This window comes from Ipomoea nil, unplaced genomic scaffold (genome assembly GCF_001879475.1).
Source record: "Ipomoea nil cultivar Tokyo-kokei standard unplaced genomic scaffold, Asagao_1.1 scaffold0785, whole genome shotgun sequence".
Taxonomy (NCBI): Eukaryota; Viridiplantae; Streptophyta; class Magnoliopsida; order Solanales; family Convolvulaceae; genus Ipomoea; species Ipomoea nil.
In genome coordinates this window covers 7,881-79,969 of record NW_017617213.1, presented here as the reverse complement: position 1 = coordinate 79,969, position 72,089 = coordinate 7,881, and the positions used below count along the sequence as shown (strand labels likewise).

The 72,089-nt window shown below is 34.7% G+C and overlaps 3 protein-coding genes and 2 long non-coding RNA genes across 6 annotated transcripts; 2 read left to right on the top strand and 3 right to left on the bottom strand.

The window, feature by feature from the left end:
* The first annotated feature begins 28,289 nt into the window (after positions 1 to 28,289).
* LOC109177051 (replication protein A 70 kDa DNA-binding subunit D-like) lies at positions 28,290 to 30,847 on the top strand. The gene is made up of 9 exons (XM_019326387.1): positions 28,290 to 28,430; positions 28,530 to 28,800; positions 28,886 to 28,982; positions 29,071 to 29,198; positions 29,293 to 29,380; positions 29,493 to 29,625; positions 29,765 to 30,049; positions 30,147 to 30,383; positions 30,475 to 30,847. The coding sequence occupies exons 1-9, from the start codon at positions 28,290 to 28,292 to the stop codon at positions 30,652 to 30,654; spliced, it is 1,560 nt and encodes a 519-aa protein (XP_019181932.1). The 3' UTR covers positions 30,655 to 30,847.
* Positions 30,848 to 31,585: 738 nt separating this feature from the next.
* LOC109177045 lies at positions 31,586 to 32,303 on the bottom strand. Its single transcript, XR_002053504.1, has 4 exons — positions 32,251 to 32,303; positions 32,102 to 32,163; positions 31,785 to 32,010; positions 31,586 to 31,646 (listed from the first exon to the last, which is right to left on the bottom strand). It is a non-coding gene; the product is annotated as an uncharacterized LOC109177045 (long non-coding RNA).
* LOC109177046 lies at positions 32,302 to 33,453 on the bottom strand. Of its 2 annotated transcripts, none has more exons than XR_002053506.1 (3): positions 33,293 to 33,453; positions 32,519 to 33,022; positions 32,302 to 32,377 (listed from the first exon to the last, which is right to left on the bottom strand). It is a non-coding gene; the product is annotated as an uncharacterized LOC109177046 (long non-coding RNA). The 2 variants fall into 2 exon arrangements; XR_002053505.1 differs by having other exon boundaries at positions 32,309 to 32,377; positions 32,559 to 33,022.
* A 3,200-nt stretch (positions 33,454 to 36,653) lies between these two features.
* On the top strand, positions 36,654 to 39,513 carry LOC109177050. The gene is made up of 2 exons (XM_019326386.1): positions 36,654 to 37,455; positions 37,853 to 39,513. The coding sequence occupies exons 1-2, from the start codon at positions 36,654 to 36,656 to the stop codon at positions 39,511 to 39,513; spliced, it is 2,463 nt and encodes an 820-aa protein (XP_019181931.1).
* A 28,196-nt stretch (positions 39,514 to 67,709) lies between these two features.
* Positions 67,710 to 69,008, bottom strand: LOC109177049 (protein FAR1-RELATED SEQUENCE 5-like). Its single transcript, XM_019326385.1, has one exon. It carries the CDS (start codon positions 69,006 to 69,008, stop codon positions 67,710 to 67,712), a length of 1,299 nt encoding a protein of 432 aa, XP_019181930.1.
* Between the last annotated feature and the right edge of the window lie 3,081 nt (positions 69,009 to 72,089).

The following is a 72,089-nucleotide window of genomic DNA, read 5'->3' as shown; positions in this document are numbered from 1 at the left end:
TGCACCCACACTTCTATCACATATAGGGTTTTGAAAGCAATCCAAGTATATTCGTTATTGGGTGTATAGAAGTACACCGGTTTATTTGTAGATTTGTATTATAGATTAAAATATTTAGACAATGTATTTTTTGCTGTTATTATAAGTTTTAGTTTGTCTTATTTTTAATATGATTCTTATACTTAATCTAATTTTGATTAATTTTTAATATTATGTATACAAACATTTAGCAGGAATACATTTCTTAATTTGCATATGACTTCAAAAAATCATTTCAAAAATGGTTTTGATATTTGTTGAACACGAGACAAATAACAGAACATACAACTGCGACTATTAGTGTATTCCAGCTTAAATCAAAATCAGTGAGTAAACATGGATTAAGTATTCTAAACAAAAACAGATATATTCAAAGTTGTGCTGTACACCATTTAACATCCTACTTAAATTATTTTGCAGTATACAAGCTTGCATGTTCAAATCAGTCACTAAAAATATAATTATTCAAAAAATAACAGTTGAAGTTTTGTGATCAGAAACTTAAATTTAGGAAAATCTATGATTTATCAGGTAGAAAAACCTTATTTCGTCATTAATTTTGAGAGAGTATACCGGTTGCTTTTATCTGTCGGAGAACTCTTCTCTGATGAATAACCCGACGTGATGTCGGAGAATGAAGGGCGAGATGTAATGCAGCAAGATGTCGGAGAATGAAGGCTGAGAAGAAGAATCTAGAGAGAGACAGAGAATTGATGTACTTCATCGTCTAACCTTTTTTTCTCTTTTATATATATATATATATATATATATATAAAAGAGTATAATTATTGTAATTATAATTATAATAATTATAATTATTTAATTTATTATTTCATTTAATTTAATAGTATACAGTGGGATTAATTTTAAAATAAATTAGAAAATGTTGATTGAATAGTTTAAATATTTTTATTTACCAAATAGCTGAGATCAATAATTGTAAGTTCCATCCTTTCTAACAATTATTATTTAATTTTTTTAGTTATACAATGTCATGGTTAACAATTTTTCATTATTAATATTAATTTAACAGGTCAAAGGAAAGTATAATTATATATTCATTTTATGAGTAATATTGTATACAAGATTAAGTTCATTCCAATATTTATTTTAATAATGTAAGTAGTTAAGGTACTTAAATTTCTTTTACCCTACAAAATTACAATTTAATTGTAACATGATTTATTTACTATAGTATTACAACAATATTTATAATATTGTTGTCGTGCATCGCACGGGACAATATATATATATATATATATATATATATATATATATATATATATATATATATATATATATATATATATATATATTATAATATTGAACTTAGTCGTTTAATATGTAATTATATATTATGTATGCGTAATTTAAATACTTATACATTAATTAGTTGGCATTAAATCAAACAAATGCATGAATTGTGGACAAACAAGTGGTGTACGCGTGTGCATAATATGAGATATAATTAAGAAAGAAGTGAGCCGCTATTTGCATGGAAGAAGTGGGAAATGGAAATAAAATTAACATGGGTTTTGTGGTTGGGAATTAATCCTTTTAATTCATACGTGAAGAGTGGATTAAGCTTCCTACTTTTATGGTGCAATATGTGTGGTTGAACTTTCTAATCTTATGGTGACATTTTACTATAAATTGGGATCCATGTAATGAAGAAAAATGAAGTTTCCAAAAACATAAAAAGACAATACAAATTTGGAAGGTGCTACAATTGATTACTCAGAAGACACTACAAGGAAACTTCAGACGAGAAAGGATTGGTGTACTATCCGAAGAATTTAGCTCCACGTTATTCAGTACAAGTTGAGTAAAAATCCAAGTTGGTTACAGTTTGTTTAGTTGGTAGAATTAGTTCAAACTGTATTATATACTTTTTCATAGAGTTGTTTTACGAGATTAATGTTTAAATATGTGGTAGACCTAGTTTTGTAATTCATTGAACCTGTAATTGTAAAAACCGCGGGTTGATCTTGACTGAAAAAGTTTTGAGCGTGGCCCCGCAGATTAGGAGGTGTTCTCTAACTGCGTTAAAAAATTCAACTGTATACTTATTTTGGCGCTTTATTTATTTTTACATATTGTGATACATATCTGCATTACATATTTTCAAAATGCATATTCTATCTTTTGCCAAAATCCATCCCCTTCCTCAGGAAGGTAATGAGTGCTTCTTCGAATTCTGGATCTTGCAAAGGGAGGAGGAGCAGTGGTTGAGGGTGGCGTTCCGGCGACCTGCTGGTCATGTGTTTCGCCGGAAAGTCGTCGAAGCTCCGCCGGTGCATTATTGACCTGCTATTGCATGTCACTATTAAGGTTTTGGGTCTTGATGCACAAAATTCATATGTTGATGTGTCTAATTGCACATTTCAAAAGTTCAAGGGCTTAATTGACTTCTTACCTAAAGTTTGAGGTTGTATTTGACCCTTTTTCCTTTATTATTTAGCATCCAGCCACCAACTAATATCAAATAAGAGTTAATTTCAGCAATGGTCCTCCGACTATATTGATTTTGCAAAATTAATCAATGACTTTTAATTTGGACACTTTACGTCCCTTAAATTTCAATTTTTTTTCAATTTTGTTCTTTGAGTGAATTTACGTCCATAATGGAATTTTGTTCTTTGAGTGAATTTAGGGATTAAGCAATTAAATAAATCTGATGTCCGAAGTCGCACATACAAGAAAAAAATACGAAGAATTATACATTAGGCAGATGAAATGACTACTTTACCCTTTCATTTAAAGTCTAATTTACCGTAATTTGACGAAGGACCTTAATTGGAAAGAAATTGAAAGTCAAGGGACGTAAAGTGTTTAAATTAAAAGTCGAGGACTAATTTTTGGAAAATCAATATAGTCGGAGGACCATTGCTGGATTAACTCTATCAAATAACTATAGACATTTACTTTTTGGTTATTTTTAAATGTATCCATGAATACTACATTGTTTTCCTCTATAGTTATGAATGACAATACAAATTTAATGTAATTTCAAGTTTATCATCTAAACATGTGTTATGGAACTAGAAGAAGAGATATATACTACTCATAAACTTTCTATAAATATTATAAATATTAATATTTTCTTCAATACTTTTACATGAGAATATAGGACACACATCTCACAACACATGAAACATGTAGAGGAAAAAATAACTACTACTGGCAAATATCAATAGGCGTTTGCAAGATCAAGAGCTCATAGTACAACTAAGATCCCAGTCATATACACAATAAGACAAATTCACAGCTTCCTACACCATAATATCATTGCATGATTTTGTCCTCTATACTACCACCAGTAACCCAATTGCATATGACACGCTACCAATAAAAAAGAATAGGACAAGTACTGAAGGTGAGACAATGACAGTGCTACCCAAAAGAAAATTACGAAGATTTAGAGAAATTCAAAACAAAAGTAGTATTTATTTAGACTATCATTTTTAGACTAAGTATTTAGACTAGCGTTTTTACAAAATTGCAAACATTTATTTTAATGACAATAATAATCATTTCTACTATATTATCTTGCATTCATATACTTTGAATTACCGATTTAAATAAAAAAAACATTCAATTACCTAAAACTTTGAATTTTACTTATTTAAAAATAAACATTTGATATGACCACATTTGCGCAGTGCGCGTGAAATACTAGTATTAATAATATGATTAATTATTGACCAAATACCAATTTTAGTCCCACGAGTATTAGTAAAATGACAGTTTTGGTCCACATGTTTGATTTCTACCAATTTTCATCCACGACTATTGTTTCAATGGCAATTTTCATCCACAACTATTGTTTCAGTGCCAATTTTCATCAAAGACTATTGTTTTAGTACCAAAATTCATCATGCCGGTCACTCATTCGTTTAAGACATGCCGAAATATGAAATTATTAAGCGTATCTTCGTCTTTTTCAAATTAAGATCCCAATTTGAATATGAATAAAGAGATTTAAGCCCTAAGATCGATCCCAATTTGCAATTCTCCTCCTCAAACTAAGGTAGGATGAGGAAGAGAACTACTAATTAAGATCGATCTTAGGGCTTAAATCCCTTTATTCATGCTCAAATTGGGATCTTAAGTTGAAAAGGATGAAAATACCCTTAAAATTTTTAGAGTTCGGCATGTCTTAAACGGAAGGGTTACCAACGTGATGAATTTTCGCACTAAAAAAGTAGTCATGCATATAAATTTGTACTAAAACAATAGTCGTGGATGAAAATTGGTAGGAATTAATTAAACATATGGACTAAAATTGTCGTTTTGCTAATACTCGTGGGACTAAAATTGACATTTGCTCTTAAATATTTCACTAAACAGAGGCGTCATTTATAGTTATCAATTGATTTTAATTATAATCGTTGATTTATTAATAATATAATTAAATATTTTACTAAATAGAATTGTCATTTAAAAATTATCAATCGATTTTTTTTTTTGAATGCTACTAGCTCTATTACATTGTAGTATCTGTTCATATACTTTCTCAACCTACTGAAACACAACGAGCTAATAACGCCTCCATTAAGGCTCGAACTTACAACCTTCTAAATGGAAGTCCAACCCGGGTACCATTAGACCACATAGTCCTGGTAATTATCATTGATTTATTCATAATATAATTAAATATTTTACTATACAAAGTTGTCATTTAACATTTATCAAATAACTAGTTTTTTACGCGCATTGCGCGATTGGGATAATGCCCAATATTTTTTTAAATAAGTACTCTAAAGTATATATAAATGCAAGATTATATTGAAATTGTTCATGCATAGATACTTGAATGTTGAATTTGCGTATTTAAATAGGTAATTATAAGTTTACAAATGCAAGATAATATAGTCAAGATTGATTATAATTGTCAACAAAATAATTGTATAGGTATGGTTAAAACCAAATACAGGACATAAGGGAGAGCAAATAAAAATTAAGGCATAAAATATTAAATATATACTAATATTGAATAGCTAACTGCTGATTGCCAAACAAGGACATTGCAAGGTAGTTTCCCACTTCAATTTGTTGTGTAAATGATTTAAATACTCTTTTTTGTCAATAAATCTCCAATGTAGTTTTTTTTTTTTTTTTTTTTTTTTTTTTTTTTTTTAATGCAAAGTAGTATCTGTTCCCCAATGTAGTATCCCCAAGGTAGTTAATATGATTGGTTTAATTATATATATATATATATATATATATATATATATATATATATATATATATATATATATATATATATATATATATATATAGGATTATATTCAAATTCAAACAGCCCTTAAAATACAAACGTGTGGATTGATTAAGATCGTTGGATATTAGTGTTGGATGGTTAAGATTGATTCTAATATTTCAGCCTTTTAAATTCACCGCGATTGTTTTTATTATTAGCGTTGGGCAATTTTGAAATTTTAGTGTTTATCTAATCCCAAGAATCGCGCACCACGCGCCTGGGGTTTTTGGCTGACCGTAATCCCTAATCTCTATTCATCTCACTTTGCAGTTTTCTCTACGCCTTGCGTTTCTTCTCCGCGTGTGGTCCAACATTCTCATTTTTTAGCAGCGTTGGACGATGGTCGTCAGTGGGGGCTGCAATCGACGCAAGCACCGGGGACCACCCGCTCGGAGTGTAGTCGAGGTATTTTTTCCCCCTTTTGTTATTTTCGATTTTTTTTATTGTTCTTGTCTTCTCTGTGGTATTGTGCATTTGTCTGGCGGTGGTGGGGGTTATTCCGGTGTGTTTCAACCTCTATATGTTTCGAATGTGGTAGTGGTAGATTTAGGTTTTTTTTTTTTTTTTTGTTAATTTTTTCCAATTTCGCTGGTCAGTAGCTCTGTGGATTTTTCGGGCTAATTTGTTTGGGTGGCCGGTCGGCACTTGTGAGGGCTGTGTGTGATGATGATATTGCAGAATTTAAAAATGCTACAATGTAGAAAACATTCTCTTTAGGAGTGATCAGGAATGCCCCATTTTTCCACCTAAAATAAGAAAGTATATTGAGATTACAGACAAAGAAAAAAAAACTTGTGGGAGACAAGCAAGCCATATATGGTACTTTGATTTATTGAGTGGGTAGATGAGAATGAGTTTGTGGCTGGTGTTTGTAAGAATGTTTCCAAAAACTTTTGTAGCAAATTCATGAATCTTGCTTTTCGGAGTAAGTAGATTTAGCCATGGATGAGGGACTTCCCACAACCTTTTTTCCTGGAGTTTTATCTATGAGATGTGCACCCTATCCAGAGAGGTCACATGAGAATCCTCTGAAAGAAAGAGTGTGGTATCAATGTAGTTCAACTTTGATAGAAGACTGTTAATTTTCTGCATGATTGGACAACAAAGGCCAAAATTTAGGTCAATAATTGCCCAAAGACAGTAAGGTTTGGAAGCCATTTTCAACTTTGAATATCTACCTGATCCATGGTATCATCATCTTATAGATTGAAGTATTCGGCAACCTCTAAGCAGAAGAGTGTCTTTCTTTCATAGTTGGGTATGATCCACTTAACCTGCCAGTATGTATATTGTTTATTGACCTTTAGTTGTGTTTTATCTTGTCTTTTTATTTTATTTTATTTTATTTTATAATCTATTTTTGCATTAGCACTTGCCAGTACTGTCTGAATCTGTCTTTGTGTAAAACCTTGGAGGATGTTGTGTGCACGCTTTTGTGGTTACGTGTGCACATATTTGTGAAGATGTGAAGAGAGTATGCTTTCGATCTTTGTTGCTTAAGTGTCTGTTGTTTGTCTTATGTTGTTCGGTAGGGCTTGTAGTGATGTTGTTGGTCTTTATATTTTCTTTACAGGTATGAAGACCGGTGTATCCAATTTTGTTCATGGTGCAATACAACTGCAGCGCCTCCGATTTTTGTACATGAAGCAAATTGCAACATCCAAGTTTAATGTGCACCGATGCATGAACATTTTGCGAGCGTACCACTTTGTTAGCAACCCACTTCTACCAGTTAGTTTTGTAATGCGATTCTGTAGTATTTAGGTGTCTTTTGTTTATAAAGATTATTTGGGTGGTTTCAGATGATTTTTGTGTCTACTTGGTGTTATTTAGTCGGTATGGTTCACTAAGGTGTTGGGATGTAGTTGTTTTGCATATTAGTGGTAGGAATCCGTACTTTTGTTTGCATATGTAGTATCCGGTGGATGCACTAGATCTCTCTGCAACTGCATTTTCCCCTCTTTATTATTTGATTACTAGATGTAATTGTTCATCAAATTATTTATATTTCCACAACAGTTAGTTGCACACTTTTTTTTTTTTTCAATTGTGAACATTGATTTTAACTATACTGCACAGGAAATTCACCATGGGTGCACACATTTCCTCTCGGTGCTTAAGCATGATATAGGAACTACCGTAGCATACTTTAATGGGTTCCGTACTGTGCACTCATATTTGACAATGTATGTACACATATATCCTCTCATTTCTTACACACGAACGTGGTAATAACGTTATTCGGTTACTGATTTCGTGTACTATGAGTGCACACTTCCACCCTAGCATGTGCACACTAGTTTTGTAATCAAAATATAACCATGCATGAGGAAGCGTAAGTGAGAGTTTAAAGCAAAAGTGCACTGTTGCCGCAAGTCTACCATATATTACTTACAAAATGGTCTCAAATATTTCATGCTAATTCAACACAAACACAAGGGGAATTTGAAACAAATAAATAAACTTGTAGTATAAATGGAGTTACATTTCCATGCACCCAACATGAGTCTCATTATTAAACTGATTTATTCCTTTGATTATAATTATTTTATGCCAATAGCTCCATCACTAGTCTCTGGTTCAATTCTGTTCTCAACTGCCCCTAACATTCACAATTCATTCCATTAACAAATATTTATTTCCATTAGTTTGTTGTATTGTGTGTCGCAAGTGCACACAATTTTAGGGGTCATTGCACACCATAAAATGCTAGAAATTGTCTGTGCATCAACCATAGTGCTATCACTGTATAATGTGTCTCCGGTCTGCACACAATTTTCAGTCAATGCACACCACATCATGTCGGGCTTTGTCTCTCCATTTACCACAGTTTAGTCGCTATGTATTGTGTGACGACAGTGCACATATAGTTATTAAGAAATGCACACCACAACCCCACAACGGTAGCGTATGCCCGGTAGAAATGAAATTCTTGTTCTATTGTTTCAAATCGTTGCCTTGCATAAGGTGTATAATTGTCTCATCGCATGTTAGTTTCCAGTACTTTGTTCCATCCGGGGATATTTCCATGTCACATTCCTGTAGCCCACCTCCAATTTGTTGTGATCATGTTTACCACACCAACAAACCACTTTATTATTTACACGTTAAGCCTGCACGTATGTTACCAAAGGTAAATTTCCAATCGACATGTGCACACAAATGCGGGCGTTTATGCACGCGTCTCAATCTATTCTGGAACCACTCATATTTTGTCAAATATAAACCCCGTGCACACACTTATATGTGTCTTTGCACGTTTAGACATTATCTTTGTGCATGATTGTACAATACTGCGTGCGTGGACACTATTTGCCCTTAAAAAAAAAAAACCCAAAAAAAAAAAAAAAAAAAAATCACTACACCCAACATCTTCTGCCAAATGGATGCTAACCTAGACCTCTTCATCCCATTTTTCCATCCACTAACCATCCATATCTTCTCTCTATCTCACGTTTTACACTTAAATCATTAAAAACAATCTATAACAAATTGAATAACACGCATTCTACTATGGTGATACAAGGCCGGATTGCTTACCTAATTCCGCCGCCTCCATGTCGTCAGTCGTTGGTTAAAATTCTTCACGCTTGGATGGTTTGTCGGCATATGTTACTGATGGAATTGTCCGATTACAATAACACTGTGAATCCTTCTTAAATTACAATTCCTCTAATTGTGGTTAATATTCTAAACAAATAAATCCCGTAATTATCCAATGCATGTATTACCATTATTACCCTTTTTAAAATAAAACATATTAAATATTTCCTATCATCCGTGTGAATCTAAGCCATCCAAATCTCTAATCTTAGGGCCTCAAACTGTCCACATGTTTGTATTTTAACAGTGTTTGCATGTGAATGCAACCCTATATATATATATATATATATATATATATATATATATATATATATATATATATATATATATATATATATATATATATTTTAAAATTATTATTATTATTATTATTATAATAATAATAATAATAATAATAATAATTATTATTATTATTTATACCCTTAGGTCATTATACATGGTAATCTAAACAGCTAATTTTTTCTAATATCTTTTTACCAACCGTTGATATAATTCGCTGGTAAAATCCGCTAACGCTAATCGCTAACTGCGGATTGTCAAACAAGGACATTGCGAGGTAGTTCTCACTTTTTGTTGTGAGATTTGAATACTCTCTTTGTCAATAAATCCCTCAAGTAGTTAATATGATTGGCTTTATTAATTATATTTTTTTAATTTTTTCATGGTATTAATAAATACTGGGTAAATAAATATATAACATTATTTTGTATTATAACTTTGATATTTAATTAAAAAATAGTGCACAAAAAAGATAATAGACAATGTAGTGAATATAATCAATTGATGAATTTGAATGTAAAGAATTTTACATTGGAGAAATATAAAGACAATATAACTAATAAAATTATTTCTCTTAATTAATTTATTGATAATGAATAAATTTTTTTTTTTAATAAAGACATTGTAGGGATAATGTAGCGAATATAATCAATTGATGAAATTGAATGTAAAGAATTTTTATATTGGAGAAAAATAAAGACAATATAACTAATGAAATTATTTATCTTATTTAGTTTATTGATAATGAATATTTTTTTTTTGAATAAAGATATTGTAGACACATAATTCTAAATTAAAGAAATGCATATATATGCATGTATTTTTTTTGTTGAAGCTACTAAATTATTATTTAATTTGATAAGAGTAAAATAGAGTACTAATTATGTCAACTTTTATTGGGATGAGGTTCGAACCTAAGACCTTTCTTATTGAAATCAATGAGAAAGTTAACGATGAACTAACAAAAATTAACGGAAAATATAATATTTAACGGAAAAGTTAACCAAAAATCATATTCATTAAAGATAAATTAGTAAATTTTAAGGAAAAATTAAAATCTAATCAATCTGAGCCATTCATTTGATTAAAAAAACTGACCACCATTTTTTCTACCCATTATAGGCCTAACTCTCTTGGGCTCTTATTAGTATACTAGTTTTTTACGCGCATTGCGTGATTGAGATAATGCCCAATATTTTTCTTAAATAAGTATTTTAAAGTATATCAAGGTAAGCTTATATAATTCGCTAGTCAAATTCGCTAACGCTAACCGTTAACTGCTGATTGTCAAACAAGAACATTGCGAGATAGTTTCTCACTTCAATTTGTTGTGTGATTTGAATACTCTCTTTGTCAACAAATCTCTCAAGTAGTTAATACGATTGGCTTTATTAATTTAAATTTTTTAAATTTTTTCATGGTTTTACTAAAATACTTGGTAAATAAATATATAGCATTATTTTGTATTATAATTTTGATATTTAATTAAAAAATAGTGCACAAAAAAGATAATAGACAATTTAGTGAATATAATTAATTGATGAATTTGAATTTAAAGAATTTTACATTAGAGAAAAATAAAGCCAATATACTAATGAAATTATTTCTCTTAATTAATTTATTGATAATGAATAATTTTTTTAATAAAGACATTGTAGGGACAATGTAGCGAATATAATCAATTGATCAATTTGAATTTTGAATGTAAAGAATTTTTATATTGGAGAAAAATAAAGACAATATAAGTAATGAAATTATTTCTCTTATTTAATTTATTGATAAAGAATAATTTTGTTTGAATAAAGGCATTGAAGACACATAATGCTAAATTAAAGAAATGCATATGTATTATTTTTTGTTGTAGCAACTAAATTATTATTTTTTATAATTTAATAAGAGTAAAATAGAATACTAATTATGCCAACTTTGATTGGAATGGAGTTCGAACCTAAGACCTTTCTTATTGAAATCAATGAGTAAGTTAACGGTGAACTAACCAAAATTAACGAAAAAGATAATATTTAACGGAAAAGTTAACGGATAGTCATATTCATTAAGGATAAATTAGTAAATCTGAAGGAAAAATTAAAATATGATCAATCTGAGCCATTCATTTGATTAAAAAATTTGACCGCCATTTTTTCTACCCATTATAGGCCTTACTCTCTTGGGCTCTTATTATATATATATATATATATATATATATATATATATATATATATATATATATATATATATATATATATATCTTAGGTCATTTTACATGCATTAAAACAGCTAGTCAGGGCTCTTATAATACTAAATATATACTAATATTGAAGAGCTAACTACTGATTGCCAAACAAGGACATTGCAAGGTAGTTTCCCACTTCAATTTGTTGTGTAAATGATTTAAATACTCTTTTTGTCAATAAATCCCCAAGGTAGTTTTTTTTAATGCTACTGGCTCTATTACAATGTAGTATCTGTTCCCCAATGTAGTATCCCTAAGGTAGTTAATATGATTGGTTTAATTATATATATATTTTTTAAACAATTATTATTATTATTATTGTTATTATTGTTGTTGTTATTATTATTATTATTATTATTATTATTATTATTATTATTATTATTATTATTATTATTATTATTATTATTATTATTATTATTATTATTATTATTATTATTATTATTATTATTATGTATACCCTTAGGTCATTTTACATGGTAATCTAAACAGTTAATTTTTTCAAATATCTTTTTACCAACCGTTGATATAATTCGCTGGTCAAATCCGTTAATATAATCCACTAACGCTAATCGCTAACTGCTGATTTTCAAACAAGGACATTGCGAGGTAGTTCTCATTTTTTGTTGTGAGATTTGAATACTCTCTTTGTCAACAAATCTCTCAAGTAGTTAATATGATTGACTTTATTAATTATATATTTTTTTAATTTTTTCATGGTATTAATAAAATACTTGGTAAATAAATATATAACATTATTTTGTATTATAATTTTGATATTTAATTAAAAAATAGTGCACAAAAAATATAATAGACAATGTAGTGTATATAATCAATTGATGAATTTGAATGTAAAGAATTTTTACATTGAAGAAATATAAAGACAATATAACTAATAAAATTATTTCTCTTAATTAATTTATTGATAATGAATAATTTTTTTTTTAATAAAGACATTGTAGGGATAATGTAGCGAATATAATCAATTGATGAAATTGAATGTAAAGAATTTTTATATAAAGACATTGTAGGGATAATGTAGCGAATATAATCAATTGATGAAATTGAATGTAAAGAATTTTTATATTGGAGAAAAATAAAGACAATATAACTAATGAAATTATTTATCTTATTTAATTTATTGATAATGAATAAATTTTTTTTGAATAAAGACATTGTAGACACATAATTCTAAATTAATGAAATGCATATATATGCATGTATTATTTTTTGTTGTAGCTACTAAATTATTATTTAATTTATTAAGAGTAAAATAAAGTACTAATTATGTCAACTTTGATTGGGATGGAGTTCGAACCTAAGACCTTTCTTATTGAAATTAATGAGTAAGTTAACGGTGAACTAACAGAAATTAACGGAAAATATAATATTTAACAGAAAATCATATTCATTAAAGATAAATTAGTAAATCTTAAGGAAAAATTAAAATCTAATCAATCTGAGCCGTTCATTTGATTAAAAAATTTGACCGCCATTTTTTCTACCCATTATAGGCCTAACTCTCTTGGGCTCTTATTAGTATAGTATAGTATAGTATATATATATATATATATATATATATATATATATATATATATATATATATATATATATATATATATATACTAGTTTTTTACGCGCATTGTGCGATTGGGATAATGCCCAATTAAGAAATTAATAAATGAAAATATCTTCAAAGTATATCAAGACAAAATTATATAGGAATTGTTCATGTATAGATAATTAAATCTTAAATTTGCGTATTTAAATAGACAATTCTAAGTTTACAAATGCAAGATAATATAGTCAAGATTGATTATAATTGTCAATAAAATAATTGTATAGGTATGATTGAAACCAAATACGGGACATAAGGGAAAGCAAATAAAAATTATGATATAAAATATTAAATATATACTAATATTGAAGAGCTAACTGCTGATTGCCAAACAAGGACATTGCGAGGTAGTTTCCCACTTTAATTTGTTGTGTGATTTGAATACTCTTTTTGTCAATAAATTCCCAAAGTAGTTAATATGATTGGATTAATTATATTTTTTTAAAACAATTATTATTATTATTATTATTATTATTATTATTATTATTATTATTATTATTATTATTATTATTATTATTATTATTATTAGTATTATTATTATGTCATTTTACATGTTAATCTAAACACCTAATTTTTTCAAATATCTTTTTACCGATCGTTATATAATTCGCTGGGCAAATTCGCTAATATAATCCGCTAACGCTAACCGCTAACTGCTGATTGTCAAACAAGGACATTGCGGGATAGTTCTCACTTCAATTTGTTGTGTGATTTGAATACTCTCTTTGTAAACAAATGCCTCAAATAGTTAATATGATTGGCTTTATTAATTATATTTTTTTTATTTTTTCATTGTATTAATAAAATACTTGGTAAACAAATATATAACATTATTTTGTATTATAACTTTGATTTTTAATTTAAAAATAGTGCACAAAAAAAAAAGACAATGTAGTGAATATAATCAATTGATGAATTTGAAATTTGAATGAAAAGAATTTTTACTTGGAGAAATATAAAAACAATATAACTAATAAAATTATGTCTTTTAATTAATTTATTGATAATGAATAAAATTTTTTTAGTAAAGACATTGTAGGGATAATGTAGCGAATATAATCAATTAATAAAATACTTGGTAATTTTTTCTAGTTTTTTTACGCGCATTGCGCAATTGAGATAATGCCCAATGTTTTTTTTTTTTTTTATTTTTTATTTTTTTAATTTTTTTTAAATAAGTACTATAAAATATATCAATGCAAGATTATATTGGAATTGTTCATGCATAGATAATTGAATGTTAAATTTGCGTATTTAAATAGATAATTCTAAGTTTACAAATGCAAGATAATATAGTCAAGATTGATTATAATTGTCAATAAAATAATTGTATGGGTATGGTTGAAACCAAATACGGGAAATAAGGGAGAACAAATAAAAATTAGGGCATAAAATATTAAATATATCCTAATATTGAAGAGCTAACTACTGATTGCCAAACAAGGACATTGCGAGATAGTTTCCCAATTCAATTTGTTGTGTGATTTGAATACTCTTTTTGTCAATAAATCCCCCAAATAGTTAATATGATTGGCTTAATTATACTTTTTATTTTTATTTTTATAATAATAATAATAATAATAATAATAATAATAATTATTGTTGTTGTCGTTGTTGTTGTTGTTGTTGTTATTATTATTATTATTATTATTATTATTATTATTATTATTATTATTATTATTATTATTATTATTATTATTATTATTATTATTATTATTATGATTTTTTTTTTTTTTTTTTTTGATCATAGAAGAGGGGGAAACCCCAGAGACTAGAAAGAGAGGCCCTCAGTGAGACACTCGTCTGAGCGATGAAGCTCCCAGCCGATCTAAAGCCATCCGAACCTCAAACTCCCCCGGCGGAACTTCAAAGATGTGGAGGCCACCCTGAGTCGTCAACGCCCACTTCGCCAATTTGTCGGCGAGTTTGTTCTGTTCCCTGTAGATATGCAGGAAAACTACAGCTAAGAAGTTCTCCGCTTCTTTAATGCACCTCCGAACAATATTATTATTCTACTCCTGCCCGGTTTCCTTTCCCTTTAACGCCTCTACCAGCATCCTTGAGTCACATTCTATCATTATTCTCCTTGCACCATACTCCTTAGCCATGCGTAGGCCCTGCAGCACACCCCACGCCTCCGCCACTGCACTCGTACATCTTCCTATTCTATATGTGTAGCCTCTGCACCAGTTGCCATGAGTATCCCGAAGGACACCACCGCAGCTTGCCTGGCCATCACTCGTACAACTGCCGTCCGTATTCAGCTTTAGCCATCCCTCATCTGGTTTCTCCCATGACAGCCTTTCTTCACCTCCCCTGTTGTGTCTCTGCAAAGGCCAGTGTCTTCCTTCAAAAGCCGCCGCCGTCTCGCTGTCGCATCTTCGTAGCCAGTCCAGCTTCTGCTCCAGTGGCAGGAGGTTTCTATTAAAGACTGCTTCATTCCGCCATTTCCATAACCACCAAAGTCTGGTTCCAAACCGCTCGGGCCAACCCTCCTCAAAGCCTTGCTGGCGGTCCCCTTTCAAGTTCATCGTAAGCCAGCTATTCCAGTCGAGATTGCGCATAGACTCCTCTGTACGTCGTTGTAGCGAGTGTCTCCAAATACGATCCACGTCATGGCATCGTCTAAAGAGATGATCCAAATCCTCACGCTGACCTGCACAATTGTAACAGTATTCGTTAGATGTGATATGTCTCCTCGTTCTTTCATAATTCGTTAGAACTCTCCCATGCTTAACTAGCCAGATAAACATCGAGATTCTTGCCGGAACCCTTAAAGACCAAATAAGGCCCCAGACTTTGTCAGCCTCCTGTCTAGCAGCATTGTCTGCCCACCCATACGCTGACTTGACCGAAAAGCACCCACGAGGGTCTGGGCTCCAACCCCATCCATCTGGAGTATTTTCTTCTGTTAAGCAAAAACTGGCAAGGCGCTCTAGCTCTTCAGTGGGAAGGTATCGCTGTATCTTCTCCCATTTCCAACCTCTAACTTTATCCCAGTATTCGTTCACTGTTGCATATAGTTCTGGGAGGCCGAGGGTGCCACGGAGCTTCTCATATAGAGGTTTTGCTGTGAGCCAAGAGTCCATCCAAAACCTCGTAGATTTCCCATTTCGGACGACATGCGTGAGTCCGCTTTCTAAAGTTTCTCGCTCAGCACTAATCCCTTTCCATGCGTTGGAGGTGCTTCTTCTACGAGTGGTAACCAGATGTGAGCCCGACCTGTGATGGTATTTCGTAATAAGCGTTTTCGCCCATAGTGTATTTGGTTCCGTCTTAAGTCTCCAACCCAGCTTCATCATACATGCCCTATTCATGGTATGTAGGTTTCTCAAACCCAAGCCCCCACGCGTTTTGTCCGTAGTGATTATGTCCCAGGCCACCAGACTCATCTTATTGTTCCCAGATTGTTCATCCCGGCCCCATATGAATCGCCTGGTCCTTTTTTCTATCTCCGAGCAGACACCCTTCGGGAGGGCAGCCGTTTGCATGGTATAGATCGGGATAGCGTTAAGCACAGATTTGGCCAAAGTGACTCGTCCGGCAAGAGAGAGAGTCTTTGCTTTCCAACCCTCCAATCTGGCCGAGATTCTATCGAGGAGGCCCGCATAAGTGTTGCAGGTGACCCTGCCATGTAAAGATGGTACACCGAGATACCGGCCCAGGTCTTTCGTTTCTACAATCCCCAACTTTCCAACTATATCCTGCGCAGCATCGGGGGCGGTATTTTCCAAAAAAAATACTTGTGATTTAGTGAGGCTGACTTTCTGGCCCGAAGCTTCACAGAAGGACTGTAGACATTCCTGGACTACTTCCACTTGCTCGCACGTCGCCTCAGTGAAAAGGACCATGTCATCTGCAAAACAGAGGTGAGATAGAATAGGCCCTTCTGGGGCCAGCTTAATACCTTTCCAAACCTTGCTGTTTACCTTAGACTCGATTAGGTGGCTGAGTCGTTCCATACACAGAACAAAGATGGCCGGAGACATTGCGTCACCCTGTCGGATGCCCCTAGTCGGCTTGAAGTTTTCCAACCTGTCTCCGTTCCAAATTAGCGATAGCCTGGACGAAGTAATACAAGTCATTATAGCATTAACCCAATTAGCAGTAAAACCTACCCGTTCCAGAGTGTCCTGTATGAAAGCCCAGGACAACCGATCATAGGCCTTTTCCAGGTCCAACTTAATAGTCATATAGGCCTTTTTCCCCCGGGCTTCGCGCATGGTATGAATTACCTCCTGGTACACAATCACATTATCCGAGATTTGTCGCCCCGGTACAAAGGAACTTTGGTACGGCCCTACAACCTGGGGTAGAATTGTCTTCAACCTGTTCGTAATAGTCTTGGTTATGATCTTGTAGCTCACATTGCAGAGGCTTATCGGTCTAAACTGCTTGATCGTCTCGGGTGCCTGCACTTTAGGGATCAGTGCAACGAGAGTGTCATTCACTCCTTCCGGGAGTCTGCCATTGCTGAGGGCGCTTCTGACTAGCTTGAAAATGCTGTCCCCTGTAACGTCCCACGTATGCTGGTAAAACCCCGCTGGTAGGCCATCCGGGCCCAGAGCCTTGAATGGCTTCATGTCGAAAACAGCTGCTTGGACTTCCTCCTTTACAACTTCTCTGTTAAACATCCTCCATGTTGTGTCGCCTAGTCGAGGGAAATTATCGCCTATGCCTGTAATATTTAAACTGTCAGTGGTCTCAGTGAAGAGATTTGAATAGAAAGCCCTGACGTGATCCCTCAGCTCGTTGCCCTCCGGCAGCCATACCCCGTTGTCATCCCTCAGCCCTAGGATTTTTGTGCGCGACTTACGCACTGTGGCCGCGGCATGATAAAATTTGGTGTTTCTGTCCCCCGACTTTATCCATTCTTCTCTGGACTTTTGGTACCATATCAGCTCTTCTTGATAGAGCGTCTCTTCTAGCTGGGATTGCAAGTTGCGCTCGAGTTTACGCAGACCACTATGTGATCGGCGAGCTAGGATTTTCTGGATTCCGCCAATTCTAGCCATCAAATTTCGCTTGCGCGTGTGAACATTTCCAAACACCTCCTTATTCCAACTGTTAAGTCCATCCGCCACCTTGCGTACATTGGCTGCCATGTTGTCTTCGGGACTCCAGAATTTTCCAACAACCTGTAGTAAGTCTTGGTGGGTAATCCAAGCAGCCTGAAAATGAAAGAAATTTACATTATTAGAACGCTGTCTCCCATGGAGTCGAATTAGCATAGGTGCATGATCCGAGGCAACACGGGGTAGGTGTTCCACCACCGCGTCAGGATAACGGCCACGCCATTCTAGGTTACACATCGCTCGGTCCAGACGTGCCCCCTTAACTTCATCCGTTGTTTCCTGTTTCACCCATGTTAATTTTGGACCCGAGAAGCCCATGTCAACCAGGCCTTCATCGTTGATCCAATTAACAAAGTCCGAACTTCGTTGGGCAGAGAAGGATACATAATTGCTTGTTTCATCTCTCGTGACAACGGAGTTAAAATCTCCGGCCACCATCCAGGGTCCATGTAGACCCCGTTTAGATTGAGACAAATCGCTCCAGAGCCGGCGTCTCAAATGATGGGCCGGGCTCGCATAGACCGGCGCAAACACCCAAGGCGGTTGCCCATTTTGCGTTACCTGTAGCAAAATGAACTGTGGGTGAGTAAATAAAATATCAATATGTAGTGGTTCCTTCCATAGGACCCAAATGCCCCCGCTAAAGCCCACAGCTTCCACTCGAACCCAGTCTGAGAACCCAAGCTTTGAACAGATCCTATTTGCTTGCATCCCGGAAACTTTCGGTTCAAAGAGACACAGGATACCTGGCTTATGGGACTGCAATAAAAATTTGAGGGCACGGTGGACCGCCCGTCCACTCGCCCCTTGGCAATTCCATGTCAAAATATCCATAAACATAAGGGGGGAAAACAAAAAAAAAAAAAAAATAAACATAAAAATAAAAAAGGACCGAAATAAAAACAAACTTGGCGAAAAGCCAGAAAAACACGAGCAGAAAAAAAACCAAAACAGGAAAACCAAACCTCAAAGGCCTGTACCGGCCTCACCGCCCTCATGTGGTGGTTGGTCCCCGTCTACCTCCATCACCGCATCGCCTTCATTGTCGTAGCATATTGGTGGGTCCGCATGGTGCTCTTTTGTGTGTTGCCAGACCGGAGATGGGAGGTCAGCCACCTCGTCCCCGACCCATACTCTTGCGGAGTGAACAATTAAACCGCCTTGCTCACCTCTAACAACAACGTGTTCATCTGACTCCGCCGCCCTTCGGGAACCCCCTCCCTTAACACGCTGAGATCGGATGGGCATAACTTCCACATTTTCTCTCTCGCTGTGCGCTGCATGCGGTTCGTTTTGGATCTGCTTTTCAACCACCACCACGTTCGGTCTCCTTGAACCTGTTCTCTCGTTTGGCGCATTATTATTCTTCTGTCTAAGCTCAGCTTGGTTCCCCACGTTCTCCACCATCTCTTGCTCCACGTCATCAAGTCCCCCCTCTTCATTCAAAACTTCATCGCCTACTGCCAATGCCGCGAATCTGGAAGCTTGAACATGCTGAGATCGTCCAAACGTCGCCATCTGTCTCCCTGCGTCCATTCCACGATTGGGTTTCTCCTGTCGCCTTCCTCCATATCTGGTTTTACGTCTTGGCGCAATCATCCATGCACCAAAGGGTTCTTCTCCAATCGCAGTTCGCGTCGCCTCTGTGCCTTTGTCTGCCGGCTCTTTATGCGGTTCGTCCATGCATGCATTCTCGGACCTGGCTCTTTTGGGGCATGCATCAGGTGAATGCCCATATATGCCACACGTAAAACACACCAAATGAATGCCCTCGTACTCCACCGATCTCACACGTCCCCTGTATTTGAATTTCGAAATCAATGGCTTCGAAATATCAACTTCAACGCATACTCTCGCAAACATCCCACGTGATATCATGCTCGTGGCTTGATCAACGCGGATCGTTCTGCCCACCTTATTCCCCAATTTCCTGAGAAATATCAGACTATAGTATTCAGCAGGTATACAGGGGATTCTTACCCAGACTAATACCTTCTCTGTGACGTCCGCAAATGGATCGAAGTCCGGCATCCATGGCTTGACGATCAGGTAGTGGTCCATGACCATCCATGGTCCCTCGAACATGGCGTGTTCCATGTCTTCGACCGCCCCAAACCGTACTATGAAATAGCCATTGTCAATCGCGATTAGCTCCATCTTTCCTTTTGGTTTCCACATGGTCGTTAAACGGCGCAGTAAATACGTATACCCGATCGATCTTCCCATCACTTTGACGATAAGCGCCAATCTCCATGGCGCCCTGATCTGCCGTAGCTCCGCCTTCGACAGTCGTATTGTCGGGCAGAAGGGATCATCATCCTCTTCGTCCGACATTTCGACTTGGTCCTCGTCATCTTCCGCATCCGCATCCCCCATCGCAGACTCTTGATGGCCAGTCACGGTTTGGGCGTACGTCCGGCGTGCGACTTCCGGTACCTGCGAGATTATGGGAGACGTTAGTGAGATCGGTTGTTCTCCCTCACCTGATGCATGCATGGTCAGTGGCGCCATTGACGCCCCCATGGCTTCAATCGGAGTCTCCATAACAGCCTCGACGTCCGCAGATATATCCTGTACGCGATCCATCGTGGTGTCTCCCACCTCCTTAGCGGTTGTTTTGGCCTTTTTCGTGCTTCGCTCAAGCAGATCGCGGTCTTCTTCCGACCGTTGGCTAGAGAGCGTTTCCCCATTCATTTTCTATTTGTATGTTCATTAGTTTTTGTCTTTGCCATTATTATTATTATGATGATGATGATGAAGTATATGTATAACTTTAGGTCATTTTACATGTTAATCTAAACGGCTAATTTTTTCAAATATCTTGTTACCAATCATTGATATAATTCGCTGATCAAATCCGCTAATTGCTGATTATCAAACAAGGACATTGCGATGTAGTTCTCACTTCAATTTGTTGCGTGATTTGAATACTCTCTTTGTCAACAAATCCCTCGAGTAGTTAATATGACTGGCTTTATTAATTATGTTTTTTTAATTTTTACTTTTTTCATGGTATTAATAAAACTTGATAGATAAATATATAGCATTATTTTGTATTATAATTTTGATATTTAATTAAAAAATAGTGCACAAAAACAATAATAGACAATGTAGTGAATATAATTAATTGATTAATTTGAATGTAAAGAATTTTTACATTGGAGAAAAATAAAGACAATATAACTAATGAAATTATTTCTCTTATTTAATTTATTTATTGATAATGAATAATTTTTTTTTTTGAATAAAGACATTGTACACACATAATTCTAAATTAAAGAAATGCATATGTATTATTTTTTGGTGTAGCTATTAAATTATTAATTAATTTAATAAGAGTAAAATAGAGTACTAATTATGCGAACTTTAATTTGATTGGGATGGGGTTCGAACCTGAGACCTTTCTTATTAAAATCAATGAGTAAGTTAACGGTGAACTAACAGAAATTAAAGAAAAAGATAATATTTAACGGAAAAGTTAACGGATAATCATATTCATTAAGGATAAATTAGGAAATCTCAAGGAAAAATTAAAATCTGATCAATCTGAGCCATTCATTTGATTAAAAAATTTGACCGTCATTTTTTCTACCCATTATAGGCCTAACTCTCTTGGACTCTTATTAGTATAGTAGATATATATATATATATATATATATATATATATATATATATATATATATAATTGTAGATTTTAATTATGATTTTTTATTTATTAATAATATAATTAAAGATTTTACTAAATAGAGTCGTCATGTATTAATTATCAGTTGATTTTAATTATGATTATGTATTTATTAATAATATAATTAAATATTTTACTAAACATAGTTGATTATTTGAATTGTATATGTGTAATTTTTAAATTTAGAAAATAGAATGTAACGAGGGACTTTAAAAAAAAAATTACATCAAAATAATATTACTTAGATTTCATTATTTAAGGTCAATATATCAAAAAAATTATATCAAACAAAAAATCACACAAACGGCACTTCATCTCGCCATTGACTTCTGTTAGGAAATAATAATTTGTGGCTCAAAATCCATGAGACCACTTACTTCCACATTGCATGCATCATGGTCCCTCTTCTTGCATGTTCACATAGCTTTGTGGAGGTTCATGCATTTCCCTTATTTCTCTCTAAATTTCATTGTATAAATAGATTAGGTTTGCTGCTTTGTAAATCACTCATCATTACATCAATTTAGAATTGATTATTCTTCTTTCTTTTGTCTTCACGTAGCATACGTGTGTGTGTGTGTGTATATATATATATATATATATATATATATATATATATATATATATATATATATATATATATATATTATATTCATCCTTGATAGTAATATATATATATATATATATATATATATATATATATATATATATATATATATATATATATATATATATTATATTTCTCACTTTATTAATTCTTTTTGTCATTTATATAATTTTCTTCGTTTACATATTTTCCCTATTATTCAACTTCTATAATTCTCAATTTTTGATTCTTCGCTTCCGTATTATTCCGCTATATTCCTAACAAGTGGTATCAGAGCGGTTTAATTGAGAGTTATTTTCAAAGATGTCAACTGTTACCATGTTCGATATCGAGAAAATCGACGGGAAAATTAGCTTTTCTATCTGGAAGGTTCAGATGGAAGCTGTTCTAACCCAGAACGGTTTGAAGAAAGCGCTAGCTGGGAAGAAGAAGAAACCGGCTACAATGACATATGTAGATTGGGAAGATCTGGATGACAAGGCACGGTCAACCATTCTTTTGTGCCTGTCTAAAGAGGTTCTACGTGAGGTATTAAGTGAGACGACTGCGTCAGATTTATGGTCCAAGCTGGATACGCTTTACATGGCCAAAACTCTGGCGAACACGCTACGCCTGAAGGAGCGTCTGTACACAATCCGTATGACGGAAGGTACTTCTATTAAATCTCACTTAGATGAATTCAATTCTATTTTATTGGACTTGGAAAATATTGATGTCATAATTGAAGACGAGGACCGTGCTGTTTTATTGCTTGTCTCTCTCCCTAATTCATACAAGCATTTCAAAGAAATTATGCTGTATGGTAATAGTAGTGATACCCTTACTTTCGACAATGTTAAGTCGAACCTATTGTCCAAAGAAAAGTTTGACTTTGAAATTAAGTCTGAGGACAAAGGTGAAGGCTTGACTGTAAGGGGTCGTTCACTTGAATCAGGGAGTAGCAATAAAAATTCTAGATCCAAGTCCAAAGGACAAAAGTCCAACAAATCCTGTAAGTACTGCAAGAAGCATGGTCATGATGTGACTGAATGCTTCAAGTTGAAAAACAAGCAAGAGAGAGAAAAGAAGTCCGCTGAAGCTAGTGTTGTTGAAAGTGATTCAGAAGGCGATGTTTTGTTATCTGTTAGCTCCGATTGCAAACGGAGCGAAACCGAGTGGATTCTGGACTCTGGTTGTACATTCCACATGTGTCCTCACAAAGACTGGTTCGTCTCTCTGGAACCGGTTGATGGTGGAGTTGTCTTGATGGGTAATGATACCCAATGCAAGGTTAGTGGAATTGGAAGTGTGCAGATTAAAACTCATGATAACGTTATCAGGACTCTTACCAATGTTCGGTATATTCCTGATTTGAAACGCAATCTGATATTGTTGGGCACCTTGGAATCTCTGGGGTACAAGTACATAGCTGAAGGTGGAGTTTTGAAGGTCATAAAAGGCTCTGTTGTTCTCATGAAAGCTTCTCGTTCTGGAAGCGTGTACGTCTTGCATGGCAGTACTGTGACGGGTTCAGTAGCGGTATCCTCATCGATGTCTGATGCGGATCTCACTCAATTATGGCATATGCGTCTAGGGCATTGAGTGAGAAAGACATGCATCTCCTGAGCAAAAAAGGCCTCCTTGGTGGTTCAGGTACGGGTAAATTACAATTTTGTGAGCATTGTATTTTTGGGAAACAAAAGAGGGTTAGTTTCTCTACTGCTACACACCGTACCAAAGATGTATTGGAATATATACATTCCGATTTATGGGGACCGACTAAATTCCAGTCTATGGGAGGCTGTAGATATTTTATGTCTATTATTGATGACTTTTCTCGTAAAGTCTGGGTCTATTTCATGAAACATAAAAATCAAGCATTTTCTATTTTCAAGAAATGGAAAATACTTGTTGAGACTCAGACAGGTAAAAAAGTCAAGAAGCTCAGGACAGACAATGGCTTGGAGTTCTGTGAGTCAGATTTCAATGACTTTTGTGCGGCAAATGGAATTGCCAGGCACAAGACCTTGCCTGGTAAACCCCAGCAGAATGGTGTTGCCGAACGTTTGAACAGGACTCTATTGGAAAGAGCTCGTTGTATGCTCTCTAATGCTGGGTTATGGAAACGGCGTGATTTTTGGGCCGATGCCGTTTCTACTGCTTGCTATTTGGTAAATAGATCTCCACATTTATCCCTTGATTTCAAAATTCCAGAGAAAGTTTGGTCAGGTAATCCTGTTGATTACTCTATCTTAAGAGTTTTTGGATGTCCTGCTTATGCTCATTCCAGTACGGGTAAATTAAACCCGAGAGCTGTCAAATGCATTTTCCTTGGTTTTGCCTCTGAGTCAAAAGGGTATCGTCTATGGTCTCCTGATTCTCGGAAAATCATTCTGAGTCGAGATATCACTTTTGACGAAAATGCACTACTTTCTTCTGGAAAAGTTCCCAGTACAGGTGAGACGCAGAGTACTGGTGAGAAGGTGGAGTTTGAGTTCAGGCCTATTGATAGTGTTACTACTGCTGATGGTAATACTAAAGATGATGCATCTACTAGCACAACACCTCTCGTCGAGCCACAACGAGAGTATTCCATTGCTATGGATCGTCCTAGGAGGACAATTAAAAAACCTGCTAGGTATGCTAGTGATGATGAAACCAACATGGTTGCTTATGCTCTTTCAGTCACACAGGAAGTTGGTGGTGATCCGTCCTGCTATTCTAAGGTTCTTCCTGTTGCTAAGTTCAAGCAGTGCTTGAATTTAGTCGGATGTTCCAGTTGTTAATTCCACAATGGATTTGATCCAAGGTGGAGATTGTTAGGAAATAATAATTTGTGGCTCAAAATCCATGAGACCACTTCCTTCCACATTGCATGCATCATGGTCCCTCTTCTTGCATGTTCACCTAGCTTTGTGGAGGTTCATGCATTTCCCTTATTTCTCTTTAAATTTCATTGTATAAATAGATTAGGTTTGCTGCTTTGTAAATCACTCATCATTACATCAATTTAGAATTGATTATTCTTCTTTCTTTTGTCTTCACGTAGCATACGTGTATATATATATATATATATATATATATATATATATATATATATATATATATATATATATATATATATATATATATATATATATATATATTTTATATTTCTCACTTTATTAATTCTTTTTGTCATTTATATAATTTTCTTCGTTTACATATTTTCTCTATTATTCAACTTCTATAATTCTCAATTTTCGATTCTTCGCTTCCGTATTATTCCGCTATATTCCTAACAACTTCTTATATATAGCGTGCCTTGCTCAAACGTCATTACTTATTGTTATTATTTTCTTAAACGGTGTTTTGGTGAGTCCTCATTTTCATTTGAATTGAACTTTTTCTAGTTCTTGCTCTAATTTAATTTATTCCATTAATGTTTGATTAATGTTCTTCAATCTTCATTTCGTTTGGTGTGAGATTCTAGGAATACTCTTCCAGCCTTTGATTCCTTGTACTCTTTTTTCCAGCCTAATTTTCATTTTCCTCTTTGTTGTTGTGATGTTTTTAGTTGGTCTAGTAATTAATTTGATTTTGATTTATCCATTTCCCATTTTCTATAATATAAAATCTTTGTTTTTTTTTTTTTTTTTATCTTGAATTTACTTGTTGATTGTCCTGGCAATTTTGTTGCAGATCAGAGGACTACTTTTGTTTCTGCACTTGCAGTAAAACCCTAAGGTATGCTGGTTTTCTCCTTCTCTTTCCTTTAAAAATTATCAATCGATTTTAATAATGATTATTGATTTATTCATAATATAATTAAAATTTTACTAAACAAAGTTGTGATTTAACATTTATCATTTAATTTTAATTATGATTGTTGATTTATTAATAATATAATTAAAGATTTTACTAAATATGCAGAGTCGTCATTTATTAATTATTAGTTGATTTTAATTATTATTATTATTATGTATTTTTTAATAATATAATTAAATATTTTACTAAACATGGTTGATTATAATTGTATATGTGTAATCTTTTAAATATAGAAAATAGAATGTAACATTTGCACTTTTAAAAAAATTATATCAAACTAATATTACTTAGATTTCATTATTTAACGTCAATATATAATAGTATGCTTTAAATTAAACATACCTCATTTGTTCAGTTTGTGTTTTTTTTGGACGTAAAGAAGAGGGCAAAAGACCCAGAAAGAACAACCCAGCTAGGACGCTCCATTGCTAATCCTCACGCTCCATTGTTCATTTTGTGTTTGATTCCATTAACAAAAATTAATTCAAATTATTTACAATTTAATTTTGATAGTAAATAATCTATGTGTGTTACACACACATACGTACGTACATTAGGTACATATATGGTCTTTCTTTTAATATTGTTCTTTTAATAAGTGTTGCATATTTTCGTTGGTATATTCCAAATTAAATTCATTTGAATATATTAATTAGTTTCCTATTAATACTTAAAACTTATAAATGGGAAATTGACTATATTAGCATGTGAATGTTGCATCATTCATGATGTAATATTTAGTTTTAATTTTACTTTTAAATTTTTGTGTTTATTTTTATTGTCAAAAGCAATTCTCTTATATACTATTTCTATGTATATATAAATCTTTGGAAAAAAAAAAATTAAGGTGAAACATTGTAGGGAAAGGACAAAACCCAATACAAGATTAAGGTTTGGAAACCTGGAAAATGAGTTCTGGAAATCATTTTTCAAGTTTCCATTGTTTGGATGTTCCTGGAAAATCAAGTCAACGGAAATTATTTTCCGTTGACTTTGGAAAATAGCCTTCTTTTGGAGGAAAATGACTTTCCCATTTTTTTGGGGAAGTCATTTTCCAACTTTTATACCAACATCACACCACCACCAACATCATCAACACTATACCACCACCACCTCACTACCACCATCACCACCACTACTGCCGCCGCCACCACCACTATACCACCGCAACCACCATCACATCACCACCACCACCACCATACCACCGCAACCATCGTCGCCATCACCACCACCACCATACCACCGCCACCACACTACCACCACCGTCCTCACCACCACCACCACCATCACACCACCACCACTACTACCACCGCCGCCACCACCATACCACCGCAACCACCGTCGCCGCCACCACCACCACACAACCACCACCACCACCACCATCACACCGCCGCCGCCGCCACCACCACGACCAAACCACCACAACCACCACCACCACCGCTACCACCACCACCACTACCATACCACCGCAACCACCGCCACCACACCATCACCACCACCATCACCACTGCCACCACCGTCATACCACCACCAGTTATTATTATTATTATTATTATTATTATTATTATTATTATTATTATTATTATTATTATTATTATTATTATTATTATTATTATTATTATTATATAACAAATAACACCACCACCACCACCGTAATATTTTTATATATTATTAGTTATCTCTATATATATTAAAGCAAAATAACATAGGTCAAAAAGTTCCCGCCCAAATGAAACGCTGTCGTTTCCATTATACGGGAGTAATAATTGAAATGCGTAAGAATCCAGGTGAGACCGTTCAGTTACCGAAGAGTTTACAAAAAAAAAAATTGTTTCCTTTTATTTTTGGCTTACAAAATCAATTTCAACCAATCAAACTAAAGACCTAATTTGAAATAGGTTGGTCTCTGCGAATTCCGATAAGCTATTTATGTAAACAATTATGTTTACATATTCATTACGCCGAATTGCTTCTTCCAATGAAGTGCAGGCCATCGATATTTAAATAACAGTCTCAGCATGATCAAAACCATTGTTCATCTTCGGATCTCACACGCTCAACTGCACGTAATAGCTCAAGTTTCAGTCGATACAAGCAGCCAACAATGTACGTTCTTGCAAGTGATATATCCCCAATGAATACACGCAACGCCCTGCGTTTGCGAACTGTGAGGGCGTATGACATCCAAGAGAGGAAGCCGTCTCCCGTACTCAAATCCAAAGAAGTTGTCTTCCATGATCAGCAGGTAATTTTTTGTTGAAATGTACTGTGTAATCTCGAAAACTATTGAATATTACTAACTATTACATCATAATCTAAAATCATCAGTTCTAATTGCTTACAGGGCACTTTTTTACATGCCCACATACCCAAGGAATTTGTAGAGAAATTCCAGTCGACTTTTACAGAAGGAAAAGTGTATGGTGTTAAGAACTTTGTGGTCATCACTAATTTCTACTCTTTCAAGACCAGCCCACATAAATTCATGATAAAATTCAATTATCAAACTGTTGTAAAACAGTTGAACGGTACAAATTTCCCAATGCACATGTACAGATTGATGGATTTCAAGGCACTAAAAGCTAATCAATCTGTTGATGAGAAGCAACTATTTGGTAAGGTTATATTATTAGTATAGTTTTTAAAAAATTTTAATTCTTTTACTAACGTTACACTTTCCATTGTAAAAATATGTGTTAGATGTAATTGGCCGTGTGGTAGAGATACATGCTCCCCAAGAAAAGGTAATCAATGGCAAAAACGCAAGGTTGATCGACTTTGTAATTGAAGATTCAGAGTATGTGTCTAATTTTCTAGATCTATAAATGTATTTTCCTATTCCTAAAGTGTTTGCAGCCTTACCTAACATCTAAATGTATTTACAGTGGTATTCAATTGGGTTGTACTGTATGGGATGACCATGTAAACAAAGTGGAGGTGTACTACAATTCTGCTACTGAAGAACCACTTTTGGTTTTAATACAGTTCTGTAGAGCTAGAACCTGCTTGAAAAGTAACTACTCATCTCTTGACTTCAATTATTATTTTTTAAAAAGTATTCTCTAAATTTGCTTTAACACTTTTTTTTTTTTTTTTTTGATATTTAGGTGGTGATATAAAAATCTGTTCATCATATGATGTTACACAACTCCTATTCAATCAACAAACCCCAGAGTTCATGCAGTTTAGAGAAAGGTATGTAAAACAAATTTACTGTTTAACTACTAAAAATATTTGGTTGTTATTTTTTAACTTCTGTCAAAAATCAAATCACCTAAGATTGTGTCTAATATAATTATTCCAACAGTTTGTGCCTTGAACAAACTCCGATGAGGAGTATTGTTTCACAGTCCAGTTTCAACCCTGGAAGTTCATACACTGTATCCCTAAAGGAGGATTTGCAATTAAGAACATTGACAGAAGTGTATGCAAAGAAGGAGGTATGAAAACTATCTCACTATCTAATTAAGTAATAATGGCTAACATCTTAGTTTTGCTGCTAAATATTAATCTAATTAAGTAATAATGGCTAACATCTTAGTTTTGCTGCTAAATAATATTTATTTATATATGATTCAGTTTGGTGAGTTCTGGGTAGCTGCTCGAATAGTTTTTATTGACTGCGATGGGGAGTGGTATTATCCATCGTGTCGGACAAAATCATGCTACAAGAAGTTGGAGCCCAAAAAAGAGTTCCTATATTGCAAAGAATGTGATAGGACTTGGGGAGATGGGATCTTGAGGTATAGGATTAAGATAAGGGTTGTAGACATCAAAGGAAATGCTCCCTTTGTCATGTGGGATAGGGAATGCACTGAGTTGTTAGGGTTGAGTGCACTGGATTTGAAACAGAAAAATTCTCAGGTACCACATTACACTAACCTAATTTCTTAACTTATTTTATTTTGAATTGGCTCAATGAACATGTACCACTATTCAACTTATATCCTTTATACTATAGGGAAAAGATGGTGTTCCTGCTGAGATTCAAGCATTGGTTGGCCTAAACCTAATTTTCAGAATTGCGGTGCGAAGGGAACAATTTCTAAACCTCCTAAATGCCTTTTCTGTGATGAGGATTATCAATGATGTGGAAATGTTAGAGTTACATGCCCCACAGTTGATGCTCGGAAGGGATAAAGATCTTAACTCTAAGATGGAATTTGAGCTTACAGAAGATGACCTTTGGGAGGATGAGGTATTTATTAGTCATAACTATTGTTAGATGCCTATTAACTATGGTCTCAACATTTCTATATCTAACATATACAACTTAAATGTTTGTTTAGGATGAACTGAATGTCAATGAAGCCGAGAGTCCTCTACAGGCTATTCCCATTAATCTCACTGGTGATGCGTATGAAGCAGGAGCAGTTAAAAGGTCTTTGATGGATGAATTTTCAAGTACCCAAAGCTCAAAAAAATCAAAGGAAGTTGTTGTGAAATTAGAAAAATTGAAGGAATCTTGAAACTGTTTGAACAATGTAAACAGTGTTTTTGGCCTAAGTGGTAGGCCCTATCTGGACAATGTTTCTAAGTATGGTCTTGGATGTGAGACTTTGGACACACTAACTATTGATGTATTTATTTTCTCCTTGAGATGCTCTTTTTGCCAGGAGAACTTTCTTTGCATTTTATATATTTTGCAGGACTTCACTACTATTCCTAGAGTATTCTATTTTAATATTTGAACTCACATGTTTGTTAATTGGAAAATTTTTCTATCTCAGCAAATATAATTGGTAGTTAATCCTAATGTTTTTTCAAAGTTGTTATACTTTTGCAGGTAGCTGGAGTTCAAAGATAGAAAACAAACACAAAGATGTTGTTCATCAGAAGATAGCCATGCGAATCAAGTTCAAGGAACATATGGTGTGCATGAAGTTGAAACAACAAGTTACTAGATTGTTAGGAAGTATTCTAGAATATCTAGAATAATCTATATAAGTTCTATTTAGATATAGAACATTATACGTTTTGTATCTTAACCACAAGTAGTCAATGAAGTGTTACCCTAAAAAAAAAAAACTTTCTTGCAGCAACATGTTTTTTAATTGGAAATAAGCTTTCATTGGACATGCAATAAAATAAAAAATTAACTATTAAAAGCAAGGAAACACGTATAACAGATTTTGGCAACACAAAAAAAATTGAAAATGTCTCACATACACAGTAAAGTATGTACAAAATAACATAACAAATAAATTTTACCTGCTTTTCCTGGGAATAACATATTGCAGTCTGTATCCTTTCAAAAGTCACGACTTTCGATCATCCTGCTAAGTAAATTGTCACAATTGAGGTTAGTCAGTGATAAAAATTAAATATTTTAACTTGAGTCTTAAAAGAACATGGTCCAAACTCACATCTAAACATTTAGAGTTGTTCTGCTTATTCACATGGTTACGAAGTATACTTTAGGATCAGTCAATACTTCAGGTTGTATAAACCAATAGATTCACTGCAAAATACAAACTCAACTTAAAAAATTTGACATATTAAAGATTTCATTTAAAATCTGTGTTGAAATGTAGTAAACTAACATTACTGGAAAACACTTCTAAACTCACAATTTGGTTTAGAAATGTAGCTTAATTACCTAGCAGTAGAAACATATGAACTGTATACTATCTTGGGGCCCAAGTTTAGGTTTGTGTCATCTAGGATCAGAGATCTGTAACACCAACACCTTCACTGCAAAAAAAAATTAAGTTTGAGATCAGTTCACATAAAATTCGTCAATTTCTAAATACAGTTTGCAAATTAGGAAAGTGACATGACCTGCTCTATTTGAAAATTAGTTTGTGATTGGTTTCGAAAAAGTCCTGCAAAAAGCTATTTTGATAAGCATAACTGAGGGCAAGGTTATACTATAGCATTAATTGTAGAAATTTACAAATCCATCTCTAACATTACCTGTTCAGTGACTTCACTTTTAAATTGAATGATTTAAGGTCAGCCACCTTTGACGAATACACCTTAATGTGCAACATGTCTTGAAAATTAGTAAATATTACTGCTAAACACCTATAAACTCACGATTCAATAAACATTTTTTAACTTACATTAGCAGTGCCTTAACTAAGATATCAAATCTGTGACGCCAACACCTTCACTGTGCATAGTCTATATGTTTACTGAACTTAAACTTGGGTCATCTAAGATGTCACATATATGACCCGAACACCTTCACTGCAAAACCAAAGTCACATTAGTAAGAAGATAATGGTTTCGTCCATTTACAGTATAACATGACCAAATAAATATATATTCACTGATATGTTACCAGCCACACCAACTAAATATATAAAACTCTAATTAAAAAACATTAACCTTTCAGCTTCAAAAAATTAATTGAGAGAGCTGACAAAACCTTTTACCTTCCCTATGTGCTTGATAACATGAATAATTAAGGACTAATGTCTTTCTTTTCAATAGAAACCATGGCACCTCCTATATAAATACACAAACAATTATTTCAAATGGGATTTACAAAACTGCTGTGAACACAATACTCTCATCCAACAAATAATACAGGAGGTAAAGCATTCCCATCAAAACCACAGAATCTCAAGCATTCTTATTTCAGAACATGAGGAAAATTACATCATCATGCACTATTGGCTCCAAGAGGAAACAGTGTCGTCAAACAAAAGGTGTGTCCCCTTAAAATTCTTTTCATACAGTATGAAATAGTTAGTAGAAGCATGTAATTACTCATATTGTAAAACACATCTTATGCTGGACATACACTATCAAATAACGAGATTACAAATAGAATATATTAGTAAAACTTATCTGTTTCACAAGCTCTCTGCTCCACTTAGCAACACTTGCCTGTAGACAAAACAATATTTTCGATTTTTAGGAAACTGAAAAAAAAAATAAAAAAATCACCGAATAAAATTTACATACGCTTCATTTGCATGTTCCGATCGGAAGTTAAAGAACAAAATAAACTAGATTATAGGGTTTAGATGCATGATTCTAAGTGTCAAATTTCTGGGTTGTAGATTGTCTATTAAGTAAAATAATTTGTGAGACAAAATCGAATTTTAGCAGAAATCCTATGTTAAAGGTTTAATTGAATTTCGAACTACAACTTACAAATATACGATTTCTGCTTCCAATTTTGCTACTGCTGATTCTCCGAGCACACCAAACCGAGTCTAGGGTTTCCAAATCGGTAGAGAAGTCGTATGTAATCGACCCTGATTTGGGTATATTACATACGAACGACGTGTGGGTACGAGCAGATACAGCATAATCTGCAAAATAATTTAGGGAAATAGGTTGAAATGTACAGAGAAGATGCAAAGCTATACTGCGTACGCTGGGTTTGACATGAGAGTATCATTCTCATCTCATAAATTTAGCAAGGGATCGGATTGAAGCAGATAAGCCAACAAAGACCATTACTCTCAGTGCGATAAACGCTCGGATGAGATGAGATGAACATTCTCATTTGTAAGTGTTTACCACATCTGAGCGTGGAGGTAAGGTCAACAAAGACCCAACTGTGAGGACTGAGAGCTGCGTTTGTTTGTTTGTTTTTTTTTTTTATTTATTTTTTTATTTTTTATTTCTGTATTTATAATATCTATATTATATAGTGTTAAACTGTGTTGGCTGTTTATAAATATTATTTTGATGATTTTATACATTATACATAATCTATATAAACTGGACTATTTCATGTACTTTTGTTCACGAATGTAATTAGAGATATATGGATTTATTATTTGTTTCGAATTTGATAAAGTGTAATTATTGATCCAAAATTTAGTAATGTTTTATCTAATTAAAGTTTAATATGTTAGCATACTAATTTATACCGTGTATATGACTACTTTTAACATTCATGTTCTAATATGCAGAGAACGAACATTTCACACCCAACGAAGGTTCACAATCAACGTTAACTAATCAGTTTGGACAACCGTCTAATAGAACGCAAGTATTCGGTGTCTTTCAAAATACACTTTCAACACCTTTTAGTGTTGTTACAAATGGTGAGCAAGTGTCTGAAACAATTTTGATATATAGAACGGAAGTCATATTACTTTTTTTTTTTGAACTATCTCTAAAATTTATATGTACAGATAAATGTCTTTTTTTTTTTATTACAGGTTCTACTTCTACAATACCATCAATGTGTTACACCTTGGGTCAAACAAGCAATTACAGGCAACCTTTAAGCAATATTACAAATTGTTAGTATTGAGATATTAATAATAACAATTTTCATAAAAACTAATTTTTAAAATATGCTTTCTTTTTAGTCAAATAACAATAGTAACTTGGTTGAAACTTTTATAGCTTATTGTGACGAAGTTGTTGATTTAATGGACAAATCACCACCGAAGAAGCACCACATTCATACATTTGACCTGAATCTGTCGCCAACTAATAGCGAGGAGGAAATTGGTAAAAACCCGTCAAATACAAATCTAAAATATTACCCCATGATTATAACATTCGTATAACGTACCCTAATATTTATGTTTACGATGGTGATAGTTTTCGAGGCGAATGGTTGTGTTACAACAGACGGTAACAAAGGAACGACAAACCAGATACAGTTAAACACAGTTCCACACATTCGAAATCTAATTTCTGAATTTGAAGAGGTTGTTGAACCTATACATGGGCAAAACCTATCATCCAATGGTACGCCAAGTATCTTCAATTAGTAATTATTATTTGTAATAAAATTAACTCTATATAATCAAGATTATATGATTTAGTTTTATATATTTGAATGTATTTTTTACAGTTGAATATCTAGATCATGGAGAACCAGAATTTGAGTGTGAGTACTGTGGTGCCATTTTCTGGTCAAATGAACGATCATCACAGTCAAAACCAAATTCAAATCCAAAGTACTCAAGTTGCTGTGTACATGGAAAAATAGTGTTGCCGTTGATGATAAAGCCACCAAATAAGTTACATGATTTGTTCTTTGTACCAAGCGAAAAAAACAAATGTTTCTTGCAAAATATAAGATCGTATAATAATATGTTTTGCTTCACATCGATGGGTGGTAAAGTGGATAGGTCAATTAATAATGGTGCTGCACCACCAATATTTCGTATTAATGGGCAGAACTTTCATCGCATTGGAAGTCTTTTACCCACTCCGGGAGTACAACCAAAGTTTGCGCAACTTTATATTCACGACACACAAAATGAAATTGAAAATCGCATCAAGTGTGTTAGGTATAACAAATCCAAAACATTAATATTAATTTTTATTAAAACTCCAAATTATACACTTCTTTAGTAATATTTGTAATCGTTTATATTGAATTTTTTGTAGAACTAATGTCGATCAAGCGGATCTACATCGAGAAGTTGTAGCTGACATTAAGGATGTTTTAGACCACAATAATGTTTTTGTCAAATCATTCCGTATGGCTAAGAACTTTCTTGATTGTAATGACACATCTGAGATTAAGATGAGGTTGATAGGCAGGAGGGCTACAGATGCACGTACTTATTCGTTACCAACAACGTCTGAGGTTGCAGCTCTAATAGTAGGAGACATAGAGCCATCAATGGGTGAACGGGACATTGTAGTGGAGTGTAAAACTGGAGGACTGAAAAGAATTAGTGAATTAAACCCAGCCTATTTGCCATTGCAATATCCAATTTTATTCCCTTTTGGCGAGGATGGATTTAGGGAGGACATTAGGTTTTCAACAACAATTAGTAATCACAATTGGTCAAGAAAGAGTGTCTCGCAAAGGGAGTATTTTGCTTTTCGTGTCCATGAAAGGTTAACTGAGATATCAACTCTACTATATGCTAAGAGGTTATTCCAGCAATTCTTAGTCGATGCGTATACAATGGTTGAATCTTCAAGGTTGTGTTATATAAGGTCAAATCAAAAAGCGTTGAGATGTGAGGCATACAAAGGCCTCTCAGATGCCTTGACCCGAGGTGAGATTGAACCCAGCACTCAAGGAAAAAGAATCATATTACCGTCAAGTTTTACCGGCGGTGCAAGATACATGATACAAAACTATCAAGATGCTATGGCTATTTGTAGGTTTATAGGTTATCCAAACCTATTTATTACATTCACATGCAATCCCAAATGGCCTGAGATAAAGCGGTTTTTGGACAAAAGGAACTTGAAGGTAGAAGATAGGCCCGACATAGTTTGTCGTGTATTCAAGATGAAATTAGATTCAATGATCAAAGAGATTAAGAAAGGGGAATTATTTGGTCACGTTAAAGCTGGTATAGATTATTGTACATTATAATATTTTTTTTTAAGTGTGCTATAATGCAAACACGTAAAATCCACTTATTATATTTCGTTTTTTTTTTTTTTTTTTTTTTTTTTTTTTTTTCTTTTTTTTTTTGCAGTTATTTACACAATCGAATTCCAAAAAAGAGGTTTACCACATGCACATATATTGTTGTTCCTTCAAAAGCATGATGGTTTCTCTAGCCCAACATTCATGGACACCATCATTTCAGCTGAGATTCCAGATAAGGTTACTGACTTGCTATATTATACAGCTGTTGAAGAATTCATGGTTCATGGACCTTGCGGACACCACAAAACAAATTCACCGTGTATGGTAAATGATAAGTGCTCTAAACATTTCCCCAAGAGATTCCTTGATTCATCTCAGTTTGATCAAGATGGGTACCCGTTGTACCGTAGACGAAATGACAATAGAATGGTGAAAAAGAGTGGAATAGAGCTTGATAACAGGTATATTGTACCTCATAATCGATATCTACTATTGAAGTACAGAGCCCACATTAATGTGGAATGGTGTAACCAATCACGGTCAATCAAGTATTTGTTCAAGTACGTCAACAAAGGTAATGACCGGGTTACAGCTGAGTTTTATAAGACCACGACTGATGACATCGGTAATGAAGTTGTAGATGAAATCAACATGTACTACGATTGCCGATACATTTCTGCTTGTGAGGCAACTTGGCGCTTACTTAGTTTTGAGGTACAGTATCGCACACCACCTGTTGAGAGGCTAAGCTTTCACTTACCGGATTGCCAATCAGTTGTCTTTCAAGACGATGATAACATTAATCACGTTTTGAATAGGGAGTCAGTTGCACAAAGTATGTTCAATGGATGGTTCATAGCAAACAAAAAGTACCCACAGGCGAAACAGTTAAGTTACATAGAGATGCCCACAAAATTTGTTTGGAAAAAGGACATCCGTGAATGGCATCCAAGAAAGAAGGGTTTCGCTATCGGTCGAATATTCTATGTTCCACCAGCATCTGGTGAGTTATATTATTTGAGGTGCTTATTGAACATAGTACGTGGTCCCGAAAATTTTGAACATATTAGGACACATAATGGGGTGGTGTATGATACATTTAGGGATGCATGTTATGCTCAAGGCATGTTGGATGACGATAAAGAGTACATTGATGCTATAGTAGAAGCAAGCTTTTGGTCAACTGCTCACTCATTAAGGAAGTTGTTTGTAGTGCTTTTGACATCGAGTTGCATCATTAGGCCAGAATATGTATGGAATGAGGTGTGGAAATATTTGTGTTAGGATGCTCAACATGTTCAGAGAAGGATTCTACAACAACCCGGTATAAAATATGTCTCATACTACACTTTTCAAATTAATGTAAATAATATTATTTATTATTTTTTTTTTTACAACAGATTTGTTTCTAACTGAAGAAGAGAAGAAGAACTTTGGACTAATCGAGCTGGAGAAATTGCTGGAACAACAGAATAAATCTTTACAAGACTACCACCCGATGCCAATCCCAGAAATGGTTAACTCTACATTGGTACGTAATCGATTGCTGTATGAAGAATTATCATATGACCGTGAGTTTTTAAAGAATGAGGCTGAAGAGTTGTGTGGTAAGTTGACGGAAGAACAAAGATCGATTTACAATACTGTGCTAGAAGACGTTTCCAGTAAGCTGGGTGGTTTGTTTTTTGTTTATGGTTACGGTGGTACTGGGAAAACGTTTATGTGGCGAGCATTGTCATCTACATTGCATTCAAAGGGCCAGATTGTTTTGAATGTTGCGTCAAGTGGTATAGCTTCGTTGTTGTTGCCTGGTGGACGAACTGCACACTCAAGGTTCGCAATACCAATAGCAATAAACGAAGATTCGACATGTAACATTAAACAAGGAAGCCAGTTAGTTGATTTATTGATACAAACAAGTTTAATAATTTGGGATGAAGCGCCGATGATGCACAAGTATTGTTTTGAAGCACTAGACCGTACCATGAGGGATCTGTTGCGTTTTGTAGACCCGAACAGTTCCAACAAGACTTTTGGTGGCAAAACAGTAGTACTGGGTGGTGATTTCCGTCAAATACTACCCGTGGTCCCCAAAGGTACTAGGCAAGATATAGTATGTGCTACTATCAATTCGTCATACTTATGGGATAGTTGCAGGGTCATGAAGCTAACACAAAATTTGCGACTAAGTAATGTTGAAAATCACGACGAGCGTCGTAGCGCCAAACAATTTGCAGATTGGATTGCAGCAATAGGCGATGGAAAGATTGGTGGACATAATGATGGTTATGCTGAAGTAGAAATACCTAGGGATATGTTACTACCTACCAATGGTGACCATATTGCAACCATTGTTCGGAGTACATTTCCAATGTTTGCAAATGGTAACTCTAATGCGAGTTATCTTAAAGGCCGTGCTATTCTAGCCCCTACACTAGATGTAGTGAATTCAGTTAATGAGTATATGAGTAACCTGCATACTGCTGAAAGTAGAACATATTTTAGTTGCGACACAATATGCAAAGCGGATGCAGGTAGTGGAATAATCGGCGATGTCCACACCCCTGAGTTTTTGAACGGTATTAGAGCTTCAGGTATTCCAAACCATGCATTGACTGTAAAAATTGGTTCCCCAGTAATGTTATTAAGAAATATTGATCACTCAGTTGGATTGTGTAATGGTACGCGGTTGGTGATCACAAAGTTAGCAGACCGTGTAATTGAAGCTGAATTAATAGATGGTGCTAACAAAGGTGAAAAAGTGTTGATACCTAGAATGTCGATGTCACCCTCAGACACAAGATTACCATTCAAGTTTCAACGACGACAATTCCCACTAATGTTAGCGTATGCAATGACTATTAACAAAAGTCAAGGACAAACACTGTCACATGTAGGTTTGCTTCTAAAAAAACCAGTTTTTGTTCATGGTCAATTGTACGTTGCTGCATCTCGAGTTAACAACCCAAGTGGGCTCAAAATATTGGTTGCCAGTGACTCAAGGAAAACTGCTACATCAACAACCAACGTGGTATACCATGAAATCTTCAATAATTTGTAATTGTTAATAAACAGATGTTTATGATATTTTGTTTCAACGTGTTTTTATTTTTTAAACTATTCGTTCATATCGCAAATTTAGCATAATAACGTAAACAATTATTCACACAATTAGACAATAACTTGAACAATATCCATCCCGTGCATCGCACGGGGACTATACTAGTTTTTTATTATATTTAAAAATATTATTATATTATTATATATTATTATACATGTTATAATATTCTAAATAAAATAATTAAAATGTTTAATTATACAATTCTACTCATTTTCTGGAAAATGAACCAAACACACAAAAACAGTTTTCCAGAATACAACCAAACACTGGAAATGAAAATGTTTTCCGAAAAAATGACTCATTTTCCAGAAAATATTTTCCAGATGTCATTTTCCTGCTTTCCAAACGGACCCTAAGTGTAAAAGATATAGCGGATATTAGCATATATAATAGACTTTTCTTAAATTTTTATTTAGCTACCTCTGGATATAGTAAAATAGAAACCCAAATAAGTAATAATTAATTAAAAGACAAAACCCAATACAAGATTATATTAAGTGTAAAAGATATAGCGGCACTTTCCTTAAATTTTTATTTAGCTACATCCGGATATAGTAAAATAGAAACCCAAATAAGTAACAATTAATTAAAAGACAAAACACAATACAAAATTATATTAAGTGTAAAAGATATAGTGGTTATTAGCATAATAGACTTTCCTTAAATTTTTATTTAGCTACCTCCGGATATAGTAAAATAGAAACCCAAATAAGTAATTAATTAAAAGACAAAACCCAATACAAGATTATATTAAGCGTAAAAGATATAGCGACTGCCGGCTATTAGCATAATAGACTTTCCTTAAATTTTTATTTAGCTACCTCCCCATATAGTAAAATAGAAACTCAAATAAGTAATTAAAAAATGAATTGAAACTTAACGTCAAACTGTTTCAAAGTACCACCAAACAAAAAATCACGCAAGCAACACCTCATCTCGCCATTGACTTCTTATATATAGCGTCCGTTGCTCAAACTTCATTCCTTGATGTTATTATTTGCTTTAACGGTGTTTTGGTGAGTTTCATTTAAAATTGAACTTTTTCTAGTTCTTGTTCTAATTTAATTCTTTTCATTTAATTCATTCCATTGATGTTTGATTGTTCTTAAATCTTCATTTCACTAGATTCTAGAAATTCTCTTCCAGCCTTTAATTAGTCTTTTTCCAGCCTAATTTTCATTTTCCTCTTTGTTGTTTTGTTGTTTTTAGTTGGTCTAGTAATTAATTTGATTTTGGTTTATCCATTTCCCATTTTCTATAATATAATCTTTGTTTTTCATCTTGAATTTACTTGCTGATTGTTCTGGTAATTTTGTTGCAGATCAGAGGACTATGAAGGGAAAATATAAACTGTTGTATTAAGCATTAAAGAGCAGAAGCATGTATAGGTACAACCAAGAGACATTACAGGAGATAAGTTACACAACAAAGAAGACCTACTCTAATGGAGAATAAAGCTAACAGTAAAGCAACAAAGAAGACCTACTCTAATGGAGAATAAAGCTAATAGTAAAGACTAAACAATAGATGAATTATAATCCTTAATACGCCCCCGCAAGATGGAGGAACCATCGGTGACACAAATCTTGGAACGAAACCGCAGAAACAGTGTTCGGCCTAATGGCTTCGTCAACACATCAGCTACTTGGTCAGACAACGAGACATGACGCACACACAGCGAACCATCAGTAACCATATCTCTGACAAAAAAATAATCCAATGCTAGGTGCTTCATCCTAGAGTGGAAGACCGGGTTCTTGCACACGTATGTTGCACCTAAATTATCACAGAACAATGTAGGTGCCTGGGACATGTTAATACCAACCTCTTGGAGTAAACTACGGACCCAAACAAGTTCAGCTGCTGCATGAGCTAACTCGCGATACTCAGCTTCCGTAGACGAACGAGACACGGTCTTTTGTCGTGTAGACTTCCAAGAAATAATGTTGGAGCCAAGATAAACTACGTATGCGGTAGTTGAACTTAAAGAGAGAATACGAGATTCAGTAGGGAGAGTAGAGTGACCCGTATGTGTAATGTTTAGAGTATTACCATCCCCAAGACGTATCTCGTCAGGACCCCCGTAGTCAGTGAATCCATGCAATGATGAAGGACTGGATGTAGCATGATGGGATGCCCCACTATCAAACATCCACTGAGGCGAAGTCACAGGTGAAGTAGTAGCTATGTTGGACACTGGTTGTTGATTACGGGACTGTTGCACATCCTGGATGTGAATGTTATTGTCGCGTAGAAACCGTGCTAATTTTCTGCAAACTTTTGTGTCATGGCCCGGGAACTCACAAAAATTGCAGTAACGGTTCTGACGATCGCTAGAGTTGGTCCCTCGATTTTGAGTGCCTCTATTTTTGCGAAAATTTGTATTTCGATCTCGAGATTGGACTATTGCAGATCGGCTCATAGAGGAATCTCGGGAAGGTTTTCGTTGTGCCACATTGGCAGTTGCTAGCAACAATTGATCATTATTTTGTTTTAATGATCTCTCATAGTCTGTGAGAATATCAGCCAGTTCTCCATATGTGACTGATTTCTCACGAACTCGGATTGCTGCCATAATTGGATGGAATTCATCACCAAGTTGGGTGATTATACTGACTACCAAGTCTTCTTCAGAGATTGGGTTCTGGGCCAAGGCTAGATCATCTGCGATTGCTTTCATATCCTGAAGATACTCAGTCACAGACCGTGAGCCCTTGGGATTCTTAGCCATTTTCGCTTTCAGAGAGATGACACGTCTTCTGCAAGTGTTTGCGTAGCTTGAGGTTAGGCGAGACCATGCATCAACAGCTGTGGTAGCAGAAGAGATGATCGGCTGAATCGTCTCCGAACAACTACCGAGAAGAGCACTGACAATGACCTGATCCTGGCGAAACCAAATGAGGTGACAGGGATTTGGTTGTTGACGTGCAGTGTCAAGGAACGCAGCTGGTTCCTTTTGTGTGCCATCAATATAGCCTAGCAGTCCAAGTCCAATGAGAGTGGAGTGAATCTGCCGACGCCATACTGGAAAGTTAACCGTAGTGAGACGAATTGGAAAGTGAGTAAGAGCAGACAATTGAATGATAGCAGTACCATCTGTAATCTCCATTGGATCAAAGAGGAGAAGAAAAGAGAGAAAAAAAAAACAAAAATTCTCGTGAGAGTGTTTTAGGCTCTGGATACCATATGAAGGAAAAATATAAACTGTTGTATTAAGCATTAAAGAGCAGAAGCATATATAGGTACAACCAAGAGACATTACAGGAGATAAGTTACACAACAAAGAAGACCGACTCTAATGGAGAATAAAGCTAACAGTAAAGACTAAACAATAAATGAATTATAATCCTTAATAAGGACTACTTCTGCAATAAAACCCTAAGGTATGCTGGTTTTCTCATTGTATTTCTTTTAAAACTTGGTAAATTCTTGCTCGATTAGAATTAAACTTTATGTCACATTTCTTTCTTTGTTTATCGGTAGAAATGAGAGTTTTTTTTTTAAAAATAAATAAATAAATTATTTTAAGTGTAAAGATCTCATTTTTTCCTAGTCTTTCTGTTTTTCTATATATATATATATATATATATATATATATATATATATATATATATATATATATATATATATATATATATATATATAGTCAAGGGTTCTGGTGCGGGTGGCACTGTTAGGTGCGGTTGCGAGGATGCCGTTCGTTTTTAATGAGTACAAATATCCTGACCGTTGATCTCAAAGTTTGAAATTCGCGTACTTTTAATTGTATTCGCGTACTGAGGGACAAATTAGTAATTTTGATTAAATTAACTTTCATCGCTGTTCTATATCGTCGTTCGCATTGCCGTCGCCGTTGTTTTTGCTTTTCAAAGAATCGACCAGTTGTCTATCGTTTCTCGACCGTTTAGCATTGCGATGTCCATTGTTTTTGTTTCCAAATCTTTTTCAATTTTCTGTTGTTATATAGTATGTAGTTATCGTGGATATACATTTGTTTTTTTTATTTTTTATTTCAGAAATTTGATCTACTTTATTTGGTTATGAAAATGGAGAATGATAAGTTATATTTTTGAAGCACATTGTGTATTGCATCTACGCATAGTGAGTGTTAGACGGACGGATGTTCATTAATGAGATATGAGACGCATAATAAAGATATAAGAGATGCATTTTAAAGAGATAGTAGACGCATATTAAAGAGTTACGAGACGCATATTAAAGAGACATGAGACGCATAATTAAAGAGATATGAGACACATATTAAAGATATATGATAAGCATATCAAAGAGATTTGAGACGCATATTAAGGAGATATGAGACGCATATTAAGGAGTTTTGCGAAATGATTTATTTTAATTGGTACTCAAACGTACGGAAATCAAGAACTGAGGTCCCGCACGTTGTATTTTAATAACTCGCACATAATGGTGTTTTTGAACGCACATTAATTTATTTGAATTTATATTTTTTTATAGTTGTTTTTAATGATAATTATTTTCCATGTTATTTTAGTATGCAAACGAACGCTCATTAAGATATGAACTTAAGCAATGTGTAATGTAATTTTTTATTTCAACTTTTTATTTGTCACGAAAATTAACGCATATTAAAGTTTTTTTAAAAGCACGTTAAAGGTTAAGTGGACGCATATTAAGAATATAAATTGTATGAATTAATAAGTTGATTTTTAATATGCGTTCATGCAACATACAAGATGCGTGAATGTCAGCTGATCAGTACTTCATAGGGTCACCAGTAGCAGTGTCAATGTCATGATTAACGCTTTCTCAAAACTTTTCATACAGCTGATCAGTACTGTACCCAGGTGGTTTATACACAATAGAAGATGCCTACATGAGTATGATAATGTTGTTAGCATTGTAGTATGTGCTTCAAGACAGTTGTTAATGTGCATGAAATCATAAATCAATAATAAAATAACTTACAACTGGTGTCGTTGAGAAAAAGAATCGTCTTTTGTTACAATACTTAAAGGTGTAGATTTTATTTAGAACTAAGCTCCAAGTGTCCAAAACACCTGCTTCCACATTTTCACCCTTTCTCAATGACCTCAACTCAATCATCAGTAAACGTTTGTCTCTATGTTTAAAAACAAATTCACACCTACAAAAATTTTCAGATATGAAGTAAAAAAATCAGTAAGTAAATACACACGCACATTAAGCATTACATAGACGCACATTAAGCATTACATAGACGCACATTAAGCATTACATAGACGCACATTAAGCATTACATAGACGCACATTAAGCAGACATTTTAGGCATATTAAGTATAAAACTCACACACATCACTAACATTTAATAGCATACAGGAAACACTAACTTGTTATGAAACTCATTTTACATATAGGAATTTGAAATGTAACTTACTTATTTGTATTATTGGCGGTATAAACCCAGTTGTTGAGCATGATTTCACTCGGAGTGTGCGGTGCAGTGAAGTTCAGGTTCATTGTAAAGCATGGATAGTCCATCGAATAGATCTTTTTGATTTGCGCACAGTGTGTTTGTAGTCTTTCCTCAACAGGTGTTGATGCTTCTTTTGCAACTTCTTTAACACTTGTCTTATTTGTATTCTGAGTGTTATGTGTTTCAACATGTTCTTTATTTGGACTGTCAGCATGGTGCTCTTCGTCACAAGACTTAAACTGGTCATTCTTGTTCCCATTCGAAGTAGTCTGCTGAAGATCATCAACAACGTAGCAAGCAGCAATATTTAAAACATCATCTGAGATGCTGGTTTCTGTCTATGCCTCCTTTGGATTGGAAGTGGCAATGGAGGTCACTGTAGCACTATCAGCATTGTTGCAAGTGGGGCTTGGGGTTGGTGTTTTTAAAAGGTTGAAACTAGGAATTTCATACAGCTGTTCTTCCAAATATTCTTTCCTTTTTTTTTTTTTTTTTTTTTTTTTTGTATTGCAAGGTCAATTGCAATATATGTTTCTGGATCGCCCCAAAAGGAGTCTTGGCTGCTAAATGCTTGCCGCTCTTCCTGGGAGAGACATGATTGCACGCCTTGAACTACAAGACTGAGTGCCTTCATAGCCATTGAATGCAGGGTTTTTAGATTCTCATTGTTTTCAAACATGGCTGGTGAATTTTTTGAGTAGTCAATCAGGGTTACCATCTCACCAGAAAACCTTTGCATAGACTGTACATAACCAGTGCAGAATTCCTGTTGAAGAATTAATGTGCGTACGATTATGTCATAATGTGCGTGGAATAGGATCTTTAAATTTGCAAGCACATGAATTATTGTGTGTGTTATGGTAAAACATAATGTGCTTTACAATTATACAGTAATATAAGTGAAAGTAGTTTGAATAAAAATAAACAAAAAACGTCATAGAATGAAGAACACACCTTCACTCTTTCAAGTGGCACAGGTTGTACTTCAGTCTGTTGTTGACCATTGACAGCAGGAAAAGCTTCCACTTCCGGTTGATTAGTACAATCAAATTCTTCTGAATACGTTTGAGTGGGCACAAACTGGGGATTACGTTTATGAATTCTGCCTCTTCCAAAAGCCCCAGACTTAAACTCTTCCAACTCTCGGTCTTTTAAATGTTTAGTTGTCCATCCTATTAAAGCTGGAATAGCTCTTTTAACAGGTCTATGAAATTGTAATAGAACACAATCAACATAGTGTACCTGAATACAAATGACAAATGTTAGCAACAGAAGGTACTATGTTTTGTATTTTAAATAGAACAAATACATATGTAAGACTTACAAGCATGAACAGGAGGGACCCGGGGAAATAACCAGTCGGGGTTGGTTGCCAAACAAGTACTGCAGTATTCAATCGCTGCAATAGGAAGCGGCACCAATTGAATTCATGGATTTTGGAGATATCATTTAATGCATCTAAGATGTGTGGACCAACGTAGCCACTCTTAGGGCCATTCTCCTCCATCAGTGCACTCCATCATTGCTTTAATAGCCTCACCATACAGGACTTTGGTTGGGTTCTTTGGTTGAATCTTGGCTTTCCAATCCAAGAACAGTGGGAGAGTAGGAGACAACCTGTCTTTCTCATATGCAATTTCAATTGGTCCCCTTGGGAAGCCCAAGGCAGATTCAACATCATCTCCTGTCACATCAAGCTTGGAACCAGAGTGCAATGTTAAGGTTCCGGCCATTGGATCGTAGTTATGGAGTATCCAATAGCTCAGCCGTATTGGGAATTCAGTAATCTGCAGGCTAAGGATACTCCCAAAACCTATATCATTGACTGCAGCTCGTTGTTCAGCGCTAAAATCTTTCATTGCGTCAACCAACTTAGCTGATGATCCCCTGTTCTTAACTTCAGGCACACCGTCATAAATTCCTTGGTTTCTATTTTTTGATCGCTGTCTTTGTTTTCCAACCTGTACAGCCCCCCCAGATAATGTAGCAAAAACCATATCTAATTTCTGCTGGCTTTTCCGTTTTTTACCTATTGTTTTTTTTTGAAAAAAATAAATAAATGCAAGGAAGGGTAAATGCATGATCAATGTGCAGTAAGTTGAATGTAGTTTGCACAAGGAAAACTACATAAGTTATGTAACATAAAGATATGGGAGTTTTGAAAGTTAATGTGCGCTAGGATAGTTCTTTATATGCGTGTTAGTATAACTTATTCAGTGAGTCTGAAATTTAATGTGCGTCAGGTGAGTACAGGTTATGCGCTATTGTAGTACTTATTGTGCGTTAGGTCGTAAAGTAAATTGAATACAAACATTACTTAAGGTGTGTGTTTAATAAAAACCTAATGTATGAATTTGAAGTTCAGTTCGTTGAAAAAACACGTTTGTACATTTAGATACTAGTATGCGTCAATGAGTATATATATGTATATATATTGCAACAATTTAGGTCATAGCATGGTTGAAGTAGCATGACGTTGTGTTTGCATCTAAACTTTATTTTTTTGTATCATTCTGAGATAAACATGGAAATCATACCGTGCGTGAAATTAATCAGTAAACGATATTATTGGGATGAACAGGGGTCGAATTTACCTTGCGCAGTAGCTGCTATTTGAGTAGATTTATCAGATTGTGGAGCATTTCCCGGCGACGCCATGCGTGCGATGTTGTTAAAAACAGTTTGGAATGGAGAATGACGGCTGTAATCTGTAAAATTTTTTGAAAAATGATATTGGAATCTGAAGAAGGCGAATGTAGGAAGATTTCTGTGGAGTGCGCGAAGTTTGTTTGAAATGATAGAACAGTGATATTTTTAAGTTGAATGCGCGAAATAAACTAACACAAAAGCATACCGAAGTATTATTCTAACGGACGCACATCAAAGAGATATGATACGCACATTAAGGATATACGAGACGCATATTAAAGATATACGAGACGCTTATTAAAGATATTCGAGACACATATTAAAGAGATATGATACGCATATTAAAAGAGTAATGAGAGAAATGATTTATCTCAATTGGTACTCAAACGAACGCACATTAAGATATGAGGTCCCGCACGTTGTTCGTTAGTAACTCGCACGTAATGATGAATATGAACACACATTAATTTACTTGATTTTTTTTCTTTGTTTTTAATAATTATTATTTTAAATGTTATTTTTAGTATGCAAATGAACGCACATTAAGATATGCAGTCACGCAAGTTGTAATGTGCACTAAAATATAACCTAATTTGCTTAACGTATCAAAAGGATTTTTATATAACAAAAATATATTAATGTTTGCTAATTACATAAACTAATACTAAGTGGGCTATTTTTTTTTCAAGACCAGCTTTTTTGTTGTTCTCAGTGGACAATTGGTTATTTTCAGCATTTAAAATCGCTGCAATGTACTTGATCCTGAGATCATCAAGATCTTTTGTCTTTTCCTTCCTGATGCCACAGTCCCAATCGCTCGATCCAGTGCCCATGTATGTTTCCATGTGGCGCATTGTAAATACACCACAGTCATGCTTGTTTGTTGAATCTCGACATCTCATCTCCATTCTTGTTATTACAGCTTTTTTAAGTGTGTCTGAAGCATTTTACAGCATCCTACTGTTCAAATATCGCGCAAAATATTGTTGCTGCAATAAAATAGAAAATTATTTTTTTTAAAAAAAATTATAATAAAATGTTAAAGTTTGTATAATGACTTAAAATGTGTGAGTCAATACTTACCAATGTACGAGGTAGATTGCCATATTTTTCTGTGCTAGTACCACCAACGGAGGAATTGTCAAGTATATCAATCCGTGTATACCCAGGGAATATATCAATGCATATTACATAGATGTGATCAGATTTGATGACTGGAAAAAAGAACTGCAAGTTGGAATTTGTTTTAAATGTGTTAGCACAGAGAAACAATAAATACAAATCTTATTTAAAGAATTTGGAATATAATATACCAAACGTCGGGTCAAAGGATTATCATAAGCTTCAAGCTCCCCATCCACATCTTTTTCGAACTTATAGTAGAATTTATCAGTGATCTCTTCTGTTGGTGCATTCACAATACAATTTATCTACAAAATCATGTCGTTTAGATATTAATTATACATTTCATTAATAAGTGATGTTATTTTATATATCTTTTTCTGAAATCAAAGCCTGCGAAACCATATGTTATCGTGTGCATGCCTAAATGAAAAATTTTACAATTACAGTTTCAATCCTATAAATGCTTCAATATGTTATTAAATGTGCATGAAACTGTAACTGGTTCAAAGAATAACTTACCACTGGATTTGTTGTAAAAAAGAATCTCTTAATTGAGTCTTTGGAACTACAGTTATACTCCAAGTAGTTTAGGATCAAACTCCATGTGTCTAACACTGCCGACTCAACATGCTGTTTCTTTAGCAGTGATTTCATATTGATCAAGAATAGGAGTTTTTCACAATTCTCAAACACTTTATCAAAGCTACAAATATGCAGATAAAAATATTTAACATAAAGATTAGAAAAAACAAAAAATAATAAAATAAAAAATACGCATATCTTAGGTATAACTTACTCAATCGATTCATCTGCCTTTTCAATCCAAAATTTAAGTGCTTTTCCAGCAGTAGTGATTGGTGATGAGAGTTGCACTTGTCTTAAAAAGAACGGGGATTTCATTGTTTCTGACCGTTTTCGTGTTCTCCGTCCTCTCTGCTGATGATCTTCAGCAGGCTCTGATATAGTCTTTCCAGCTTTCTTTGAAGCTACTGCTTCTGGGACTATGTCTGCTTGAACACCAGGAGGCACTGCATCGGGAGGAAGATGAGCTGCTTGAACACTAGGACACAGCTTTGGTATGCTTACAAGTTCAGCGTCCTTCGCATTCGCCCCGGCATCAATAGGTGACACTGTAAGATTTATTTCAATCTCACCTTTCCCTATGTCCGCTTGAACACCAGGAGGCACTGCATCGAGAGGAAGATGAGCTGCTTGAACACTAAGACACGGCTTTGGTATGCTTACAAGTTCTGAAAGACAAACTGCATGCTCAGCGTCCTTCGCATTCGCCCCGGCACCAATAGGTGACACTGGAAGATTTATTTCAATCTCACCTTGCTCTATGTCAGATACTGAAATGTCTGGTGTGACTATTAGGTGCTCTTCATTTCTAGCAGTCATAGTTTTCTGACACTCACCATCAGCATGTGTAACACTGTCCATCAGTGAAACTTGTTCTGGAAGCTCAGCTTGCTCAACCTCCTTAAGTCTAGTGTTTTCTGCAACGTCTGCACAAGCTTCACTGGCAACAGCCTTAATGTGCTCACTATCAACTTCATCGGCTCTAGTTTGTTGTGCAACGTTTGCAAGAGCTTCACTAGCAACAACATTAAACTGCTCGCTCTGAACCTCATCAACTCCAGTTCGTTCTTCAACGCCTGCATTAGATTCTCTGGCAACAGACGTAACCTGCTCACTCACAACCTGCTGAACTATAGTTTGTTCTATAACGTGTGCAACAGCTTCTCTGGCAACAGCCTCAACATGCTCACCCTCTTTTTCAGCACATTCTGGCTGTTGGTCTGAATCCTCATGCTCCGCTTCTGAAACGTCGTCTTGTTGTTGTTCATTAAGGTAGATAGAGGCAACATGTGCAATATCATCCAGAGTATTTGTATGTGGTTGTGTTAGAATTGGGGTTGTTTGAAGGGGGCTAATTGCAGAGTCTGAAGCAGGGATATCACAAGATTCCCTAATATATTTCAGCTTATTCTGTATTGCAAATTCAATTGTAGTACATGTTTCAGGGTCAAATGCACTTCTTTCCTCTTGGGAGAGGGTTGATTCCACCCCTGGAATTGCAGCAGCAAGTGCTTTGTGTGCAAGCGATTTCAGATTCCTGACCCTATCTCTGTTGTGGATGATGCAGGATGATCTACTGTTGTATTGAATAAGATTGTTCACCTCATCACAGAAGTTTTTTAAACTCTGTTCATATGCATTGCAGTATTCCTGTGTGGGAAATGAACGTTTGTATGATTATTACATGATGTGTATCAATGTTAATTACATCTAACAGACCTTAATTTGCGTCCTGTATTGTGTTAATGTGCTTTCAACCGATATGTATATAACCATGGTAATATGCAAAGGGTTATCAACTAGTGTGCGCCACAGTAAATCCTAACGTGCGTGATAAAAATACTAAACGTGCATATGATTATAACTTTATATGTGTTTAAAAAAAAAACAAAAAATGAACATACCTCCTCAGCATCAATCGTAACATTCTGTACCTCAGGGATACTCTGAGCATTAACAGCAGGAATGTGAGAAGCTGGTTGGGTTGGTATATATTCTGGATTGCGTGGCTCGACTCTTCCTTGTCCAAAACCACCAGCCACAGCTTCTGCTCTCTGCCGCTGCTTTAGAAGTGGAGTTGTCCACCCTACTAATGCCGGAATAGACCTCTCGACAGGTCGGTCGAAGTGGAGGATCACCCTATCAACATAATGTACCTGAATACAGATGAAAAGATCGTTAAAATAAATATCTTCCACATTTTGCCTTTTTATTTTTTTTTGCAGAAATTCAATATGCTTCAAAACTTACAAGCATAAACAGCATGCAACCGGGAAAATATCCCTTTTCTTTTTTCTTCCAACTGACAGCTGCAGCACTCAAGGTTCGGAGGATGAATCTGCACTAATTGAAATGGGGAATTTTGTCTACATTGTCCACAACTTCCAGAATATGTGGCAGAATATACCAATTTTTTGTACTTTCGATGTACATGGAGTTGAATAGAAGAATAAAATGGAATTTGAACCATTTCCCTCCATCAGTGCAGGCAAGCATTGCTGTTACAGTTTCTGAATACTTAACGGATGACAGTTTTTTTGCCACAATATTATTCTTCCACTCGTTAAACAATGCATTAGTAGAGGAGATCCTCTTTCCCTTGTATTTAATCTCAAGGGGTCCCCTAGGGAAGCCTAAAACAGCTTCCACATCATCTTCAGTTACGTCCAAAGTTTCTTTTGTACGTAGAGTCAGCTTGCCTGCCATGCCGTCACAGTGTGTTAGGATCCAGTAGCATAGGTGGTTCGGGAACTCTTTGATTTTTAGATTTAAAAGACTTCCAAATCCCATCTCCCGAACTGCAGCTTTTTGTTGGCATTAACCAACATTGATGATGACCCCCTGTTCTGAGCTTCTTTAAATTTTTCAAGAATGTCATCAGATTTAGGCTTTCGGGATCGTTTCTTTTTTGAAGACTGAATAGGTCCATCATCCACTGGAGCTACAACAATCTGCATATTACCTTCCCTCTTGCGTTTGGAACCTATATTTGCAAACAAATACAAACTTTTGCTATTTTAAACTGCAAAAGAGACTAAATGCAGAATGCGTGTGCATTGTTCGAAGGTGTGCGAGTTTATAATTTATGTGCGTCAGTCTACAAGTTAGTGTGCGTTAAACATGAAAACAAAATGCGTACAACAATTTCATAAATTTTTGGGCTAATCATAAAACATAGAAATAGAATATGCGTATAAATAGTAAACAATGTGCGGCAGAAAAAAATGAATCCACGTGAAGTATACATTCAACGAAATAATATTCCTGAATTCGAATTTATTAGGGATTGTCAACTAAAATCACAATGCGTGAGAAACTGAAATCTTAAAATTATACATACAAGAGCTAAGGTGCGTGAAATTAATCTGTAAGCTACGCATGTGATATGAATGTATGAAATTTACCTTTTCTAGAAGGTGGCTGTTGGCTGGATTCGGCCGTGTGGGTTGGATGCTCTTTAGACGCCATATTTGCTTCACGCAAGGTGTTGGTAGTTAAGCACTGTCGAAGTACTAAAAGCTTGTAAAGGTTGCGCCCTAACTGTGAAACAAACTGGAAATCGCGTTGTTAAAGGTAAGAAGCTCTGATAATGAGTTTCTAACCGGTCGTGGGGAAGAAGAAAGGTTTGCGTATTTTGTTTCCTTTTTTTTTTTTAGTTAATACCCGGGGTGGTATTTTAGTTAATTTCTGTTGACATCGGACGAAATTGAATTGAATTGACCGGAATTCTAATCGACGTCTTTGAACACTCCGACTCCGCCCAGGATCGAATCCCCGCACCCCTCCCTTAAAAGACTTAAAATGTTTTTGGCCGTTTGTTCGCACAGCAAGAACAGAATCTAAGTATATTAAAGTATTAGTGTGCGCATATTAAAGATAAATTTCACGCACATTGTTTGAATTAATCGCGCACGTTCAATGGTGTGTGGACTTGCGCATGTAATGCATGTGTACACGCACATTAAGGTATATACAATTAAACAAATTATTATATTATTGATTCAAATCAGTATGTCCTCGTTTAATTAACAAATTTCACATTGTAATGATCTTGTTAAAAGTTGTTGATTAAGGAATTTAACGCACATAAAGGCTATACTAAAGGGATATTCTGTTTTTTTTTTATTATTATTATTTATTTGTTATTAGTTGTTAATCAAGGTTATGTATTTCTGGGAAATGAATGAATAATCTAACGCACATAAACAACTAAATACAGACATATTGTTTCTTTTTAGATTTGTGAACAGTTGGCAGGTAACATATATTTTGGTATACAATGAATAAATGGATGAGCCCACTGGCGAAATGGTAGAAGTCTTTGAACACATCAATTCCTCCCAGGATCGAATCCCCCCAAAAGACTTAAAAATTTTCTTGCCGTTTGTTCGCACACCAAGAATAGAATATAAGCATATTAAACTATTAGTGTGCGCATATTAAAGATTAAATTCACGCACACTCGTTGAAGTACGGGCGCACGTTCAATGGTTTGTGTACTTGCGCATGAAATCCATGTGTACACGGACATTAAGCTATTTGGACATGCGAAGTGTGACGCATGTTAATCCATGTGTTATACGTAAGGGCACATTTTACGATTGAGATAATTGGACGAATATAAATCGAAGTAACTGAATTTTTTAATGATATTGTTAAAAGACATTGATAGAATAATGTAACGCATATAAACAATTAAATGCAGGAATATAGTTTTGTTTTCAATTTTTCAAAGTATCAAGACGCATATAAAGTTGTATAATGATTGGATGGTGGTTCTTGAAATCATTGTAATTCAATACATGGTGGAACGACAGTGTGGGACATTCTTCCTCCGGGGAATATAGGAACAGTGTATCCTCATCAACGCGAGGGGTTTGAGTTCTTGTGCTGAAACATTGGTGGGGATACTCACATCGAGATTCTGAAAAAGCTGCAGTCTGATTGTGGGAAGGGATGCATAACCTCGCACGCGCCTAATACTGGGAAAACCCGCTCTCACGATAGTGTTTCTCCAGTCGTTTATGAAGCTCTTCCCTGATTTCCATCCTGTAACCATAGCCCCTCGAAGCATGCTTCATACCTGGGAAGCTGAATTCCGAAAATGGGATGTGGATATTCCCTTCCACAACTTGAACAATCCAGCGTTGTCGGGTAGGGAAAACCGTCACCTGGGCTTCTTTGTCCAGGTCGGTTGTTTCAGGTTTAGAATGTGTTGCTTTAGTTATTAATTATGTTTAAAACAACAAGAGAGGGGAGGGGGGGGGGGGGGGAGTGGTTAATATGAGCAGGATAAAGATTTCGAAGAATAAGAAGGAGATGAAGAAAAGATGAAGGATCCAGCGTGGGTGAGAAAGAGTGACCATATTGCATTGTGTATATCCATGTATTGCAAAGAAACCAAGTAGGAGTATTAAACAATTAGACAATATATAGGTAATGAATTTTGATGTTGGATTGTTGCATCTTACCTCCCTTTTATAGGCCAATAATAACATGGTACGGGGTGTGGGTGGGGGACATTTACTTTCGTGGTTATAGATCATCATATTTTAATATGCGCTTACTTAGTTGCTTATGTGCATTTCAAAATAATACAGCGTGCGTCAACGGATAAGTTTACTATACGCATGGTATTGTATTCATGAGCCGATATTAAGTAAACAATAAAAGCATTTTAAAGTATTTTGTCACGCACATTAAGCGTGTATCCAATGCACATATATAATTGTCATGCATAGGCAAATTAACCACCTCACCCCTATAAATCCTCCCTCACCACACACCCATACGGTGGGGTTGCGTGGTCAGGCGACAAGACTAATCATTGTCAGCAATTTATCTACTTCCCATAAAGGAAATCTTGGTAAATGTAACTTTTTTGATATCATTTCACATTATAAATTATTATCAACACGCACATTGTATTGTTTACTCGCGCATATTACAGTGGAAATTAAAGCACATTAAAAATTGGTGGACACCGTCACTATTCAATTACCAGTCGTATGGGCAAGGTAGGTGAAAAGACTAATCGTTGTCAGTAATTTACGTTTTCCCCATAAAGGAAATCTTCCAACATTGAATTGTCATTTATGACTATTAACTATGCATGTGTAGTTGGCGAAACGTACATTATTTTTGTAGTGGTCATTCAATGCTTTAAAGGACTCAAAAAACGGACATCATTTTTTTCACGCACGCAGTACTAGTGTTTGGCGCACTTTATAAATCTATGTGAAGCACATTAAATGTGTGAACTCCATTTCATTTCAATGTTTATGAAATGTCAAAATAAAATGTGTCATGTCAGGGAATGTGAACAAGTATTTCGCCTATAAAAAGGAATGAACACCCAACGACTGAGTATCAAGGGGTTTTTTTTTTTTTTTTTTTTTTTTTTTTTACATTTTTATATGTTGAAATGACATCAATTGAGTTACCCACTCCATCTCAACAACAAGCATCATTTCTTCCTCGTTGCGTTCTTCATGTTGTTCATAATATTTATCCTCATGTTCTTCATACTCGCCCCCCTTCTTCTGGTTGTGATTGTAATTAGTTACAAAAACAACACATTCTAAACCTGAGAACAAACATCCCCTTACTGAAATACAACACCATAATAATTCAGCCGTCCCCAGATGCCCCCATCTTTCCCCACACTGGCCTCGGAGCGGGAAGTTAGCATACTCAGCCACTCCCCTACGTCCCTGAGCAGTTACTGCTATGCTTCGACATCCTTTGAGTAGAGCTCGGCGGTGGTAGCCATGGGGGACCGTGTGGTTATCGACTAAGACGGCACAGTCTAAACCTGAGAAGGTTCTTTTATGGGTCTAAACCGTAACAAATCCCGATGTTGTGGGTCTCCAGTAAGTTGCATGTAACTGTTGGAGCAATTTAACACTTCTGGATTAGTTGGGGTTTACATTCATTGAAGTCAATCTTCTCAGGTTTAGAATGTGTCGTTTTAGCCCAGTCATACGGCAGGATCCTCTACTCCTCGTGGAGATATATCCTTTGGTACCTTAATGCAGGCTTAACCAAAAGAAATATCTCCAAAAGGTGTAGACGGATCCTGCCGTTTGTCTGGGGTTCTTTATCAATTAAATAAGCTATCTTCGGGCCTTTGATTTGAGTTGTTGTGTTGGTTGGTGTTGATTTAGATCGTTAGGGGGGTGTTGTTTATTATTATTTTCATTATGTGAGTGGTAGTAGCAGATCAATGTATAAATTAGTTCAATGTAAATAATAAATCTTTGTTTGGATGTTATATATTTTTTCTGTTTATATACTTGATAGTCATTAAATAAACAAACAAAAATCAAACGCGCATTGTTATTGTTATATTATTATTATTATTATTATTATTATTATTATTATTATTATTATTATTATTATTATTATTATTATTATTATTATTATTATTATTATTATTATTATTATTGTTATTATTATTGTTATTATTATTATTATTATTATTATTATTATTATTATTATTATTATTATTATTATCCACACAGAAGGAGTAAATACCCTTTTTTGAACGTGAGTGGTGCAAAATCCGTAATATGCGTTGATTTGGTGTTTTAAATGCATGCAATAAGAATACAATGTTGCATACGTAAATTATTAAACGTCAAAATATTACTGTTCGCATATTAAGAACTAACTTAACGCATATTCGTTAAAATAAAATATTACAACTGTATAATGAAGCATTCACACGCACACGACACACATGTTAGTGTGGTTGGAGACGCTCATTAAGTTAGTCTATAAAACACATTAAGGCCGTAATGTGCATTTCACACACGCTTTTTAATTTGTGATCAGTTGAATGGTTACATATGTTTTAAGATACAATAAATAGACGGATGAGCCTAACGGCGAAGTGGTAGTAGTCTTTGTCCTTATCTACTCCGCCTAGGATCAAACCTTCCCCCACCACAAGGCAAATTGTCTTTGATCATTTGTTCGCACACTAAGACTTGACCTTACGCATAATAAATTATTTATGTGCGCATGTTAGAGATGAAAATCACGCACGCTTGTTAAAGTATTGGCGTAGCGTCAATGGTGTATGCATTCACGCATGTTAATACATCTGGTCACGCACATTAATTTTTTCATGGACAGACATTATAATATAGTGTTAAAAATCAGTCACGCACATTGAAATATTAACATACGCATTTTAAATAATTTTTTGGTGCACATATTATGATTTTTGGAAGGATAATATTTGATTATATCATTAACTGTATACAACACCAATTATAGGTAAGTTAAAGATGGAAAGAATATATTATTTATTTTATGAAACGGGGTAACACTGCATTTGTCAAATTATTCAATTTAACCTAGTTATTCGCCTATAAAAGGGGAGGAACACTCGTCAAGAAAGCATACGACGTAATGGTATTGTTTGAGTCTTTCACTCCATTACCACAACCACCATCAGTCCTTCATCGTCGTATTATGTACATTCTTTACAATGTGTACCCTCCTAATCATATTCGCCCTCCTTCTCCTTTTTGTTGTCGTTGTAATTGATTTCAATAACAACACATTCTAAACCTGAAATCAAACATCACTTAATACAAACTTCCATCCTGAGATCGATGGAAGTTTGGGATGTTCTCTGCCACCGATTCCAGTCTGAAATACGTGGTCTGCCCGCCCATTCAGAGCAGATCCAAGAAACTTACAAGTTCGAAGAGGACATGAACCTGGTGTTTTTTTTTTTATGTTTTTTTTTTTTTTTGTGTTTTTGATTAAGAACGGGGATAATATTGTATCTCGGCAGTTTGCGCATGTTAGATGTTATGTAACACATGTACTTTCATTGGATAAATTTATTAATAAAGTAAAGTTTTAATACACAAGCCAACTCGCATATTGTTTATTTGTTACGCATATTAGGCATTAATGTTCCGCCAATTAAATATATACATATACATATATTATATATTTTATATTATTTCTTTATTTTTCGTACGCACAATATAATATATATATATATATATATATATATATATATATATATATATATATATATATATATATATATATATATATATATATATATACGCGTGTTATACAATTCAACGCATATAAAGAGTTTAATATAGGCATATTATCTTCCTTTTTTAACGCAGATAAGGTTTAATGTTGCGCAAGTTTTATGGTTTATCAACGCATTTTTTATTTTTATTGGATCTAAGTCAGTTAGCATACAGTCTAATGCATACTTTGTTTGAAATACACGAATAATAAAGTATAAAAGTGCGCATATTAACGAATAAATTGACAAATATCCTTTTAAGATCACCCCAAAGCAAACTGTAATATTAATAGACACATTTTAATTTTTTTTTTCTCAAAAATATATGTTAAGTTATACATAAACCACACGCATGTTAAGTGCATATGTAACGCATATTAGAGCAATAAGTCCCGTCAGAGGTGTTCCCATAATGGAAATCTTTTAAAGGTGTCTAGTCATTCAATCTTTAAAAAAACGTACCCATTGATTTTTTTTTTTGTTTTTTTTTTTAATTTTTATTTTTATTTTGTCCAAGTCAGCGAGTATATCTCTCGCACATTAAGTATGAAAGACACGCACAATAACGTGTTAACGTGCGCATTTTAAAATATATTGCTGCACATGTTAAGTAATACGTGCATACGCCATATAATAATGGAAAGGTATTTAAAAATGGAAGAAAAATATTTCAATATGTGAAATAATATAAATTGAAAACGGAAAAAAATAAAAATTTATTTGAATAATAATACCCTTTATTATAATAGGAAACAGATTCTTCAATGGGTGCGTGTTATTAGGCTTCGTATAAGCAATCCACTTGTTAATAACCGTACGCATTCAAGTTATTCGCCTATAATTGTGGAGTATCTCATTACCATACTGTATATATATTGAAACGAGTATATAATCTCTCTCGCACATTAAGTATGAAAGACACGCACAATAGCGTGTTAACGTGCGCATTTTAAAATATATTGCTGCACATGTTAAGTAATACATGCATACGCCATATAATAATGGAAAGGTATTTAAAAATGGAAGAAAAATATTTCAATATGTGAAATAATATAAATTGAAAATGGAAAAAAATAAAACTTCATTTGAATAATAATACCCTTTATTATAATAGGAAACGGATTCTTCAATGGGTGCGTGTTATTAGGCTTCGTATAAGCAACCCACTTGTTAATAACCGTACGCATTCAAATTATTCACCTATAAGAGTGGAGTATCTCATTACCATACTGTATATATATTGAAACGTTGTAATTTGAGTTTTACAGACCATTCATAACGATGTTTACATATTCTCATCTTACTCGCCCTCCTTCTATTTGTTTGTCAATGTAGTTGATAACAATAGCAACTTTATTCTAAACATCCCATGTATCAAATAGAAAATACCACAACCCTGGAAGTTTATACGAGGAGGTACAAGAGATATGAGCGAAGCAGACGTTCTTCGTGTAGAGCACATGTTTTAGTTGTTTTCATCTAAAACAGCACATTCTAAGCCTGAGAAGATCTTCTTCTGTGGAGCTAAACGCTAACTGAATTGGATGTGTTGGATCAGTTAGATTTTAGCTTCACAAATGTCGATCTTTTCAGGTTTAGAATGTGTCGTTTTAGCCCAAACATACGGCAGGATCCTCTACTCCTTTTGTAGATATATCTTTTGGTACCTTAATGCAGGCTTAACCAAAAGAAATATCTTCAAAAGGTATAGATGGATCATGTCGTTTGCCTGGGGTGTTTTTTTTTTTTTTTTTTTTTTTTTTTTCCTGTTATTTAAAATAAGCTCTCATGTCTTCTTTATTGTGTTTGTTGGTTGATAATAAGTGGGATGTTTCCTTTATTATTGATGTTGTTGTTGTTGTTATTATTAATATTATTATATTTGTAGAAGTAGCAGTTCAAAGTGTAAGTTATTGCAATGTGAATAATAAATCCCATTTCAATTTATTCATTTTTGGTGAATTGGTTATTTTTCATATTGGGTAAATAAACATGCAAATCCGAGTACCATTAGACAAAATTCAATCAACGAACATTAAGATCAAATTCTACGCATATTAATATCTCCGGAAAAAAACACTCAGACTTACGTATTTTATAAAGTTCATTATGTTACTGTATTGCGCATGTTAAGCTTTTTTGTATTTGCAACGGACTAAACTTTTAAAACATAAACCCAACGCACATTATATTGCCGTATTACGCATCCTAAGCGTTCGTATCGCATTTCAAATAAATGTAATAATTTTTTTTTTTTTTTTTTGTTTTGATTTTCTAGAATTGTTCTTTAATATATTCTATTTTATGTAATTAAACGAACGGATGACTTTATTTTTTATTTTTCTTTAAACTAATGGTCCCGCACATAAAGATGCATGGATGAACACGTGAACAAAATTTTATCGCATTTGTTGGTTTAATGCTGCGCAAGTTAAATGGCTTATCAACGCATATGTAAGCACCGTGAAAACTACCAACTTCACCATAATAAACTAAAACTTTATATTATTAAAACATTAAAGAATGGACACTTATTACATCAAAACGTAATACTAATAACGTGTGTCCACCATAACATGCATAATCAAGCTTAACCTGTCCTTTATTTCTTCACGAAGATTGGCCCCTTCTTTGAGTCGACTTCTTCCTCTTCAGTTGCGTCCTCAGCAGCTAGGTAGGCAAGAGCCTCTGTTTTCCATGTGTTGTAAGACACTTCTGTTCCTGTGGAATCATCAGAGGTGTTCTCAGCAGGGAAGTCGTCAATAAAAGCCTCGAACCTTTCTTTGAAAGTTGGATCGTTTAGATCCTTTTTCAATGCTGGTAGATGGTGTTTTGGTATTTTGGAAAGTGGTTTTCGGGGTTGCTTGGACTGGTTGTCTTTCTCAGCATTTTTTGTTTTTTCCATCTTTGATTTGAGATGATAAGGTGTGATGGATTGATGGATGATCCATTCTTTATATAGGCTCTTCAAAGGTGTGATGGAAAATGGAAATGAACGGGTGCATGTTACGGAGTAAATGAAATATGTTAAAATAAGTGACAACTGTATTTCATTGTCAGCAATGTTTTCATTTCCCATAAAGGAAATCTGTTAAAGTTGAATGGTCATTCAACTTATAAAAACACGCACCTATTAATGGTAATCTTTCGAAGTTGAATGGTCATTCAAGATTTTAAAAGACGCACCCATTTGATATTTTTTTTATTGGGACTAAGTCAGTTAGTAGTCAATGTAATGCATTTTTAAACTGAAAAATAAACGAATAAATAAAGTATAAATGTGCGCATATTAATAAATAAATTGACTCATATCCTTTTAAGAATATCCCAACGCACACTGTAATAGTAATAGACGCATTTTAAATTATATTTGTTCCATGAATTTTATGTTGTACATACACGTACACGCATGTTAAGTGTAAATGTAACGCATATTAAAGCAATAAGTTCCGATAGATTTGTACTTGGCACTGGAAATAAGTGAGAAGTCAATTTCGGTGTCAGCGATTTTTATATTTCCCATAATGGTAATCTTTCGAAGTTGAATGGTCATTCAATATTTTAAAAAGACGCAACCATTGAATTTTTTTTATTGCGTCTAAGTTAGCGAGCGTACAATATCACGCACATTAAGGATGAAAGACACGCATATTAACGTGTTTAGGTGTGCATATGAGTGAATGAATCGACGCATTTTGCTATTTAAACCCACCATTCTGCTAGTCTCAAATCTGTCTCTTACAAACACATTTTGCATTTGTATTTTCCCTTTTAGGCAAATTTTCAATGGCCGCTGAACTTCACTCTGAAATTGTTGGTAACGAACTTAGGATAGATCTGCGGTGGAATTTCATGAAGGTCCAGGTGGTTCGTGTTGTTCGGCTGCCAGAATCAAAAGGTTCTGAAAACATCAAGTCTATAGAGTGTGTGTTGCATGATTTTGAGGTATTTTTTTTTATTTACCGTATTATAAATCTTAATATTTTATATTTCTAAAATTTAGTGTTTATGCATTATTTTTTTAATTTCAGGGAACTGTTGTACACATGCACATTCCACAAGCGCATGTTCAAAGGTGCCTCAACAAATTTGAAGTAGGCAAAGCCTATCTAATGCATAGGTTTGACGTGGCGTATAACACTTATAGAAACAAAACTTCGCCTCTCAGGTATATGTTGGTGTTTTGCGATAGAACTCGCGCAGGAGTGCTGAGAGATGATGAGTTGCCAACGTATGTTTATGATGGAGAAGAATACAATTTCGATGAAGAGGTGACCTATTGCATACTTACAATTTTTTTAATATAATTTTATTGATGTATTTACAGTTTCATAACTTTCACGATTTTATGGATCAACAGGTGCCGGACGCGACAGTTGCAAATTTGCCTAATGAGGATAGAGATAAGGAGGAGGCTGCGTAAGGATGAATAACAATGAATGTGTGAACATTTTATGTTTTTCATGTTATTTTGTTATTCCGTATTATTGTACTCCAATAATTTTTATTTGAACGATATATTATGGTGATATATTATGTCATTATTGACGCATCTTCTTTTAAGAACACCCCATCGCACATTGTCATATTAATAGATGATGATAGATATGCATAATAAAGTAAGTGAGTGTACAATCTCATGCACATTAAGAATGTTAGATACACACTAAAGTATTAACATGGGCAAATTAATGAATAATAAAGTCTTTTAAAGTTGACTGGTCATTCAATACGTAAAAAAAAAAAATGCACATTATGTTACTATATTTTCTAATGCACATTATGTTACTGTATTGCGCATGTTAAGTTTTTTTTTTTTATTTGCCACGGACTATAGTTTAAGTAGATAACGAAACACAAATTTTGTTGCAGTATTACGCATATTGAGCGTACGTATTGCGCATGTCAAGCTTTTTGCTTGTTTTTAATTTTCAAGAATTGCTCTTTAAGAATTGTTTAATATAATTAATATAACGGATGAGCCCACTGACGGAATGGTAGAAGTCTTTGATCAAATTGATTTCACCGAGGATCGAACTCCCATAAAGGCTTGATTTTTTTATTATATTTTATTTGTTTTTCGTTTAACAAAATACAATAAACGCATGTTAAAGTGATACTTCGCGCTCTTAAATTGGTTTCCCGATGCACTCTAAACTTTTGGCTTAAAAAAATATCGTTTTTCGATAAAAGTTAATTAAATGTATATTTAAACGCATATTGTTCTTGTCGTCCGCGCATGTAACAGAGCAAAGCAAAGCACATTAAGTGTTTTATAACAATCCACGTAATATTCAAAGATATTTGATGTCAGAACTTTAAGGCATTGGTAGTTGGGGAGACGGATAACATTGAACGGTTATTCAATGCCTTAAAAAATGTGCCCATTAACGCAACATTGAAATCTTCAAATCAGTTCATTGGACCAAGTTATTCGCCTATAAATTGGAAAGAACAACACACAACTGAGCATCAGTTTTCATTGAAATGACTACCTCTCTCGTGTCCGCACGTTCAGAAGAACCATCTCCTTTTATTCCTCATCTTGCATGCCCTCTTCACCCCCCCTCGCCCTCCAGATTGTAGTGATTGTAAAGAAATACAAAGACAACACATTTTAAACCTGAAAGAACACTCGTCATCCTCAGTTGCAAGCTCATCATGCCGCAACCAAACATCATTCAAGGCTGAGAGAGTTGAGGACATCCGACATCCCAAATAACACCTATGGCTGCCAGGAATCTATCATATACAGCAAGCTTAGAGACCACGAGCCTACATGCATCCACACTCCTTGCTCATGTCCAAATCGAGCTTGTCAAGGCTTGTGGCAGGCTGGCAGCATGTTGGATGATGCCGGAACTAGAAGAAATGTCTTCAAAGCACTAGAAAAGATGCACTGAATGTTATTGGTGTTGTTTCAATGTGTATTTACGTTTACAAATACTAATGTATTAGAGTGTAAATTATTATTTTTAGTAATATAGAAACTAACGCTCATTGTGTTCCAATATCACGCATTTTAAATTGATATGTCGCGCATGTTAAATTCAAAGCATGTATGTGTCATTTTATATGCAAATTATTTCATAATCAAACAAACGCACTTTAAGTTTTGCAATCGTGCATACTAGACTAATTTTCAACGCAATGTCTGAATAATTACGTTTTTATACATAGACCAACGCACATTACGTTTACGTGTTACGCATATATAAGCCACAGTGTAGTGCACCTTTAAAGTGTAAATCAACGCATATTAAGAATTAAATAGAGGCATATTGCTTCCTTTTAGATTCGTGATTAGTAAGTAGGCAACATATATTTTGGTATACAAGGAATAAACGGATGAGTCGATTGGCGAAATGGTAGAAGTCTTTGAATATATCGAATCCGCCCAGGATTGAATCCCCCCCGAAAGACTTAAAATATTTTTGGCCGGTAATCAACGCATCTAAAGACTTTGGTGTTTACGACGGACCAAAGATTTTATAAATAAACCAACGCATATTACGTCTACGCATTACGCATATTAAAAACAAGCTCTCATGTCTGCCTCTGTTGTTGTTATTAATAATATATTATAATCAAAGTAACGGATGAGCTCACTGGTGAAATGGTAGAAATCTTTGATTAAAATGATTTCGCCCAGGATCAAACCCTCGTAAAGACTTGAAGTTTTTATTATATTTTACTTGTTTTTTGTTTAATAAAATATAATAAGCGCATATTAGACTGATATTTCGCGCACTTTAATTGGTTTCCCGACGCCCATTAAACTTTTGGCTCTAAAAAATCATTTATTTCGATGCAAATTGATTAAATTTATATTTACACGCATGTTATTCTTGTAAGTCGCTCATGTAACAGATCAAAGCAAAGCATATTAAGTCTTTATACCAATCCACATAATATTCAAAGATATTTGATGTTAGAACTTTAAGGCATTTGTAGTTGGTTGGGGAAACGGATAACATTGAATGGTCATTCAAAGCCTTAAAAAACGCACCCATTAAAGAAAATCTTGAAAAATCTAATGTGTCTGTAAATCACGCAACATTGAAATCTCAAATCAGTGCATGTGACCAAGTTATTCACCTATATATAAATTATTACAAGGAACAACACACAACTGAGCATCAGGTTATTGAAATGGCTATCTCTCACTTTTCCGCAAGTAAAGAAGAATCCTCTTCATTTATTCCTCATCTTCTTTGGCATTTTCATCTTCCTCGCCCTCCAGCTTGTAGTGACTTTAACTAACTACAAAAACAAAACATTCTAAACCTGAAGCATCATTCAACATTCTCTTCTTCAAGCTCATCGTCTAGTTTCCAAACAACATCCAAAGGCTGAGAGTTGAGCATTTGTGGGTGGCTGGTGATGTGTCGGATGCTGTCGGAACCAGAAGAAATGTCTTCAAAGTACTAGAAGAAATAAATATGTGCAATCGTTTATGTATGTATCATTTTGTCTGCAAATTATTTCATAATCCAATAAACGCACTTTAAGTTTTGCAGTTGCGCATATTATACATATCTTTAACGCGTCGCATATTAACTAATAATTAAACGCATATTAGAGAAAGAAAGTGTTAAATATTGTCTTTGTACGCATATTAACCTTTAATGTCGCTCAAGATAAATGTTAATCGACGCATTTAAAGATGTTGGCATTTACCACGGACTAAAGTTTCTATACATAAACCAACACACGTTCTGTTTCTGTATTACGCATATTAAGGTTTAATGTAGCGCACTTTAAAAGTGTAATCAACGCATATTAAGAATTAACTGCACGCAGGTAAAGTAGTAATAACACGTTTATAACGTGTTTAAGGTGCGCATATTAGTGAATAAATTGACACATTTTCGTTTAATAATACCCGATCGAACATTTTCATATCAACAGTCGCATTCTGCTAGACTTAAAGTTGTCACATACGAACAGTCGCATTCATTTAAGAATTTGCTATTTAAATCCACCATTATTCTTGACTCAAACCTATCTCCTTCAAATACATTTTTGCTTTTCTACTCTACCTTGTAAAGAGAGTTTCAATGGCAGCCGAACCCCACTCCGAAGTAGTTGGAAACCAACTTCGCGTAGGACTGCGCTGGAATTTCATTAGGGTTCGAGTGCTTCAAGTTGTTCGTTTGCCAGAAACAAAAGGTTCTGAAAGAATCCGATCTATAGAGTGTGTACTTCACGATGTAGAGGTATTATTTTTTTTGAGTGTAATATAAATCTTAATATTTTATATTTATAAAATTTACTGTTGATGCATATGTTTTTTTTTTTAAATAATTTCAGGGGACTTTTATTCATATGCACATTCCACAATTGTTTGCGCAAAGGCGCGGCAACAGATTTGTGGAAGGAAAAGCTTATCTACTCAGTATATTTGACGTGGTCTATAATACCTACAGAAACAAGACATCTAGTCTCTGGTATATGCTGATGTTCTGTGAGAGAACTGGTGCATTATTACTGAAAGAAGATGCTGAGTTCCCAACATATGCTTATGACCGAGAAGATTATAATTTCGATCAAGAGGTGATCTACTGCATACTTACATTGTTTTTCCCTTTTTTATATATAATTTTATTGATGTATTTACAGTTTAGTAACTTTCACGATTTGATGGATGAACAGGTGCCTGATGCTCCTGTTGGAAACTTGGCTAATGAGGATTTAATCAATGAGGAGGCTGCGTAATAAGGATGAATAACGACGAAAATATCAAGATTTTTATGCGTATTATGTCATTATTTGTTGTTATTTTCGTCATACAATTTATTAATGAATAAAATTTATATGTTATCATTTTATGTCTATTATGTGATCTATTTTTTTATCATTGAATATTTGCCTTTGTACGCATATTAAGCTTTAATGTCGCGCAAGTTAAATGTTAATCAACGCATGTAAAGACGTTGGCATTTACCACGGACCAAAGTTTCTATACATAAACTAACGCACATTCTGTTTCTGTACTACGCACATTAAGGTTTAATGTAGCGCACTTTAAAAGTGTAATCAACGCATATTAAGAATTAACTGCACGCAGGTAAAGTAGTAATAACACGCACATTAAGCTAGTAGCAGTGATTGTTAAACACAAATCAGTGATAAAAACAAAAACTAGTAATACCTGGACATTAAATTCAAGTATCTCAACTGTAAAAAGCGTTCTGAAATGAGTTAACTAAGTAGTTGTGTTTCATATTTGCTATCCATTTTCATTCTCGACTGTAAAGGCGTTGAAAAAATAGTCTGCTATGCCTTTTTCTTACCCTTTTGCTTGTCCTTATTTTTGAGGTTAAGTGGGCAAGTCCTGGTGTCATGGTGATCTCCTCTAACACCACAAAAATTGCACCTCCTGCCCTCTTCTTTTTCCATTGCCAACTCCTTGCTGCATTTGATACGCTTGCCGCTGCCCTTGTTCTTTGCATGTTTCGGTGGAAGTATGTTGATCTCTGAAATTTCTGTTGATCCACAATATGATTCTATAACAGTCCTCCTGCTGTGCTGAGGGGACAATTTCTCCTTTCCTGACAGTAGCAGCTGTTTCTGTTCATTAATCACTTGGGAAAATGCAGTCAATTGCTCTATGTTTGAACCTTCCAGATCCATACAACAGTGTATATCAGACCACACTTTGTTCAGCAACATCTTCTTTTCATCCTTTGGTCCATTCTGATCGTAAATCACACTATCTATTTCAAATGTAGCTTTTAAAGATGCATCCTTAGTCCACCGATTAACCACGTACTTCAGAGGGATCCTTTCAAGGTCTCTAAAGACCACAAATATGTGTCTACACAACTGTCCAACCATCTCAAACATCTTGCAACTGCATTTGGCCTCATGGTCATTTACATTGTGCACCACAGTAAATCTTTTGTTCTTTCCATCCATAATATCATAGTGCAACATTCCACCGTCTTCTCTAACACTCAACACCATACATTTGCAACAGGAGGCACATATTTCTTCCTGAACTTGATAGAAAACAGTAATGGTGTAGACGATTGAAGCGTGCTTTTCAATCCCCAGAGGCGTCTTCATATCTGGATTGTAGCCTTCGTTGTCACTGTTGAGCTTTGCATTTGTGTTACGTTGTAATTTAAGAGCACTGTCAAAGTTCATCATGAATTCAACTAGGCTTGATTGGGGACCAGTAAAACGGCTGTACGTGTAGTTCTCACTTTCGGAACGAGAAGTTGTCCTGAGTAGTCCTCCCATAAAGCCATCTCTAAAATACGCTGGGATCCAATGCTTTCTAGCCTCAAACATAGTTTTAAACCAGTTGTGTTCGACTAAGTTGTACTTTTCCATGAGCTCTCTCCACTGCTTCTCAAAATCAGGAGGTTCCAAAGATGACGTCCAAACGATTAAGTTCAGTTTGTTCCTAAATTCCTCATTCTTGTTCAGCGTAGGACCCACCTTTTCCCCAACTTTACACATGATGTGCCACATGCAATAACGATGCCTGGCTTGCTTGAAAACTGTTGGAATCGCCACTTTCATAGCTGGATCTTGATCGGTGACAATTATTCTTGGTTCCATACCCATTGCCTTTTTAAATTTTTCAAATAGCCAAACATAAGACTCAATGTCTTCTTTCAACAGTAGTCCAGCACCGAATGTTATACATTTTTTATGGTTATCAACTCCGGTGAAGGGTGTAAAAACCATATCGTACCTACAAGACAAAAAGCGTCATCACAGTATGCAGGTGTCAAACTACCGCACTTAGAGAATTAGAGTAACGCATATTAAGTATTAAAATAGCACACATATGTAATTGAGGTCTAATTCTGTAAATTCTGCATTAATATGCGAGACAGTAGCGTTTAAAATGCGTGGTATAAACGACAATGTGCACTTATTTATATTTCAACTCTTTTTCAATAAAACAGTGAACGTGTCTAAATCTTAACATGTCTCAACAGATCAGGCAATGCTAAATGTGTATTAATTAATGAAACGTACGCAAGAATGGGAGTAGAATAGTATATACATGTTTGTTGACTATGTGGCATCAAAAGAGACAACATCTCTAAATGCAGCAAAATTCTTTTTTGACATTGGATCTGCCCAAAACAGTCTGCTCATCTGCTCATCTTCATCAACCTCGTAGTCAAAAGCAAATGCAGGGCACATCTCTTGTTTCTAATAAGATTATGCACCAGTATTTGTGCATCAGCTCCCAATATGTATGCTCTGAGATCCCTTCTGACATTTTTAAAGTCCACTACAGTTGCTCCAACTTCAGAGTAATCCCCCACAATCTGACTGTATAAACCGTCTGATTTTGATGCTCCAATATTTGCTTTAGCGCAGTTGAGTATAAACTTCTGGTGAACACTGGAGATGTTTCTATTTCCCTTTAGAAACTGCCTTGCCAGAACCGAAGACATGCTGTGATTATGTTTTTCAATAAAAGTTGTAACTTGGTACCCAGCTGCTCCAATGTACTTAAACATAATCCTAGCTCTGCAACCAGTTCTGTTTGAAACCCTTCGCCGCTTTGGACGGGAAGGACCTTCCCTGCATCTGCACTTGACTGCGAGTGAGAATGTTGAGCTCCTGTATTCTTAAATCCTTCTCTGTTGCAAACGATTTGCTTTTGAGTTTTGGTCCCGTCACGTGCTGTAACGACGGAACTAGACCTCGTGTCAAACCCGACTTTGGCAGCATAATGATTGTAGAATTCAATACCAGCATCCAATGTTTTAAAAATCATGTTTACTGCTGGTCTGATTTCATCTTCACAGTGAGGAGTCCAATATTGTGTCATTCCAGGAGATATGGTCAATGTATGACCATTGCTGCTGCTGCTGGGACTCAAACTGGGGTTGTTGGTAGATTGAAAGTCACTGGGAACTGTAACGTATAAGCATGATGTTATGATTGTGTTGTTGCAAGCCTCTACGTGCGTAAGGTGAACACTTAATATGCGTTAAGTTAAACAGATCTTTGTCAATATGGCAGATTTATAAAATAAAAGAGTATGTGCGGCAATTGAAAAATTAACGTGCTTCAGGGTAATAGTTAACGTGCGCATGTTGAACAGTTAATATGCGTGAGTGTTTGTTAAAATATTATGTCATTACTTAACGTGCGTCAGAGAGTCCAGTAACATAACATGCGTCTGGAAAGGAATTAATGTGCGTGTGCTCAACGGATAACATGTGTGAGGAAAACAGTAATATGTGCATTTTTAAAAATTATCATGCGGCTACCTAATCATCTACGTGCGTAAGGCTCTAGGCTCGGATTAATTAAAGTAGCTCAGTAATTCGGTGGTTAAGTTGCATGCTTAATGTGCGTGTAATTAAGACAAGAATGATGCCAATACAAGAGCAGATAAAATTAATTCCAAAAAAGCGATAGAATTTGGGCAATACCTCGATCGAATTCTTCCATTGTTCTTCGGTTGACGTTTTTGATGGGTTTAGGGTTTATTTTGACGAATATGATATTGAACGACGAAGAGAATAGATCTTATTGCCAATTCCGTAGAGATCGTAAATTCGTCTGAGATTAGGAAATATAGAAGATTAGGAATCAATGGTGAATTTTGAAAACGCTCGAAGAAGAAGAAGAACAGATTTTTTTTTTTAATATAATCAAAAGGACAAAAATGCCCTTAATGAGCAATTCGCGCTTAATTTTTGCTATTGATCTGATTCGTTCGATCAAGAGATACGTGGGGCTTAGATTCAACCTCATTATTCACGGGAAGGAGTAAATGCACGGGAGCCCTTTTGCTTGCTCATTCATACCTGCATGTGATTTTGTTGTAAAGGAGTAAGGACTAGTTCTTTTCCATTCTACACTTGCAATAGAACCCAAATTAAGGTATTCAGGTTTTCTCTCTGAGTACCTTTAAAAAAATTCGTGAATTTCTACTCTATGAATCTTATATATGTTACACCTCTTTCTTTGTTTATTTATCCATGAAAATGAGAAATTTATTTTTATTTATTTATTTAGGGTAAGATAGAGTAAACATACATCTTATTTTTCTAATCTTTATGTATGTTTCTGTATTTTAATTAGAATTGAATTTGGTGTTGTATTTGGATCGAGTTGCAGCTAAAGATGGAGGTAGTTGTTTGAATTCCCAGCAAAAATGGTTAACCCAAACGCAAGAGGAGGCGGTGAAGGCAACAACAAAGGCGACAAGGGCATGCAAGGGAAAGATGGTAGTGATGGAAGACAACAGCAATAAGGGGAAGATGATAATAAAGACTTCCAATTCCAAAGACGATATCCTAGTTCTATCTGATTTGGATTTGCAGAACTATGAAACGGTAGCAGAATCGCTCCACAAACAAATGCTTGAGGTGAAGGCATGGAAGGAGAGATCATCTGAAGTGAAGGAGGAAAAAGAAAAAGAAGAAGAAAGCTAGCCCTGCAGAATGGGAAGAGCCCCTGGCAGTCCAGCTTCAAGAACGTAACTTGTAATTCACAAATTGAGGGATTGTTTCCAGACTGCAATCAATAAGATTGCTGCAAATGGTTACAGTATGGAGCAGGCAGAATGGGGCGTGCTGAATAGCGGGTTTTATATTGGGAACTATTACGATATCACTTCAAACATTGTAGCGGCTGCCATGGCGTTCCTGGCTGAGCAGAAGGAGTTTG

What these genes read in the sequence shown, in the direction of transcription:
- LOC109177051 (XM_019326387.1), top strand. Translation starts at nt 28,290, where the DNA reads ATGTACGTTCTTGCAAGTGATATATCCCCAATGAATACACGCAACGCC. An exon ending in AAGTGTATGCAAAGAAGGAG is followed by an intron (nt 29,626 to 29,764) that starts GTATGAAAACTA and finishes TATATGATTCAG; the next exon opens with TTTGGTGAGTTCTGGGTAGC. An exon ending in ATGACCTTTGGGAGGATGAG is followed by an intron (nt 30,384 to 30,474) that starts GTATTTATTAGT and finishes ATGTTTGTTTAG; the next exon opens with GATGAACTGAATGTCAATGA.
- LOC109177050 (XM_019326386.1), top strand. Translation starts at nt 36,654, where the DNA reads ATGGACACCATCATTTCAGCTGAGATTCCAGATAAGGTTACTGACTTG. An exon ending in CTATGTTCCACCAGCATCTG is followed by an intron (nt 37,456 to 37,852) that starts GTGAGTTATATT and finishes TTTTTACAACAG; the next exon opens with ATTTGTTTCTAACTGAAGAA.
- LOC109177049 (XM_019326385.1), bottom strand. Translation starts at nt 69,008, where the DNA reads ATGGGTATGGAACCAAGAATAATTGTCACCGATCAAGATCCAGCTATG.